At 38.2% G+C, this 72,089-nt stretch overlaps 1 protein-coding gene across 2 annotated transcripts; it reads left to right on the top strand.

The window, feature by feature from the left end:
* The first annotated feature begins 4,436 nt into the window (after nt 1-4,436).
* LEKR1 (leucine, glutamate and lysine rich 1) lies at nt 4,437-55,962 on the top strand. 2 transcript variants are annotated; one of them, XM_032225956.1, is made up of 13 exons: nt 4,437-4,551; nt 7,523-7,615; nt 15,286-15,500; nt 22,098-22,217; nt 22,920-23,095; nt 25,158-25,343; nt 35,881-35,962; nt 41,180-41,257; nt 41,694-41,897; nt 44,806-44,899; nt 49,855-50,010; nt 50,967-51,266; nt 54,327-55,962. In XM_032225956.1, exons 2-13 carry the CDS (start codon nt 7,568-7,570, stop codon nt 54,708-54,710), a joined length of 2,043 nt encoding a protein of 680 aa, XP_032081847.1. In that variant the 5' UTR covers nt 4,437-4,551; nt 7,523-7,567; the 3' UTR covers nt 54,711-55,962. The 2 variants fall into 2 exon arrangements, with proteins under 2 accessions (XP_032081847.1, XP_032081848.1); XM_032225957.1 differs by having other exon boundaries at nt 50,967-51,284; nt 54,327-54,410.
* The last annotated feature ends 16,127 nt before the right edge of the window (nt 55,963-72,089 follow it).

The raw sequence follows: 72,089 nt of genomic DNA on the forward strand, positions 1-72,089 counted from the left end.
GTCAAAAATCGGCAAAAAATCGAGCATAACTCGCGTTGTGTGTCACTTCGACAAAAACATAATTTTGCGCAATTTATAGTTTAAACTACAAAAATGGCGCTCACAGTTCCCGTTGGCACTCCGCTGTTCCCTGCTGTGGTGCGGTCGTAACCGACAGTCCCAGGAGTAGACTCTCTGTGCTGGCCTGACTGGAGAGAGGCGCGCACTGTTCCCGCGCTCCTCTCCTGCGGGTCCTCCCTCGCCGCGCTGATGACGTGTGTGCGCACGGCACGCACGCCTTACCAGCAGCCCCTGTGCTCAGAAAGGGGTGGCGGCGATACAGTAAGTGAGTGTGGGTGGGGGAGATCACACGTCCCCCCCCCCCGTTCCTCCAGCACAGATTCTTTCATCCTCGGCGGCCGTGCAGGAGCCGAGGATGAATCGCATGAAATCCTGTGCGTGTCACCCCAAATGGCTACGCGTGTCAGCACTGACACGCGTGTCATAGGTTCGCCATCACTGGCTTATCCGAAGCTCTTAAATAGAAAAAAAAAAAAAGTAAGTGCATGCAGTTCCTGATTTTGTTTTTCTTTCCAATCAGTTATTATCTCCAAATACATTGTGGACAAAGCAAATGTGATCTGCAGCAATCGTGAGCAGCTTTATGGGATCCATTTTGTTTTTTTACTAGACAATTGACTTGTACCAGTTAAAGTAGTTCCGGGCAGAATCAGTGTTATTAATCATGCACTACACACTAAGGGTGAACAATATTTGTCCTTCTAAATGTTTATCTACAACTCTCATAAACCCAGTCAAAAGGCCCAGGATGACAATGTTGGGCGTTCTTCAACAACATGTGGAAGGCAACAAGTTGCTTACCCTACACCTGAAAGTACAGTGGGGCAAAAAAGTATTTAGTCAGCCACAATTTTGCAAGTTCTCCCACTTAAAATGATGAGAGAGCCCTGTAATTGACATCATAGGTAGACCTCAACTATGAGAGATAAAATGAGAAAACAAATCCAGACATTGTCTGATTTGGAAAGAATTTTTTTGCAAATTATGGTGGAAAATAAGTATTTGGTCTGTATCAAAAGTTCATCTCAATACTTTGTTATATATCCTTTGTTGGCAATGACAGAGGTCAAATGTTTTCTGTAAGTCTTCACAAGGTTGGCACTGTTGCTGGTATGTTGGTCCATTCCTCCATGCAGATCTCTAGAGCAGTGATGTTTTGGGGCTGTTGCTGGGCAACACAGACTTTCAACTCCCTCCAAAGGTTTTTTATGGGGTTGAGATCTGGAGACTGGCTAGGCCACTCCAGGACCTTGACATGCTTCTTACGAAGCCACTTCTTCGTTGCCCAAGCGGTGTGTTTGGGATCATTGTCATGCTGAAAGATCCAGCCACGTTTCATCTTCAATGCCCTTGCTGATGGAAGGAGATTTGCACTCAAAATCTATTTATTTATTTATTTTATTAAATATATTTATATGCCACCCAATCCCGAAGGACTCCGGGCGGCTTACAAAAAATATAAGAAATAAAAAACACATAATGATAAAAGAAAACAATTTAAAAACAACAAACACCCTCATACATTCATTCTAGTCGGGGCTGAACCTCAACAGTGAGGTCAACAGCCCCAGGCCTGGCGGAACAGCCAAGTTTTTACAGCTTTCCTGAAGGCCATGAGAGTAGGTATGGTCCGGATTTCCGGGGGGAGCTGGTTCCAGAGAGTCGGAGCAGCCACAGAGAAGGCTCTCCTCCGAGGGCCCGCCAGCTGACACTGTTTGGCTGACGGCATCTGAAGGAGGCCCAATCTGTGGGATCTTACTGGCCGCTGGGAGGTATGTGGCAGCAGGCAGTCTCGAAGGTAAAATTTCACGATACATGGCCCCATTCATTCTTTCCTGTACACGGATCAGTCGTCCTGGTCCCTTTTCAGAGAAACAGCAGCCCCAAAGCATGATGTTGCCACCCCCGTGCTTCACAGTAGGTATGGTGTTCTTTGGATGCAACTCAGCATTCTCTCTCCTTCAAACACGATGAGTTGTGTTTCTACCAAACAGTTCTACTTTGGTTTCATCTGACCATATGACATTCTCCCACTCCTCTTCTGGATCATCCAAATGCTCTCTAGCAAACTTCAGACGGGCCCGGACATGTACTGGCTTAAGCAGGGGGACACGTCTGGCACTGCAGGATCTGAGTCCCTGGCGGCGTAGTGTGTTACTGATGGTAGCCTTTGTTACGTTGATCCCAGCTCTCTGAAGGTCATTCACTAAGTCCCCCCATGTAGTTCTGGGATTTTTGTGCACCGTTCTTGTGATCATTTTGACCTCATGGGGTGAGATCTTGCATGGAGCCCCAGATCGAGGGAGATTTTCAGTGGTCTTGTATGTCTCCCATTTTCTAATTATTGCTCCCACAGTTGATTTCTTCACACCAAGCTGCTTGCCTATTGCAGATTCAGTCTTCCCAGCCTGGTGCAGGTCTACAATTTTGCTTCTGATGTCCTTCGACAGCTCTTTGGTCTTCACCATAGTGGAGTTTGGAGTGTGACTGTTTGAGGTTGTGGACAGGTGTCTTTTATACTGCTAAAAAGTTCAAACAGGTGCCATTAATACAGGTAATGAGTGGAGGACGGAGGAGTCTCTTAAAGAAGAAGTTACAGGTCTGTGAGAGCCAGAAATCTTGCTTGTTTGTAGGTGACCAAATACTTATTTTCCACCATAATTTGCAAAAAAATTCTTTCCAAATCAGACAATGTGATTGTCTGGATTTGTTTTCTCATTTTGTCTCTCATAGTTGAGGTCTACCTATGATGTCAATTACAGGCCTATCTCATCTTTTTAAGTGGGAGAACTTGCACAATTGATGGCTGACTAAATACTTTTTTGCCCCACTGTATATGCAAGTACAGAGATAAGAGATTTAGCAATAGTGACCGTTCAAAGTTACGGCATTGAAAAAAGTGACTTATGACTGTATTTTCTAGTAAGGCTTGATCAATCCCAACAGTCCCTTGTAGGAATATATAATATGGGAGTTACTTTTGTAGTTTTGGAGACCATCTTTTAAAGGATCATGAAACTCTTCATTCTAATTTTTTTCCACATGCTACTAAAATTGAAATGGCACATGGAACAACATATATGTATTTTTATCATGGCATGATGCAATGATTGAGGTATACTAATGACAGTATTAGTAATTTGCCTAATTAATACCGAACTCAGTGAACTCTACTACAGGTTGAGTATTACGACCACAATCGAGCCCCAAATCTTTGTTGCTAAGCAAAATATTTGTTAACTGCTTCATTTTATGATCTTTGTGCCACAGTTAAATGAGTTGTTGCAGTTGTTAAGCTAGTTAACACAGTGGTTAACTGAGTCTGGCTTCCCCATTGACTTTGTCAGGAAGTCGCAAAAGGGAATTACAAGACCCCAGGAACATTGCAACTGTTACAAATATGAGTGTGTTGCCAATTGTCTAAATTTTGAACAGTGACCATGGAGATGCTGCAACAAGTTCATGTGAAAAGTCATAAATCACATTTTTCAGTGCCATTGCAACTTCGGTTACTAAACCGTTGTTTAACTTTTAAACATTTTATTAGGTTATAAGGTACAAAATACAAGAGTAAATAGGAAAGCAGTAAGGGGAGGGAAGGGGGGGAAGAGAAGTGTGGAAAAGTTGGCAAAAAGGAAAAAAAAAAGCTAAATAAGGCATTAATATCAAACCACAACAGAGAAGGAACGATCTGATTATTATAACATATGGGAATTATTTTATTAGTGGTTAGAGAATATGAAAAGTGGAAAAAAACAGAGAAGTGAAATAGAGAAAATGCTTGTTATAGCATTAGGTATGGTATATATAAGTATTAAGTTAAAAATAGATAAAATAATATGGCTGTAAATTGTAATTGTATAAAATATTTTCACAAAATACACATACCCGGATGACAGAGTTTAATGGAAAATGATTTTGAATCAAAATAAAATATATTTTTTAAAAAAGTCAGCAAACCACAACTTTTTGCTTTTTCATAGCAATATAAACTAGTCATAAACGAACTGTTATTAAGGGGAGGGCTACCTGTACTAATTGAATTGATATAGGCAACTGAAAAAGCGATTTCTCCAAAACTGAGCAACACACTTCATCACACTAACCTATTCAGATGGTGAGCTAAACCTCACTGCAATCAATTACTGTAAATAAAAAAAAATCAGCGATTGCAAACCCTTACTAACGCATAAGTATCGCCAAGCACCCGTGGGGGTGGAGGGAGCCCCTCCACGCATAACTCTCGCGTGCGACTGCCTGAACTGAGCCGCCAAATCAACTCAGTTCAAAAAAAGAACCCGGAAGAGAAACGCCGAGCCCTGAAGAAATAACTTCCGGTCTCCGCGCCTGCCCTACTTCCGGGATTTTGCCGGGCATGCTTCCTTGGTTGCTATGGAAACGAAGAAGCGGAGAGACTCCTGGGTGGGGCGTTGACAACATTGCGCGGCTGTCGTTGCTTCCCGCGGTGTTTTGCTAGCTGTGCTTGGGGGGGTGAGTGAGTTCGTGTGGGTCCCTTTACCGCTGGTGTCCGTTGCCTTTAACCCCGCACCCTAATCCGTCAACCCCCTGGACTGAATATACGAGGTCCCGGTGTGTCTGGCTCCCTTGTGCGTCTTTGAACCCTCCCTTGAGTCAGATCATTATTTCTCCAACCGTGACTGTGGAGATGCTAGTACAGGTCTCCTGCGTGAGCAGGGCGTTGGGCTAGATGACCTTCAAGGTCCCTTCCAACTCTGTTAATGTTTACCCGTGTCATCGTTGTCTCTCAAAGATGCTTCCCCCTTACCCAAAAAGGCAATTGGATTGTCATCTTCCTCAAGGGAAGGGGGTTGGACTAGATGACCTCCAAGGTTCCTTCCAACTCTGTTACTGTTTATTGAAAAAAACAAAAACAGTTCACTTGCCTTTTGAAAAAGCACCTTTGAGCCCACCCATGACTGTTAAAGCTTTTCACAGGGGGAATTCTTCCCCGCTTTTTCTACTCCGAGATCTTTTAAAACAGAATGGCCAAAGACCGAATTTCTGTAAAAGGAAAGGGCACGTTTCAGCTTCATGGGAAATAACTTGATAGCCTCTTTGGCTTGAACTGCAAGGCTTCATCATTAGGACCAAACATAACAGAATGGCCTAATCAGATTTCATGCTAAGGAATGGAGGAGCCGAGTGCTCCCTGCACAAACTGCCTAGGAATTGGTGCTATTAGAAGTGACCTCATTGGTGAATTGGTGCTACTAGAAGTGTAGGAATGTTTCCTACACAAACATTCAATTTCTTCTAATCTTCCTAGTCCTCATGTTCAGCAATTGAACTTAAGAAGGGTGGGGATAGTGTTACTCAAATGTTAAACAAATAGTAACAGTCAGTAACCTCCCCAAATATAGCAAATTATTCCGAGATTTATCTTCATCAAACTCTCAAAGTTACATTGGTAGACTCCTATAACTTATCCCTCCTGCTGTATACAGAATCTGGGACAAAAGAGGAAGAGGAAAATTGCCTGAGAGAACATTGTTTCCCCTTTTATTTGTATTTTTAAAGAGAAATTCTTCACCCATCAGAATTTTATTTGAGTTACATAGATCTTTCCCCTTCTTGCAAGCTTGTTCTTTTTCAATGAATTGTCCTATTTAGATAGATCTGAGTTGAGAAATTCTACACCTAATTTTAATCCTGTGAAATGTGCTTATGGATTGCGTATGCTTTACTAAACAATATGACATTTCATGAATCATAAAATGTAACAGTTTAAAGAGATCTTGGAGATTATTTAGTCCAACCTCCTCCGCAGAAATCCAGTATTGCAGTATTCTTGACAGAGGGCTAACCAGTCTGTTTAAACATTTGCAGCATAAGAGAATTCACCTCTTCCCCCAGGCAATTTGTTCCATTGTTGAATATTTCTGACTATTTGGAAAATTTCCTGATGTCTTAACAAAATCTGTAATTTACATCTGTTGTATCTTGTTCTGTTTTCTGAAGAAATACTGGGGTAAAAGAAAACCTCCACTCAATCTACTTTAACTATTCATCTTTCATTTTTCATTCCAAGCTCCTTATCATTTGATTACTGTTTTCTGTAATAATCTAATTTGCCAGTGTCTTTCCTAAAGTGCAGTGCGTAGACTGCATGCAATATTCTAATTTTTATCTGACCAATGTAGAACTGGGAGAAATTATGACAACTCTTGACCTGATACTCTAGATCTGTTCATGTAGCCAAAGACTGCATCTCTTTTTCTTTTTGTACACTGTTTACTTATCTTATTATCCATGTCATTATTTTTGCATGTATTCATATGCAGCCTTTCCTAAATTCATGCTTTTTTCCCTATTCAAATAAATAGCATTTAAATGTTTTGTTGAAATTTATATGGCTGGTTTCTGACTGTTATTCCAACTGAATCTTAATATTTTCTTCCATTTGATGTTTCTCTGTCTTTATATGTGTGTAACCTAGAATGTTGTGAATCTATGAATAATAGCATACCCAGTTCATAATTTGCAATCTTTTCAAATAAACTCATGAAAGTCTTTGTCAAATGTTTTGCTTAAGCCAGGTATACTGTGTTCAGTACATTCCCATATTAAACTAAACAAGTTATTATATCAGAAAAAGAATTCAAATTGATTTGTCACAGCATGCACTTTATAAACTTTGCAAAGCAATATGTTCTTTTTAAAACACTGACAAACTAACTGTTTAAAAAAATTGTTTTAAAGTTCAAGCAAGGTTACATGGTTCCTTTTCTGCTGCTTGAGGAAAGTTATGTGTAAAGGCAGGGGGAAAAAAACCATTTGCTTTTCTTTACTCTTCTACACATTCTTCATGATTTCCCAAAGAACAAGGAAAGAAGATCCAAGGAAGAAAACGATGGGCATGTTACTTGCAGAAAATCTTAGGATAGTAATATATGAAGCAAGAAAGAGAAGAGCTTCACAATTTCTAGTTTATTCGGTATGTTCCTTGAGTAGGACCTCTGTCCTAATTGACCCAAGCAAAACCATTAACATAAGGAGGGAATAGCAATCCAGGTGAATAAAGATATTAACATAAATGAATGTAAGGTTCCAGAAATAAACCTATTAATCTAAGAGCCATGAGGGAACATTGGATCCCTAACTTGTAAAAAAAAGTGTGCTTTGTCTGCCTCGCTTTCTTGCATCTTTAGGATAGTTCTTGATACCCTTCTCCCTCAGGAAGTACTTTCTGTGTTCAATTTAAGAAATCCCTCCCTTCTCTGATAATCTGGAGATAGACTATTATGCCTCTATTACCTTTATTTTCTTTTACAGTTGTACAGTCAGCCTTTGTAGCATGTGTAATGCAGGAAGGAACAAATGTGCCATTTAATCCTGCAGATAATGAGAAGGTATTTTTTCTGGTTTATCACATGAAAAAAAAACTTTTAGTATTCTTGAATCCCCTAATTAATTTTTATTTTGTGTGTTTATTTGTTAATAGGCTTTGTGACTGTCTTCTGATAATTCTTTAAAAATATAGAAAGAAATGGATCGGCATATTCCTGTGTATCCTTTGCCAGAAGAAATAAGAAAGGTATGATTTTGAAAGAAAAAGTGATGCGGTTTTCTAAACGGTTTGCAGCTATTATCAAGCCACAATTTTACATACATTCTTATTTAATGTTTTTCCTCTTTCTGCTTAACTTTTCCCCATGCGCATGCTGCTATTCCTGAAAAAGTTGGGGTTTTTAGAAAAATGAATTTTCCTATATAAAAGATTTACACACATATACATACATGCATACAAAAATGAAAAAAAATTGGGAGGGGAGGAATTCTGAAACGGACAGATATAACTTCTGCTAAGAAAAATATGAAATTAAACGGCTTGATAACACAGGGAGGTTAGGGTTAGGATTAGGGTAGAATAGGTGTCATGTCCATAAAATTACAGGAATGATATTTTTTTATTGTGTGAGAAGGTTTTTTTCAGAGAACATTCAATGTTTTCAGATTGCAGAATGCAACACAGACTGCAACAGATTTTGTGTAAAATAACTGGCCTATAACTGTATATATAACTTATATATCTATAAGCCTCTTTTATGAAAGCATATAGCACTTAGTAATAGCAGACTTATATACCACAGTGCTTTACAACCCTCTCTAAGCAGTTTACAGAGTTAGCATATCGCCCCCAGCAATCTGAATCCTCATTTTACCGACCTCAGAAGGATGGAAGCTGAGTCAATGAACATAGTGTGCCATGACTTTAATTATATTAATTGCATTAAAACTACTGTTAATTAATACAATTGATGTCAGAGTACATTATGTTCACATGTTATACAGATATAAACAGAGAAATTCTAATCTTTTGGATGCTTAGTATCTCCCACCACTGCTAGTTTAGGGAAGAAGTGTCAGCTTTGGAAGTTCTATTTATACTATTTATACTGGTGAAAAGTTACACCACATTCATGGCTGTGATTTTCCAACAGCATTAGGTCCTGAAAAAGGATAGGCAAATGGGTTTGACAAAATTGGGTCTGGTTCCATTGCTTCCAATTCCTCCTTGTTTACCATGTACAATTTGTAGTAAACTCATTTCCACACCATTAATTGTAATGAGGTGTGTGCTTTTAGATGTTTCCCAAATGAAAATCTCAACTACACTTTTACTACCATGTCATGTACTGTATGAGATTTCTTCAACCTGATCAAGTCTTACTCAGAAAAGTGTTTGTTACTCCAGCACATTAATAATTCAACATACATATTTATTGAATGAATCCTGAAAGTGCTATTCATATAATGAGATTAAATGTTATCATGCAATCAGATGGGAAACTGAAAACAAGAACCATTTGTATATTTGGACAGATTGTTATTGCACTGGGGGGAGTGGGATGTAGCAAAATCTTGAAAGCCTAGATATAAACTGAATTTATATCTGGCATAATTAATCTCAGTCTCTTGCTTTCCCCTTCTGTTGAGCTGAGATGCCACAATCATGTTTCTTCCTCTGCTTTCCCAGGGTTTGTCAGATGTTCCATCAGATTTATCTATATACAGTGCATGACACTCTATTTGGCATGAGTCCATTACTAAGTTTTTGAAAAGTCTTTCACAATAACCTGTTAGATAACTGAGAGCAGACAATTAAATCTCAAATCACATGCATTCTTAACTAGTGAATAACATTCCTTTGAACTCAGATTTATCTTTCATTTCAGTGGGACTTAGTTTAAATATAGTATTGTTGTCCAAATAGATAAGGTGGCTGAGTGTAGAGAATACCCCCCTCCCCCCCCCCCCCAAAAAGGAAAATAACATTCTTAGAGAATAAGTAATGGCAAAAATGACAGCCAAAATATGCAAGCTGTATATTTTAAGAAGAGCAACCTTGACTGTTTTTGACTTTATAATATTTAATTCGGTTCCCTATTCAATTTCTGCATCTCTTTGAAAAAAATAGCTCACAATGGTTAATTAACCCAATAGTGCTTTTATATGAAATCCTAAACTCAGGGAGTTCAATTTTATTTCTAAGTAAACCTGTTTCAGCTTGAAATGCTTAGTCATTAGTGACAGTGTGATAGAATCAACAGCAGCCACAAGGCTAAGTGCCACGAGATCTCTGAAGTTAGCCCTGGTTTACAACGATATGCTTATAGAATTTAGATTGTAACAAAGGTTTGATAATCTTCTTCCTCCATACACAATATAATCTACATAAAAGATTGTTATTAAATGATGTGATGTTTTTAGTATTGTTCTTTATTGCACTGTTGTTTCATGTATTTCTTTGGTTTCTCATGACTCCCCCATTTGACTTTCCATTAATTTTATTTTTTCTTTATTTATTAAACTTCTATGCATCTGATACTCTTAAGAACAAAGGATATAGTCTTCTTTCTCTGTTGCCTGCATTATTTAATTATTTTGTTGTTATACTTGGATGCTCTTATCAATGCACTTCTTTCTTTCTTATTACTACTCGTGATTTGGGAGAGTGATTGACACAAAGTCACCTAGTTTATAAGAGAGGATTAGAATCTGGATCGCTGTGCTCCTTGCAACTTAAACACTATATCACAGTGGTTCTCTTTTTTTATAATATAATCCATTCTGAATAAACATTTATCTAAAGTACAGAGGAAGCCAACATAGACTTCTGAAAATAGTTTATAGAGTAAAAGTACAATAGTTTATAAAAGTACATAATAGTGGTTTTAAATTATATTGAATATATTACTATTCTAAAGGATTGATCTATTAACATGTATCACTCATGGTAATTTACCATGGTACCGAAATGACATCCCTCTTATACAGCAATCACATACTTCTGACTTATCAGTTGTCAGATGTGCAGCAATTAAAGAAATCACTCCCCCGTTCCTGTTCCATGTTTCCTTAGGTCAGTAATATTTCCACAATTGCATTTTTATTTAACTTGAATAACAGTTTTCATCCCATGTAAGCCTATTTTGGTTGGAGAGGCAGGAAAATGGACAAATAATTTAAACTTATTGGTATGTATTGATGATAGAAAAGAAATTAATTGGGATACATTTTAATACTTGGAAAAGGAAGCATTATTTTAAAAAATCAAGGTGGAAGGTCATCAAAATAATGACATTGTCCTTGATTTTATAGATTTGTATATATTTCCATCCTGTATAATGTGGCAATGAGACAGACCCTTGCATCATACTGATACTTGTCAAGTAACCATGATTCCTACACTGTTCTAGGGACAGTTCACTGACAAAGCTGGACTGCTGCTGTTTAATGTGTGATGTAGCTAAGGGTCTATCTATGCTGGTTACTGAGTTTTATTCAGAAATCATAAGAAGCTAGAGTTAAATGCTATGGCAAAGTGTTCTATTTTTTAAAGCATTTATTAGCATTTCAATATAGCACAGTGATACACTTTTGCTTCAGTATAATATAATATATATGGGAAAATATTATCTTGATAATAATGTATTCCAATTATCCTATATCATTTGCTTTATGTGATTTTGTGAGCATCCAGAGAAGGCAAAATAAGTTCTTGAAAGAAATACAGATGAGCACATGGTTCTATTCCTTAGCTGAAAGTTACTCTGGTTGGTAACACAAAATGTATCTTACTCGGGATTGAATTTAGTATTTTCAGATTATTTATATAGGTTTCAAATAGAATTGCTCGCTACCCCAACCTTCTCCCTATCCAGTCCGGTGTCTTGGTGAAAGTGGATACATACATTGGAATGTCTGAAATTGTTTATTTTGAAATACAAAAGTGGTGGTGCTGCAAGAAATCACCGTGTTCTTTTTAGGATAACAGTCTCTCCTTTTCCTTCATGTTACAGTTCAGTTTGTCCTCTTTCAATAAGTAATTTTAGTACTTTGGAACCTTATGGTATTTATTCTGAATGATGGTTTCATATTTCTGGGCACAGGTTGTTACTGCCAGGAAAAATAGAATTAATTTTTCATTTCCTTCAGAGCCACTGTAACTATGATCAGGCTTCATGAGGCAAAGAAGAGTTAGGAAAAATAAAGGCAAGCGTAGCAAACAAGTACCCAATATCACAGGTACACACTTTTATTAGAAAATAATTAGAATATCATGTGAGACATGCCAATTAGTTAGATTATGGCTTGTCTCATAAATACATATGATTAGTGTTTATTGCTTATCTTTTTCAAACCAACTTGATTTCCCCCCCCCTTTAATCTTTTTGTAATATTTGAATATTTTTCTTCTCCTTTTCTCAAGAAGGGTTGTTATTTAATATCCATCATACCCATTCCCATTTTTTTGTTATTTTGTCCCACTCTTCTCATAATTTAAAGTCTTCAGTATAATATAACATTAACACAATTGTAGTACAATAAACATGTTTATTTGTGCAAGAAAATTTAACATGATATCTACTATATTTTCTTTTATATACATTTTGATGTATATCCACACAATAACAGCTGCAGTAGGGGTTCCTGGCGCCTCACCGAGCGTCGTCAAACAATTTTGTTGCATTTATTTTGTATAATGACAATAAAGACTATACTAATACTGATAGGTTGATGAGAAGCACTTTTAATATGTTTTGAAGGAAAGCAAATACCATTATTTCATTTTAGTAAATCACCAGTGTCTTAAAATGTTGTGCAGTGACTTATTTAGACAGATTGGATTATCTTGTGATGCCTACTGGTTATTTTAAAAGAATATGGCATAGAACTGCCAGCATAGATTACAGTATTGAACTAGGAGTGGGGAAATTTAACTGCAGATATTCAAATAGCCATTAAGCTGACTGTGTGACAGGATTTAATATTATGTTTTAGTCTATAGATCCTTCCTTTAGGAGACGAGAGTTGTTGGGAAGATAAAATTCAGAGCAAAAAAGACAAATACATTTATTTAAAATACAATACAATAGCAGAGTTGGAAGGGACCTTGGAGGTCTTCTAGTCCAACCCCCTGCCTAGGCAGGAAACCCTATACCGTTTCAGAGAAATGGCTATCCAACATCTTTTTAAAGACTTCCAGTGTTGGGGCATTCACAACTTCTGGAGGCAAGCTGTTCCACTGATTAATTGTTCTAACTGTCAGGAAATTTCTCCTCAGTTCCAAGTTGCTTCTCTCCTTGATTAGTTTCCACCCATTGCTTCTTGTTCTACCCTCAGGTGCCTTGGAAAATAGTTTGACTCCCTCTTCTTTGTGGGAACTCCTGAGATATTGGAACACTGCTATCTTCCCCCCTAGTCCTTCTTTCTATTAAACTAGACATACCCAGTTCCTGCAACTGTTCTTCATATGTTTTAGTCTCTAGTCCCCTACAAATACTTGCATTGCTATGCTGCTCTTCATGTTAGAAAAAAGACAGCTATGCAAATAATGCATAAAGTCAAGAATAACTCAAATTGGATTGTTTTGTAGAAGAATCTTGCTTTTTTCTGTTGCTATCCTATGTCTCATGCCTAACATCTAATAACTGGGCTTTTTTATCAATTTAAGGCAGCTTTTTCTATCATCTCTATACTATATATTTCATAGTGCCCTTCACTTAACTGATTGCAATTTGAATTAAACTTTAGTCATATTTGGCAGCAGAAGCTCACTACGATGATTTTATTATATCCCACTTATTGTACCCACTTTAGCTCAGAAGAATCTACCTGTTCAGAGGTAAGTTACCTACCTTTGCCAGATGTGGGACAAAAAAGCAGTTATCATTACCAACTTTATTCACTTCTTAAAGTGAAAAACGTACACGTGGGCCCCAAGTTCTTCTATGTCCAATGGGAGAATGTGCCATCCCTCATCAGGGGTCTTTGTCATATTGAGAGGTAGGATTCAAGAAAGTCTTCACCCTCAAATTGGCATATCATAACCAAGCCACTATTTATATCTACCTTTCCATGTGGAAAAATATATGAAGAGGACCACAGTTATGATATGTTTATAAACTTCCAGAAAAATCTCACTAACAATAAAGATTTAATCTAATAGTACGGTTGAGTTTCTTTTAAGAATACAGTATTTAAATTTACTTTTTTTATGTAGGTTATTTTATAGGTGTCGCCTTCATTCTATTGAGTGATTCAAGTTGCCATACATGGGATATTCTAATGGTCACAGCTATATCCTGCTTAACTTTAGCATTTTGCAAGGCGGTTGTAACACTCATCTTTAGACCATTTTCAGCATTCTATAGTTTACAAATACGTTGTTAAAAGTTTGAAAAATGTTGATTTAATTTTTTTGTGTTGTATGGGGCAATAGTTTTTCATTGTAATTGGGTTTTGTTTTGTTTTTTTAGAATTTGATTTTCATTCACTGTAATTCTTCTTATGACTTCCCTGAGCTGCTTCTGGCACTCTGCATTTGTTTGTTTGTTTAGAGTAAGTTGCAAGAAAATGACAACCCAAGTGGAACTTTTTGGCAATTATAACAAATTATGCTTGTTTTTCTGCTTGGTTTCTGTCCTTGGTTCACAAGAACTATGACACAGATATTCTTACCTTTAGTCCTGTGTGCTTCATTAATGTTTCAGCATATTTTTATTGTACATGCTCCAAAGTAGGAATAATCAAAGCATTTTGATTTATTGGAGGGAATTAACAAAATGGGCACTGTGTATGAAATTGACAGAGCTTGTGAATGAAGTCTGCCTCTTTTTCTGCAATGCAATTCACATTCACTCAAACATGTATTTGTTTCCTCAAATATATCTTGTTTTCAGTAGATTAATAATCTCACATCGACCAAATTTCATAGTTTCTTTGTGAATCATGACTCTGTGTGGCTTTTCATCATGTGATGTTTTTTCCAAACAGTATAATCTGTTTATTTTAAGGATAACACATTTTCAAACTGGTGGTTATAGCAGTTTTTTATATTAGAAATTATTTTTAAGTTTTGAGTTACAGTTACTGAGAGGAGTCATGCTATAAAATGTTTAATAAATAATTCTGAGTCATCAAATGAAACTACTTCATTATTTAATGAAAAAATTATGGAAAAAATTCTATAATTTCTGATTACTTTTAGCCAGGATTATAGATTTGTTTCCGTCCTCTTACTCTAGGAATGTCTCTGTAGTTCTATTTTTTATGACAAGTCACAGGTGTAGAGAGAAGACTAGATTATGTATTCAGTGAATTTGCTTTTTCTATTCCAGCTCATCAGTATTCTTGTTAATACGCCACTAAACTGTAGATTATCATAGTTTGTAATAAAAATAATAGAATAGACCTATAAACCTATTTAATTTTATAAAAAACATTTCTGCACAAATATTCTTTGCTATTAATAAGAACAGGTAACTATTTATATACAGGTCTTAACCTAGCTATTTTTTTGAAAATGATAAATATTCCATTATGTCAAGGTAAATACTGTGATTTTCATTTTGCCCCCTAAGAACCTTATATCCATTTGGCCTATTTGGAGAATGTAGATTTTGTCTAAATTTCCAAGGAGAATGGTAAAAATGATTGTATGAATAATTCAGGGGTAGGTTATTTTGTACTTTCAGATACATTGAACTATACATGTTAGAAATTCCATCCAGCATTGGTAATGATAAGGAATGATAGAATTCTAACTCCAGACTCTGTGCTGGAACATTTGTTGTCCACCACTGGAATAATGTGCTATGGAGACACTATTCTGATGCCATATAAAAAGTTGCTTTTATTAATTTTTTTAAAAAGGATCAGGTTTTTTTTTTCACTGTACATGTTGCTTATTTTTTTTAGATGTCCCGAGATGAAACAATGTGTAAATATTGTGGAGTCAGTTATTTGATCCTTCATGAATTTAAGCTACTGGATGAGAAAGTAAAAGCAATGGAAAAGAAGATGAAGTTTTTTGAGGGCAGTGTGGAACGGGAGAAAATACTGCAAGAAAAACTACAATGTCTAAGTCAAGATTTTGAACAATGCACAACAGCTAATGAATCAAAAACAGAAAGGTTGGAACTTACTAGCCATTCTTGTATTTCAAATTAATGTCTGTTAATATAATTCAGAAGCAAGTGTGCTTTAGCTGTCTTGCCAGATTTAGCTTACATCAGGTATAATTTCCAGATGAAATCATGTTAATCAGTCATAGTTTTAGGTACAATTTAGAAGCCACTATTCACTACTTAACGAAACAAGTGTAATATAAGCGGTGTTATTTTTAGTACTGAAATGATAGCTTAATATGATGCATGAACCAAGCAATTATAATTTATAAAACACGCTTTATAATTTGCATCAAGGGTGGGTTTCAAAATTTTTTATTACCTATTCTGTGAGCGTGGCTTTGCAGTCATGTGACTAGGTAGGTGTGGCAACTTGATGTCACTCACCAGGAGATGTCATGGATTGGGTAAAATCCGGTGAAGCTCACTTAACAAGGATCTTGCTTAGCAACCAAAATTTTGGGCTCAATTGTCATAAGTCCAAGACTATCTCTGCCTTCCTCTGCATGGCAGTCTTGTCCTAGTAAACTCCTTCTCCTTTCCGGCAATTTTCCTTGCTGTTAGAGGTACCAAAATAATCCAGACAATGTAAGGTTTCCTGCTGCAGCAGGGGAGGTTGGTCTAGATGACCTCTGAATAGCCTTCTAGCCCTAAATTGCTATGCTGATTTTCTTCCTTTCTTTCTTTCTTTCTTTCTTTCTTTCTTTCTTTCTTTCTTTCTTTCTTTCTTTCTTTCTTTCTTTCTTTCTTTCTCTCTCTCCTCTGTGGGAAGCAACCCCTCCAATAAAATATTACTCCTAGAAAGGCTCATTCCATATGCCTGCCAGATAGAAAATGAGATAATGAGCCTATAGAAAGTTTGGTTCCATTCGCAAGCAGGGTATGATCCAAACCCTTTTAGAAACACAAAGCCCATATTGCACAAACCCCAACACTTCAAAAACATAGAACCATATAAGAATCCTACCTTTTATCCAGTTTGTTGTTCAGTTGACCCATAAACAAACTGCTGAATGTCACTTTGCAAACTTCCTTTTGAACTTTTCAGTTTAAATTGGGCTTTTCGATTTAAAGCAGGTTTCAATTTAAAGTTTGCAGCATTAAGACTTGTGGACTTCAACTCCCAGAATTCCACAGCCAGGCAGTTCCGATTTAAAGCAACATAATTTTTTTCTACTTTGCTGAATCCCGGTTAAAAAGTGAGATTCCTTCTTTCTTTTTCTTTCTTTTTCTTTCTCCTTTCCCTTCCTTCCTCTCTCTCTCTCCCCCCTCTCTCTTTTAGTTTTTAAAACCTCTTTTCCCTTGCCTAAACCAGCAAGGTAAAAGGGCTTTAAAAAAAGCTTCTGATCAAAGTTTGGGGGCATGGCCAAGCCACCATTACTACCAGTGCAGTCCGGTATGCCAGATTTTCACTACCTCTTCTGGCGTACCAGACAGGACCAGGAGAAACCTACCTCTGATTTGCATCATATATAATGAAGCCATCATAGTTTATTCTGTAAATCATGGCTTAATATAGTGCATGAACAGCCATTTTGTTTATCATAATAAGATCTGGATGTAACTCAGTTACAAATCAGATTTTAAAACAACCTTTTGATGATAGAGAAGATGTGCTATTCCATAAGCAAAGTTCACAACATGCAGAGCATTTTATTCCTTTAGCAGTCCTTAAACATGTTTGTAAAGTAAGATTATATTATGAATATTTCCTCAGATTGCTTTTCTAACCTTGATTGGCAGTAAAAGAACTATTTCTAATTATTTTTTTTCCTGGAGTATGTTAGGTAGCTATCTGAGTTTTAAACTTTTAGTTCCTTTGATATCATAATCTATAGAAATAATACCATCAAAAATCTTTGAGGAAGCAAGAGAGAAATAGCATAAATTTGCATGTCATTGACTATTGTGTGCATGCAAAATAGAAATTGTAGGGCATCAATATGTAAACAGGAAAAATTAAAAAGAATAGGTTTTGTATACATAAGATAGGTTATTGGTCAATTTTGTTGAATACTCAATATTTCGATTCCAAGTGCTTCCTGACAAATGAGCTATGGACTTTTTTTCCAATTCTTTGATGCAAATAGCACCTGAAACATGGAGAGAAGTTGGTGTCAAAAATATTTTGGTGAAATGGTGATGGGTATAAAAAGAATTTGGGAAAGAAAAGGCAGATGGTAAGAGATAAAATAACGGTAGTTGAAGCTGGCTAGCAATGGAGGGTTTGTTTGTACTTCCAAGCATTATTAAAAGAAACCTCTGATTAAACTCACAATAGTTGGATTAGTTGGATTAGATGGCAAGGCAAATTGAGTTTGCATATCTTGAAGCTGTAATGAGATAGGTTCAGCTTTTGGTTGAAATAATTATTTAAAACTAATACACCTAAAGTCAATTTAAGACTGATTTAGTTGTGGGCTGGATCAACTTGAAACAATCTTATAGGGCAGTGTTGGTGAACCTTTTTGGCACCATGCCGAAACGGGAGTGCACATGGGGGGAGAGAAGCGCTAGAAACTAGAAGAGCAGGTCCCTGGTGCACACGAGTGGGAATACTGGAAACAGGAAGAGCAGTTCCCAGGCGCACATATGGCAGGAAGCTTAGCTTCCAGTTTCCGGTGAGCACATGCGTTCTGAACTTCTGGTTTCTGGCACACATGCACATGCTAAAACCAGCTGGTTGGCATGCATGTGCCCACCGAAAACCAGAAGCTCCGGAAACTGCTCTTCCTTTTTCTGGTGCTCCCACACGCACAAAGACCGAACCCAGAAGAGCAACGGGTAACGGATGGCGTGCCCGGAGAGATGGCTCTGCATGCCACTTCTGGAATGTGTGTCATAGGTTTGCCATCACCGTTATAGGGCCTGGGCTACAAAGTGATGTTTTAAGAGTGTTAAAGTGGGGACAGGAGTTTAGAATGCATATTGGCTTTTTTGATGTTCCAATTCATTATTCTTGTCTCCCCTCACACACACACCCTCTTTGATTTTTCCTCTGTTAAGCAAATAACTATATTCTGTCTGTGATAACAAGACATTCAGCTTCACAGTTTATGTGAAATGTACAAGTGCAGAAAAGATCACCATGTTCTTTCTTTTTTTTCCTTTTAGTTTCTGCAATTAATTAGCTGTGGAGCTTAGGATGTTTTCAAGATTTCACGTTTTAAATATTATCAGTGCAGCCAAGATTGTAGTTCAGATTTTGATGAAAAAATTGCAAGCGAAAGAAACTAGCTGTGTTGGAAATTTTAAGGATAATTCATTGTAATTAATGCTGCTTCATTAAAGCATTGTAATCCTCTGCATATATGTAGGTTATCTACACATTTTCTCTCTAGCCATTTTGTGACTTAGGAACAAAAGAGTCTCGCTTAAATAATAAAGACAATCTAGTCTGCTTGTCCAGGGGCCAAACAGATGCTTATGAAATCAGGAAATGAATACAGTATAAATACTCTGATTGCGTTTCCCACCAACCTGTGCTCATGATGTATCTGATCCTGGAAAAGTGCTTGGCTCTCATGGTAAGAGGTCATGGATATGATCACAAATTTATCTAGGACAGAGGCCAGTGGATGTAGTTGACATATTGTGAACAAGTTGTGGTCAGTTTCCCTGGAACCGGCAGCGACCCAGGCCTGCCACACCCCTGAACCAGTTTTCTTGGCGCCGCCATCTTGTTTTTGCCTTCTGTGCATGCGCAGAGCATTTTTTGTACTGTGCATGCATGCACAGCGTGCATCAAGCGTACCCATGTGCACACAAAGTGTGCACACACACACAGCACATCCCTGAGCGAACTGGCAGTAGTAGCAGCCAGAATCCACCCCTGAAGAGGAGATCTAATAATTTCAGATGCTTAGCGGAAGTGACATTGGATTGGAGAAGGGAAGTGGGGGCTCTGAGCATCGTAATGTTCTTTGAAGGAGTCTGTGTATCTGGATCTTGATAAAGGAGCTGAATAGGAGTCTTATATTGAGAAAGAAAAGTGTTAAATGAGGTTGTAGACTTAGGTTTTTTAAATTTTATCAATCAGTTATACATCGTTTCTGGTAATATCTATTGTGATACATGAGATTATTAAGGATTAAAAAGATGACAAAAGGCACTATAATATATACACACCCTATGAAATAGTAGAATGTTTACTGCTGAGGATAGGTAGTATTAAGATATCATTCTCCTAATCCCAGCATTAATTAGAAATGCTTGGTTTGCTAAATCTTTAATTATCAGGCTATTTGCACTAATGCTGGATGAAGTTGGACCATCCTGACTTAACTTATCTCAGAGCAGGCAGATATTAAATAAAAAAAAAGATTCTAATAAAGATAAGGAAGCATAGTATGAATTAAAATTTAATAAGTAAGTATTTAAACATGCCTCATTGTAGCAGGAGGCTGTTCCTGAAGGGAGGACTGAAGTACACCAGAAATATATTTTTAGTAGGAACACCCAAGGTATGAAAATCAGCAGAAATATACCCTGTGCTTCCCCGAAAATAAGACAGGGTCTTATTTTCTTTTAACCCCTGAAATAAGAGCTTGGCCTTATTTTCAGGGAGATCTTATTATTTTTGAGGTGCAGGAGGCCCCTTAACTTCTGCCTGCGGCCCGCAGATCAGCTGATCCAGAGAGGACTGGAAGTTCTGTCTGTTTCTGGCACACTCTTGCCAGCACTAATGTCGCTGGCCCTGCCGCTTTTTTTTGCAGCTGGCACTAAGGGAAGGGGTGCGGCAGCTTCCATGAGGCCATTCCGCATGGATGGTAGGTGAATGTGGGGCTCATGGTGCACGTTCCCTTCCTTTCCCCCCAGGAAATGACGGAGACTGTCTCTGCATGTGTTTAAATATTTTAGGGGAGAGCTTATTTTTCAAGGAAGCCATGTGGATAGACAAGATGAAGTGATTGTCAATATATTGCTAGATAAAGGGCCCCTTGAGTCAGATGGCACTCAATGTACTACTAAGAAAGAGTGAGACTCTTTGAGAGTGCTAATTGTGTTTTTGATATGGTTATATTTGTTTCCAGGCTATTAGTTGCTGATGTTATCTGAAGCTGTAAAGGCTACAGTTGAAACATAGAATGTAAGAAGCAAGTACATAGGAAAACCTAACAGAGTGAAAGATGAAATAAGTTAAATGCATATTGGTGTCCTATGCATCATCAAATTGAAAAGGATTTAAATTGGATACCGTTAGTCAGAAGATCACAAAAAAGTCAAAGAAAAATCTTTCATGGGAAAGATATAGCAAAGACAGTATGTAGGTACAAAATGGTCAGTGACTGAGTAATAAATTTTGCAAACAAAATTATGGTTATTCAAATTTATATTATTGATGCATAAAAAGAAACAATTGAGAACTTTTATGTCAAGTTCAAGGAAGAATTGACAGAACATAAATGCAAAATGTGCTACTTTTGGTTGGTGACTGGAAAGTTGGTGTAGGAAATAGTGAGAGGAGATCTAAATTGGACTGCATGCCATAGAAAAGGCAACAGTGTTATTGCCAGAAAATCCTTTCAACCTGAAGCATCTTTCAGTTAGCTTTGTAGGTACTGCTGAACCAATCATGATCTCAGGGGGCAAGATGTTCCAAAGGGCTGGGATCATGGCTGAGAAGGATCTTCTCCTGGATCCCACTGGTTAGAATTCCTTGATTGATGAGATCTACAGCATGCCTTTCTTGGCGGCATAGGTGGAGTGGACCTGTCCCATAGCAGTGAAGAATTTTTGGGTAATTTTGGATTTGGCTTGATCCAGGATACTCACACTTTGCCAGGTGAAACTATAGTTAAATCTGTTCCTGTGTTGTGAAAGATTAAAAGCTGTCTAGCTTTTGTTTTATGCATTCATATGTTTATCTAAAGGAATAAAAAGCTATCATATCATTTGATTATTTAAAAATGCTGATAATTGATTAAATGTGTTAAGAATAAAATATGTTAATAGGATAAGACACCAAGTTAAATTGGTGATATTTTTTTAAAAAAATGGTAAAGCATATATTAAGAAATTCTGAAATCTTGGGGTACAAAACTTATTAAATATAATGGAGCCAACTATATATCCAAGGAACATACTGTATTCATTTATTAGCACTGGTGTCAACTGTTTTTTACGTATGAGCATCAGGCTTCATCCCGTGAAATACTTTTAACAATCTCAGAAATTGGAAATGGATGAATAACTATGTACCAATATTACATAGCAATGTCTAATGTCTGCAGTACCTACAAATTGGAGTTGAGCCAGTTGGTTGTGCTCTGCAAATGATTCTGTCATTTTGATTTACCCTGCAATAAGGAACTAGTTATGCTCCAGTTTTTATAACATGCTTGCACATATGTAAAATATTTAATTTACAAGCACGTTAACAATTCTGTGCAAATAAATGCTCAAAATGAAACCCCCCTCAATTTTCTTCATTTAGCAAGATGAAGGAATTCCCTGACCCTCTTGTTAAGGATAGGTAGTCCTAACTATGAAAAAGAGGCTTTTCTTGAACAGAAGGGTATATGGGATCTAAGGCAGGAATTAATGAGACTAATTATTATATTTTTAGGCAAAGGATAATACTATATATTTTATTTCTTTCAGAATAAAAGAATTAGTTACAGAACTTGAAAATAAGGAAACTGCAATAGAGAATTTAAACAAACAGTTGAGAAGCTTTCACAAAGAAAAGGAAGATATATGGAGACAATCACAATTGGTCCAGTAAGAATTCCCACATGAGGTGGTTTGGGGAGGGGGGGATTTATTTTCTAGTAAAATTGTATTTCTGTCTGTCTGTCATTTACTTGAAAAATCTGTTTTCTTGGTAGGTTTTAAAGCTGTATTAAAAAAATATAGTAGTATGTTCAAGGAAATAATGTGTAAATGCAGGTTTATTGACCAAATCAATGGCTTGCTGTTTAAAGAATGTGTAGGCAAGACCTTGACTTAGCAATAGTTCTAATGGTTCATACCATAAGCATTTACCGCACTGAATCTCATAGATCAGGGGTGAACTGGCTCTGGTCCGTGGCATGCCAGAAACTGGTCTGTGGAAACAAGTGAAGCCTTATCTGCAGGATGCAGGCAGCATGCAAAACCACGCCCTCTTTGGTCCGCGGAAAAACTTCTCCATGGAATTGGTCCCTGGTGCCCAAAAGGTTGGGGGTCGCTGCCATAGATGATTGTATTTTCTTCTCTTTTATGCCAACTTGAAAAGGAGATAAGTCTTCATTGAAACTCTAACAACAGGCATTTCTTTTGCTACTTAAGTATTTATCTGAACTTGTGTTTTTGACTGTATTAGAAAATTATTTTCCTTACATTAAAATTAATTTAAATATTGATTTAACCTTTCAAATGGATCTCTTCTAAATATTATTTTGATTTTAAAATCATAATCATTTTTTCTTTCTTTTTTGGCAGGAAAACATTGCAACGACATAAATTTATCCTAAAAATAGCCTTTAATATTATTCCCTTTATCAGGGAAGAGCTAAAGAAGTTTAAAGAAGAAACATCTGTTTTTTTCAAAGAATGGATTTCACTAAAAGGAGAAATAATTTTACAACTAAATACCATTAATAAAATAGGACTGGCAGGTAGATTATCAAAGCAAAACTTTTCCTAGCATGTTTAGACTGTTTATAGATACCTTGTTCTCACTGAGATTTTTGGTTATGGTACTGAATAGTGTAGGTATTAGAAAAATATTTTCAGATCACATTTTGATGCAATTTATCCACATCAGTATATGATTCAGGATATAATTTCATTTTGGTCTACAGTTTTTCATTTAAAATGCACAGAAAATGTTTCTTATGTAAAGTGCCACAAAACACAAATAACAATGAAATATCACATATATAATATATTCCTAATAGGAAAATTGTTTTAAGAATAACCTGAAAAAAATAAATGTGCCAAATATTTTTCTGTGGATTTTTAAGATGCAAATTGATGTAGAGTTAGTGGAAAAAAATATAAGTTCTGAAAAATGGGAAACTAGTATACAATATTTCTGTACATAAAAATATATATCAAAATAATGTTTACAAAATTATTCATAGAAAATTAGAATATGCACTTCTGGGTATTGATTTTCCTATATGAGTGAAGTATTTTGCTTGAATAAGCCTGAATTTAAAATCCCTCTTACATGTTGAAGGTCATAGCATTCAGAGAATAGTTTAGCAAATCAGTTTAGCAAATCAGTGAAGCCTCAAAGAATATGTCACTTCCTGAGCTTCATAAAGTTTCCAGAATCCAAGTCCAGGAGTCAACTGCTCCATACTACTTGCTAAAAGTCATTGAATGTTTGTCCACTGATTTGTTTCTGCGTATTATAATGTCACATGACTTAAATAATATCCAACATAGAATATTTTCTGTTACAGAAGCACTCTTGCCAGCCTTCCCCTAAAGTCAGAGAGAGGAAGGGTCATGGAATTAGGAAAGTATAGGAATGTGTTTGGATTTTTCTGACATTTGAAAAGCTAGTATAGAAATACTGAATAGCATTTGGGCTAACAGGGTATAAATTTAGACTTGTTTTCTCCTTACTTCCTCCACATTTCAGTTTTAAAGGAGATTTGTTCTGAATATTGAGTCACATTAAAGAATCCAAAATTGTGTGCCTCTCTATATAGAGGATTGTTTTGAAACAAAGTTCAGATAAATTATTACCCACTCTTGTCTCAATTAATATAAATAAAAGCAAAATTGGGACTAGAACTTATGGGTCCCTGGTTTCTAGTCTGATACTACAACTACTACACAAAACTGTCTTTCAAATATATCATTTATATAATTTCCTAAAAAGTACTAGTGAAAATAAATGATGAAATATTGAAAACAAACAATCTGAATAGAAAGCAGTGACAAATCACGTTACGGTCAAGAAAATAGTATGGAGTCATTTTACTCAATAAAAGTCAAGTTTGACTTGAGGAAAAGTTAATTTTATAGTATTTCTGGAAAAAAAATGGATATACATATGTGAATGTTAACTTACATTTTTCCCAAGACAGTAACATACACTTTAGCATAAAGTGAATACTATTAGGAGATACATTTGATCATTACCTAGGTATTAGAGTGCAGGGTGAATTAATCAAGTTGGCAAAGTATTTACAGGAATTTTATCAACAGTATATTGCTTGTAATATTTAGCTTTTCACTATGAATTAAAGATTTGAATAATAACAGAATAACAACAGTTAGAAGAGACCTTGGAGATAGAATAGAATAGAATAGCAGAGTTGGAAGGGACTTTGGAGGTCTTCTAGTCCATCCTGCTGCTCAAACAGGAGACACTCTACCATTACAGACAAATGGCTGTCCATCTCCTTCTTAAAGCCTGTAGTTATGAAGCTCCCACAACTTCTGAAGGGAAGCCATTCCACTAATTGTTCTCACTGTCAAAAAATGTCTCTTTTTTTTCTAGGAGTAAATCCATTCTTTTACTTTGTATCAATTAACTAGATAACAAGTTGAAATAATACTAGTATCTTAATAACTACAGATACCCACCCTGTTTTCTTATAGACTAGTATAGCAACAAATAAATATATTTTTGGATGATATAATCAAAGTACATAAATGTTATAAAAGTTGTAGTATGGATACAACTATATTTTTATCCTGGCCTTTATCACATTTCAGAAGTGTACAGTTTGAACCAAACCTTAGGTGAGTGTCAAAGGAAAAATCTAATCCTTCAAAAAGAGGTAGAACACCTAAGACTAAAGTCCGATGCAGCTGCACTGGAAGCTAAGCAACTTCAGGCTTCTCTTTCACGGGAGAATGAATTACAAAATAAATGTAATGAATTACAAAAGAAAATGCAAGGTAAGATGTTAATTTTTTAAAAGTGAAGAACAGTATGCTTTGAATACATGTATTATTGTGGTAGACGTTGTATAATGGAAGTAATGGGTAACATTTCCTACTATGTGCATAAATGTACATGACCTACTGATTCACACAATCCCTCCATCAACATATTTTTGCATAGCTTTAATGAAAGCAGTTACTTTCACTTTTAAAGTACCCAAAGTTCACATTTATACCCCCACATGAACGATAGTTTCTTCTAGTTTGAACAATCCATGGTTGAATTATATTTTCAGATTCTGCCTTATTTTAAAATCACAATTCCCAACTTGTCACCAGAGTGCAATCTCCAAAGCAGAAACTTATGCTTCTTTTCTCACAGCAATATAAGAGGAAAGAAGAAAAGTCCAGCCAATAGTTCCCGCATAAAGTGGGAAAACGTGGTCATTCATTACATCTGAAGGCACTCAAACAACCATTAAAGCTGAGTTCATATTTGTCTTTTACTAATTTCTCTGTGTTGTACACATATATGCTTCTTTCCTTTGAAAGTTTATGGGCAGTTTTTTCCTTAATAAATGCCAGAGTTGCAAAATGATATTTATGTACTCACCCACTTCATCTTATTTCTCAAAAAAGGGATGTAGGGCCTTGAAAGGGATTATAAAGCGATCTAAAGCCTCTTTTAGGAGATATGTAAATAATATGTGTATTGTATTTTTGTGGATCTCAGGTGATTTATTTGCAAAGAGTAAGCAGTAGATGAAAAAAGTGTACAGTAGTGTAAAGACTGCAACAGCTCCTACTGACAAACACATCCATGAACATTGACTAGCAGTCAGAAGACTCTTTAATTTTAATACAGATGGACAGAGTTAACCATAATTTCAACTGGGAACCTGTGACTGTACTAGACCAAGCCAAGTCTAAAAACTTTAGAGAATTCCTGGAAGCCTGGCACTCTGAAAAATTGGCCAGCAATAGACATAAACAACATCTACATACTGTGCAAAAAAGACAATCAACAAGTTAAAAAAGAAACAAAGACCAAAACACCTCCCCACTAGCATGGACTCTAGGGTTCAAGTCATTTTTTTTGCCCTAGCCTCGTGTCTAGATTATTATCACCTTTCCCATTATTTTGGTTTTTAGTGTACTGAATGGGTCCTTGACATTATAGAAGATAAAATGAATCCAAACGAAAGATCTATGCAATATCATTCTACCATCTCCTTCAGCAACCTTAACTTTACTTTGACCATTTTCTATTTTATGGGGGGGCTGCTGCAGTACAGGAATTGGCAGAACCTATTGACCTTGGCTAATTGCCCCAACCCTAATCATGTTAGACCTGTTCAGTACTTTGGTAGGAGACAATCAAGTGTGTAGGTTAGACTGGGGAACTAATGAAATATTATGGGGAAATACTATGGTTTTATTTATGTATGTTTTTAATTTGTGAAGCTACTTGCTCACCATCAACTCATGTGACTTACTCAGAATTAAAAATGGTTTAAAAATTGAAGAAGAACAATCCTACCGAGGAAAACAAACTCAGTCAATTACATCTATATAGCAAATTCTTATATCACTTAATAGACTATATATTAAGGAGAGAGAGATTTTGTTCACAAGGTCAGGCACAGAGAAGGCACACCTCCTCGGTCTTTCAGATGACATTGTTTTATTGACAGGATCTGGAGAATGCCAACTCCTTCAGATTTTATTAACAATTGGAGAAAGACTCTTCTGTAAATAGCTTAGTGACCACAAATGTCCATGTGAGAATTTGAGCTTAATTCAAGATAATCTTTATCTTCCTGCTGCTTAGTTTAAGCTGCCACTTGTTTGCAAATATGGCAATAATGCCTTTGAGACAGTACTTCCATACAGAAAATGTGTGCGACTAGATTCAGATCCATGTTCCTGAATATCTACTTTTTGAAAAAAAAAATCCTAAGTAGAAAGCTATGTAATCCCATAACATTTGGACATTGTGACCAGATTTTAAAAAGAATGAAAGCTGAGGTTTCGAACAAAGTCAAACTATACTTGGGTGATCACTTTTTTTAAAAACCTAAGTCATCTTGTAATAAAATAAATACACTTCATCTTAAAGTGTTGTGACTTCTTTTCATTCTAGAATGGTGATTTTTCTTCTCCAGTTTTCTTATGTGGTTAATGTTCCCATAAAAATATGGAGAATTCCATCCCACATAAAAGAAACACGAAAAGATGGATAAGTTATTCTGTTTCCTCCACTTGCCACCCAACCTATTTTATTATTGCACCATAAAAAAGTATTCCATAACCCATGTCCAGTTCCAAATGTGTTCTGCTCTCATTAATGCCTTATGACATTATGGAACAAGTAATTCAAAGATTTTGGATTTAACTGAAGGTTGTCACATTTTTTTATTCCTATGATATCCCACTATTCTTTGAAGTTTTAGCAGTTAACTAGGAAGTAAATCCCAAAATCTAGCTTGTATTTTAATGAATGAAAGCTATGAGTAATTCTGTAGGCAGATTCTAATAATTACATTCCATTAAACTTATCAATGTACTAAGTAATAGGCCATTGCATTATGAGTTTTGGCTGACAAGCTGAAAATCAAGATGTACTACTTGTTCCCACTGAAATAATTTTAAAATTTCAAGCATGAAAAAACTTGTTTTTTTTTCCTAATCTGCCTCTTCCTTCTTTGAGGTCAGTATGACCGGAAAATTAGTAAAATGAATTTCTGTTTTCCCTCAGAAAGAGCTCAATGTTCTCCTATTTTCAGTAAATAGAAAGATACTATGACCAGCAGTGGAGCAATTAATAATAATAATAAAATAAACAGAATACCTTTTGAAAAGAAAAAAAGGGCCAACAATCCCAAATGTATTTTATCCACTCATGGGCAAAATATATTTTAATTTGTCTGTAAAGTAAAGTTTAACTTCAAAATGATTTGCTTCTACTGGAGATACTAGAAGAATTAAAAGATGTGAACAAGAAGTATTATTCCTTGTTAAAAAAAAGTGCTCCCACTATTTCAGCCAATTTAGTTATAATTGGATAATTCTTTTGTATGGACAATGGATAATTCTTTTGTATAATTTTGTATCATTCTGAAATGATGAAAATTAGATCTTGACTGTCAGTCTGAATACTTTTTCGGATATTTGAAACATGTTATCATGCCCAAACTCAGTGCACTGTTTTCAAAATTAAGCATTCCCAATTCATTTTAATCTTTTTGGATCATTCTTACTGCCTTTATTTGACCTAATTGATCCATGCAGCTGAAAATACATTTTTATCATGGTTCCGAAGGAAGCTTCAAATTGGATAAAGCCAAAAATTGCATTTTCCTTCACACTGCTGACTTATGTTTATGTTATGAACAACTTCAGTTCTAAGTTCCTTTTTGCATTTTCTATTACAAAGCCAAGAATTCCTCGTCCCAGAGCTGTACATTATAGTTGTATTTATATTCTGCCTTTATTATTTTTACAAATAACTTAAGGCAGTAAACATATTCACCTCTTCCTCCTCTTTTTCCCACAACAACAACAACCCTGTGAAGTGAGTTGAACTAAAAGATAGTGACTGTCCCAAGATCACCCAGCTGGGCCTCCATGACTATGGCAGGACTAGAACTCAGTCTTCTGTTTCCTAGCCTGGTGCCTTAACCACCACACCAAACTGACTTTACTGGCTTTTGAGTTGAGATTTTTGAATTTATTTCTAATAAACTTTATTATACCATGTTTTCCCGAAAATAAGACAGGGTCTTATTTTCTTTTGATCCCAAAATAAGCGCTTGGCCTTATTTTCGGGGAGGTCTTATTATTTTTGAGTTGCAGAAGGCGGGAACATAGTCATATCATGGCTGCTGCTGTGTTGCAGTATTTTTGGGGAGGGCTTATTTTAGGAGAGGGCTTATTTTAGCACAAATGCTCAAAACCCTGATAGGATTTATTATACAGGGAGGTTTTATTTTCAGGAAATGGTATTTTTCCACTTTCTAGATTACTGAAAACATGTTGAAATTTGTTACCATCTGCTAATGTTTAAATTGTCTCACCTACGTTTATGTGACTTAAACATTGAGATTATCCTTCTACCTCTTTATTTGGAAGTTGAAGTATATATATAGTAAGTTTAGTCTAAGACATGTCCTTGGCAAATACTTCTAGTATTCACTGTTTTTGAAGTATTTGCACATTGTAAGCATGCTTCAGTGGTGGGTTTCAAAAAAATTTGGAACCTCTTCTGTAGGTGTGGCCTGCTTTCCGGGTCCACTGGTGGAACCTCTTCTAACCGGTTCAGTAGATTTGACGAACCGGTTCTACCGAATAGGTGCGAACTGGTAGGAACCCACCTCTGGCATGCTTGTTTGACTAATTGTTATCTGGCTTCTTGGGCCCTCGTTTTTCTGATTTGATGATATATATCTTCCTCCATTTGTCTGCAGCATCTCTATAATAGTTAAGAGAATAGCATTAATGTAATACATTGACCTGCCTAGTCTAGCCCAGGGGTATCAAACTTGATTTCATTGAGGGCTGCATCAGGGTTGTATCTGACCTCAGGGGGCCAGGGTGTGCAGGGCCATTTCAACGTCACTCATGTCGGGGGTGCCTGTGGTGGCCCGAGCACTCTGCTAGCAAAAACAGGCTCCTGAGCTCCATTTTCAGCTGCCAGTGAAAATGGAGCTCAGGAGAGCCACATGTGGCCCTTGCAAGCTCCATTTTTTGCTGCGACAGCCTCCTGCAACGCTCTAACAGCAAAAATGGAGCTCGAGAAAGCCGTGTGCGGCCCTTCCGAGTTCTGTTTCTGCTGGCAGAGACACCATGGGTCAGTTCTTCGCTATTTCTATGGCAGCCCCGGGGGCTAGGTCTAAGCACCCTGTGGGCCAGAACTGGTCCCCAGACCTTGAGTTTGACACCCCTGGTCTAGCCTATCCTACTTGGGCCAGTAAAGGGGGTCTACTGCAGATGCCATTGGTCAAAGAACTCCAACTATCGGAATCCAAAAGAAGAACCTTTTCTGCCATAGCATCCACCCATCCTGCCCTCCAGGGTAAGATCTGCTCCACAGGTGGGTTCCTACCAGTTCGCACCAGTTCGGTAGAACCAGTTCATCAAATCTACCGAACCGGTTAGAAGAGGTTCCACCAGTGGACCCGGAAAGCAGGCCACACTTACAGAAGAGTTTCCAAATTTTTTTGAAACCCACCACTGACACACACACACACATACACACACACAGACAGACAGGCTCACACAGAGAGAGAAAGAGAAAGAAAGGAAGAAATAAATAAATAAAAAAAGAAAAAAGAAAGAAAAAGTGAGAGATGAAAGAAAAAAAGGAAAAAGGGAGAGAGACAAGAGGAAGGAAAGAGAGCGAGAGAGAGAGAGAGAGAGAGAAAGAAAGAAAGAAAGAAAGAAAGAAAACACATGGCCGGCAAGCCACTCCTACCATGTCACATGGCCAGCAAGCCACTCCCACAAAGGTGGCCACACCCACAGAGTAGGTTCGAAAATTTTTTGAAACCCACCACTGATCTGCTCCCAACCTCCTATCCTAAGAGGTTGCGGATCCAAAGGGAGAGTTCAACTCTGGAGATGGCTGTTAAATCGATAGCAGACTCCACCTCCCCACCCCCTGCTCTCTGCTCCCCACTCATCCGTCTTTTTAAAAAAATTACCAGTAATCGTATTCATGTATTTTCTTTGTTTTCTTTTCCTTGATTATTTTCTTGTTCTATTTTATTTTCTCTTTGTTTAAACTTCCTTTTAATATCTTCATTTTTTAATGGTTGTGACCTACCTAGAGTGTCCCCATGGCAAGATAGGCGGCAAAGAAATTTATTAAAAAGAAAGCAAAGGTAGTCCCAATAATAATAGGTGCCTTGAGTGCAATCCCAAAACAACTGGAACACCACTTGAACTCCATCAGCATTGACAAATTCACCATCAGTCAGTTGCAAAAAGTGGCTTTACTCAGAACAGCTTCCATCCTGCAACAATATCTGTAACACCATCAAACATCTAAATCTGTCTATGCCAGGTCCTTGGAAAGGACTCGATAGAAGGATTAAACTGCCAAATCCAGACTGAATATTTGGCTGACTGTACGATGAGCCATAATAATATAGATGCATAATTATAGCCTTTCTCAACCTGCCTCTTTCTAGTTATGTAGATACAGCTCTAAGACACTGAGAATTATGGACATTGGAATTCCAATACATGTGGAGAGTGTCACTTTAGGCAAAGTTAGAATTTGTGGAAACTGTCAGTATAAGCAAACTTAGAAGCGCTTGTGGGATTTGCAATACTAGAGGCTTTAGATTATTTAAATTTTATTACTGTGCAATTTTAAGAAAGGTCATCAATGTATTTTTATTGCCCAACTTAAAACACTTAATTTTCTTATGTTTGACAAAATCTGATGACACATTAATTCTTCCACTTGGATTATCTGTTATGTCACATTGAAACAATTATTGAAATGAGCACGGAAATCTTTTTTATATAACTGCTCTTTACATGTTGAATTCAATTTCTTCATAAATGTGGTTTACCGAAGAGGTCAGCATTTTGATGTAAAAAGAGTTCTTTTAAAATTATTTTTACATTTGATGTGATTGTGTGGCATCCGTAATAACTCCCATGCCTGTAGCAAAAGGGTCACTGTGACCAGCTATGGTATAGATGTTGACAGTACATTTTTGACATAATCTAAAGTTGTGCTTTTTGTCATTGTCAGATCTTTTAGGTAGGTACTCTATAAAGAATGCCGGGAGGGATTAAATTAATGTAACTTAATACATGTATAGACATAAAAATCATTTTAACATATGTAAAAAGTAATTGAAGACATGATTCTTCCCTTGGGTATGGGTCAATATGGGAGGTGAACATAACAGTTTTTTATTTTATTTTATAGAGATGGTACTGTTATTGCACTGATGGTTTGGTAGAGTTTTAGTCTTGTGGTTTTATTATTGTATGTTGTTGACCACCTAGGTTTATTTTATATAATAAAAATGTGCTTAAATAAGCCAGGCTTCAATATTTTTTGGATAGGAACTACTACCGGTAGAGAATGTCAGGACTGTTGACTAGACTGAGAAGTTAAAAAAACCACATTGTTGAAGAATGTATAAATAAATCCATTTCTGACTGTTGCTCAGAATTAAACGGATATGTGTGCATGAAGAGGGATGTGGTAGCTCAGTGGCTAGGACGCTGAGCTTGTCAATCAGAAAGGTTGGCAGTTTGGCAGTTCGAATCCCTACCGCTGTGTAATGGAATGAGCTCCTGTTACTTGTCCCAGCTTCTGCCAACCTAGCAATTCAAAAGCACGTAAAAATGCAAATAGAAAAATAAGGTACACCTTTGGTGGGAAGGTATCAGCGTTCTGTTTACCTTCGGCATTTAGTCATGCCGGCCATATGACCATGGAGATGTCTTCAGACAGTGCTGGCTCTTCAACTTTGAAATGGAGATGAGCACCTCCCCCTAGAATCGGGAACGACTAGCACGTATGTGCGAGGGGAACTTTTACCATTATGTCCATGAAGAACCAGGAATCATCCTTGATTTGAAGACGACAGATGAATGTAGATTAGAGCCTGAATAGGAAGGAGTAGGAAGAGGAGAAGGAGGAGAAGGAGGGAACAAAGGGGAAAAAAGAATAATATGGGTGGTGGTGGAGAAATGTAGAGCAAAAAATATTATAATGACAGAGGTAGAACCCTTTATTCTCTTATAACTTAGTTCCAAATTTCCCTATTCTGTAAAAAGGATTTCACAGTTGCTTATTGTCACAGTTTGTAAATATCCACAAGAGTAATGTAATTGGTTTAGAATAACAACAGCAAGCACTGCTTGAAAAAGCATTTTTGTTTTGATTTCAGGCAATGTGTGAGAATATAATTCTAGAATATCTCTATTAAAGTAGATATTAGACATCTAGTTCAGTATTTTGGATTATTCAGTGACCAATCAAGCAGATTTGGGGGATTTCCACATTTACTTCATTGAAACGGAATTGTGATAGTGATATTTCACCAACTGACAAATAATATTGAAGATTGATTTTTCTATTCGCCACTATTGAAGAAGACCCAATTTCTTTCAGTTCTGAATCAGATTATCTTAAAATATACACCACTGCATTTTGATTTTAAACCCGCAATTTGGCGAGAGCTGGAAGTTTCTTCTTATTGCTTTTGGCTCTCGGGCAGTGATATTTCTACAGAACTGGTTCATGACATAATCATGAATAGAAGGATGGTAAGCTTTTTCTGTTGCTTCTCAGTATTTATTTATTATATTTATATGGCCACCCATTTCATGCAATGTGACTCTGAGTGGCACACAAAACAATCATAAAGTTGTTCAAAACATTCAAAAGTAGAAAGAATTAATATTGTTGTAAAAGGCTAAGAGAAGGCATCAGGTTTTAAACAACAGAGCCATCTTATCAAATTACTTGTGTTTCCCACTACTTGTGTTGGCACAAGTGAGCTTTAAGGGATTTTCTTCAGAGGGTCAGCTGACTCGATACCAGGGTTGAGATCAAAGAGTTGGAACATGAAACCTGTAAGACACTGGGCCCATAAACCGCCATTTAAGGTGTGTGACCTCTGATTAAAGTTAATGAACTTATCAATACTAACCTTTATTGATAGGCTACTCAATTTATCTAGTGACTTTATAAAGTCTTCTAAATTGGTGCCCATTACCAAATCTGCTGGCAGTGAATTCCAAAGTTCAGCTATGATTTCTGAAAATAAATGCTTCGTTTATCAGTTCTGAATCTCCCTGCATTTGGAGAGGCATCCTTTATCCTTCCCAGTTATTTTGGTTGCCATTTTCTGCACAGTAATTTTCTTTGTCTTTCTACTACTATTGTTGATGTAGTTATTATAATATTTTTTTCTATAAAATCTATTCTATATATTAAAATTCATCCAAAAGTAAAATATTTTCCCATTCAAGAACAAAGTATTTAAGCCTATATAAAATGTTTGCTAAGAAAGCTGCTTAATTTCTGAACTATTCAGCTCTCAAGTGTTTTTACTCTCTCTGTAAATGTCCCAGAACTGTGTCTTGACATTTTGGATGGTTTTGCATTTTTTATTTTACCTTGCAACATATTTTTATATTTTCTTGCAATAAAGATTGTCTTCATTTAAGCTCAATTCCTGGTGATTTCGTGGACATATATCCATGCAGAACTTTTGGCATCATTGCAGCAGTAATTTGCCATCCAGACTTTTTGTTTTTTTTAAAACTCCTACATTTGGTTTACACCCAAGGATTTCTTGGCAGTCTTCCATTCCAATGCTTTTTAGGTCTAATATTGCTTAGCCTTTCTGAGATCCACTAAGAACAACTAGGGACTGCCACTTGCTGAGTCACAATTAGTTGGAAAGATCTCAAACATGGGAAACAGCAAGTTTTAGAGATGTGCAGTCTAAGGCTTACAGAAGAATCTATTGATTACAGAATAAAAGAATTGGAAGGACTTTGGAGGTCTTCTAGCCCAACTTCCTGCAGGAAGGAAACGTATACCATTTCAGACTGATGGTTGTCTAATTTCATCTTAAAAACATCCAGTGTTGGAGCACCCACAACTTCTAGAAGCAAGTCATTCTACTAATGAATTGTTCTAAGTGTCCGGAAATTTTTCCTTAGTTCTAGGTTACTTCTCTCCTTAATTAGTTTCCATCCATTGCTTCTTGTCCTGCCTTCAGGTGCTTTGGAGAATAGGTTGATCCCTCTTCTTTGTAGCAGCCCCTTAGATATTGGAACACTGCTATCAGGTCACCCATTATATGCACAGCAGGGAGCTAGAAGTAAGACCACTATGTAGCCATGTGTGCTGATATTTTATTTTCTCAATTTACTGTCTGTATACAGTAATTTTCAGTAAATACTTGCAGAAGCCCACTATAATTGTCAAATGTTTGTGTAAAACCATTTGTAAAACCAGTGATAATCAGTTTACAGAGTTTATCTTTTATGTAACTCATTTTCTTCTGATATCACTACCTAATGGTATCAAAAATACTTTTAATGCCTTGGAAATTCTAGAAAATTGCATCAATATAAAAAATTGGTCTGGGACATACCTGTTCCACAAATTACAATAAACTGTTCCTTATATTTTAAAACTCTTGATAAAATTAATCCAGAATGTTCCCAAAATCTGGAAGACCATCTGGTGCATTATTTTGAGAAGACATGGAGAAGGAAAGTAAAAGCCATGCCATACAACTGAATATCTGCTTCTATCTCCTACAAGAACTTTAGGAAGTATTTTGGATTATTTTTATTATATTGTACATTCACAATAAATTTTATGTTGTTTCTTATAATATTTTATAACTACAACATTAGCACAAATATGGGAAATAATTTTTATAAATAACTCATATTATAAAATATTAACTGCTATAATATATTGTAACTGACTTGAACTCTTGAGGCAGAAGGCATGGTTAAATTAATGAAAATGATAGACAATAATTTGTTGTTACAGATTTAACAGATGAAATACAGGCAACTGAACTCAAATTCCAGAAAGCTGCCGATGAAATTACATATTTTAAAGAATTAGTCATGTAAGACACTTCATTTTATTCATACACAATACCATTCTTTTTTGCTTAACAGCTTGTAATTACTTACCGTATATACTCGAGTATAGGCCGAGTTTTTCAGCCCACTTTTTGGGCTGAAAAAAGCTGCCTCGGCTTATACTCGAGTCAGTGAAAAATTTGCCCAAATGGAGGAGAAAAAGGGGCGCCCCTTTTTCTCCTCCATTTCGGGACCCAGTGGAAGTTCTCTGCGCGAGGTGAAATGGCCGGCAGCAGCCTCACTCTCCTGCCGTGGCTTCCGTTTCAGTCGTGCAGAGAACTTCCACTCGCTTCCCGGGCTTGTGTTCTGATGAGGGGGAAAGAGAGGACTTTCCTTACGCCCGCATGAGAGCTGGACGTAAGACTTTACCCCATTGATGAGGCGGGCGGCGCGGATTGTAGCAAGGACGGCCGCCGATCGCAGCCTGGCTGCGCTGGCGGGGACGGGCGGGGCGGGGTGGGATGAGACTCCCCACTCGCCAAGATGGTAGGACTCCAAGTCCCATCCCCTCCACCTGTCCCCACCAGCGCAGCCCCTGCCGCATCAGCCGGAATCTAATTTCCCCCTCATCAGAGCTCGGCGCGGATTGTAGCAAGGACGGCCGCCAATCGCAGCCCGATTGCGCCAGGGGGTTCCGCTGGTTGAAAGAAAGTCCTTCTTTGCACCAAGCGCTTTTCCCTCCCAACTAATTATAACTAATTATATTAATTAGATAGATCAGTGTTTCTCCACCTTGAAGACTTGAAAATATGTGGACTTCAACTCCCAGAATTCTGGGAGTTGAAGTCCACACACTTTCAAGTCTCCAAGGTGGAGAAACACTGAGATAGATGATCCACTGTGTTTATTTTTGGAAAAAAGCGCCTCCTGCTCTGGACTGCCGGGAACGCGATCGCGTCTCTCTCTCTCTCTCTTCCCCCCACCCCCGGCTGTTCCCACCCGGGAATGTTCTGGCGGGCTAGGCGGAGGGTGCGTGTGCGTGCATGTGTGTCAAGGGTGGGGAGGCTAAGAGGGCGAGGTGAGATCCTGGCGGGGACCGCATTTCACCCTCCGAGCTTCCTTTTCCCCCGTCTTTTCCTCCGCTCGCCGACTTCCTTTCTCCCGTGGCTGACAGGTGGGTGGGTTTCCCTCCTCCTCCTCCCTGCTGGACGTGGATCTGCGGCGTGGGTGGCCGTCCTTGTTGCCCGCCGGCGGCAGGTCGCGGCAAAGAGAGGGAGAGGGAGAGAGAGAGAAATGCCGCCGCTCCCCGGCTCGCCTCTTTTTCCCGGGATCGCCGTGATGCTTTGAGTTTTCCTTCTGCGGAGGTGGGGTGGAAAGAAGAAGAAGTGGGGCCCTTCCCCGCTTCTTCTCGGACTACCTAAGCGTTGGGTGCGCTGTCCCCATCTGGGCAAGTAGTGCTGACTCATCAGGTGTCTGGGAACGGGTGGGGCTGAGGAGCGGCTGGGGGTGGGGGGTGTTTCACAGAGCGGCTGGGGGTGGGGGGTGTTTTACAAAGGGATGAGGTGGACTGAATTACCCCCTTGTATCTGCTGGCTGCAGCCTTCTGTGTGCAGAGTCCAGACACTGCTGACTCATCAACATGAGGTCACCCATAAGTATGCTCTGCACACACACAGACACACACACAAAAAAAGGAATGGGGGCTAACTAGGGTTAAGGGGAGGAAAGGAAAAAGGGGGACCCAAACAGATAATCTGCTGATTCATCATTTTGGGGGTAGTCAGACTTGACCTCGGATCCCCTTTCTTTCAGCTGTTTTGTCTATAAGCCCTTGTGACAGTTGATGACCCTTAGCATTACTGTAGCACTGTGTGTATTTATAGGTAGGGAAGAGTGTGAACATGGTAAAAATGGTTTATGGGGTCATTGGGAATCCTTTGGGGAATGAATGGGAGAGCTGCTGGGATGTCCTTATACTCTGTGCACACCGATGCTGACACTCTTGTTTTGGATGGTAAAATTGTAGGTCCTGAAAACCTTAGCTTTATGGGAACACTCCTTCTGTTGCAGTGCATGTTGTCTCTTAGACCAGTGTTTTTCAACCACTGTGCCGTGGCACACTAGTGTGCCGTGACATAGTGAATAGAGAGAGAGAGGATGTGTATAATTAAGGTGACCAGACGTCCCTAGCAAGGCCGTGGGCTGGCAGTAACCGCCGCGGCCAGCTCCCTCCCCCCCCCCCCCGGTCAAAGGTGTCCCTCTTTACCAATCTGAAAATCTGGTCACCTTAATCATGAGGTGAGTGAAGTATTTCATTGAATACACCGGTATTGTGTGATAATAATTTGTTATCCAGAGCAAATTTTTACAATGGCTACTGTATATTTAATGGGCACAGGCAGGCTGTATATGTTATTCAATGGGCAATGGCAGGCTGTAATTAATGGACACAGGGCAGGTTGTATATTCAATGGGCACAGGCAGGACACTGGTAGAATGTATATTATGAGCCTATGAGTTTTGAAGGATTTTAACTCTTGTGTTTTAGCTTGGTTGCTGAATGAGCTAAGGTTTTTGTACTTTTAAAGTTATTGTTGATACCATATTGTTTTTATTGACCCTCTTTTCCACTTACAGAGCTAGTTTACTGTTTTTCTTTGAAATAAATATTCAAAAACATTATTGGTATCTATTTTTATTTTTGAAATTTACCGGTAGCTGCTGCATTTCCCACCCTAGGCTTATACTCGAGTCAATAACTTTTCCAGTTTTTTGTGGTAAAATTAGGTGCCTCGGCTTATATTCGGATCGACCTATACTCGAGTATATACGGTATTTAAGTGAATGATACAGTAATTAAAAAGTCAGAGTGTATCTTATGATTTATTATATTCTGCTTTTTTGTTTGAAAAGTATCACATGTATAAGTATTCACACATATACATACCAATACCAAATCAAGCCAAGACCCAGCCTGTTTCCTTTAGTGGCCAACTGGATAGTTCCAGATAGTCCATTCACAGGACTTAAAGGCTTAAGATCTGTTTATCACTGTTTCCCAATAAGTGGGAAACCCCATAGTTTTCAGATAAGCAATAAAGACAAGATCCCTGTAATGCATTGGTGGAGAGAACAGTGTGACAATATTATTGACTAGTCCAATCAATTTTTTCTGTGAAAGTGGGAAAAGTGTAGAGGATTTTGAAAATTATAGTACTCATGATCAGGTAAGGTAAAAAGAAGCTTTTACAGGTAATCCTCACTTAACAATGGTAATTGGGGCTGGCAACTCCATTGGTAAGCAACACTGTTGTAAAAGTGTGATGTAATATGACAGTGCCAACTTATGATGGCAGTGGCAATTCCATCTGCCTTTGTTGTATAATCCCACACAAGGTCAGACTGTCCCATGCTCGCATCATCGCCATTTGTGACCTCCAGCTGTCTTCTTCTTTGATTTTGCTTGTTAGAAGTGAAGGTTGCAAATGATGATCATGTGACAGCGAGATTCTGTGACTATCCTAACTGCAAGCCAGTTGCTAGCACCTGAATCAGGAACACTGCGAGGGTTGCAATTACAAGGAATGGGTTCAGTAGTGGGTTGCAGGTGGTACGCCCTGGTACGGACGTACCGAAGCCTGCCTGGAGCACCGGGTACCATTCCGGTACGGTGCTCCAGAGAGCCCGCCCGAGCTCCTTACCTGTGCTTTAAGCCTTTTGCACTTTTGCGCTTTCACGCATGCGCATGGTGCGTACGGCACCTGCGTGATACTCCACTGAGTAGCTGGAGCGTTGCAGAGGCTTGCAGAAGCGTTGCAGGCAAGTACGATGCGCATGCACCGCATGCATCCATGTGGATGACACCAGGGCCGTTCCAACCATACCGGTTGGAACGGAATCGGGAACCCACCACTGGGTGGTCCCTTTCTTCAGTGCTGTCATAACTTTGAATGATCACTGGATGAATGGTCGTGTAACAAGAACTATTTGTAGAATATCCTTTGGACGGTTCATTAACATTTTTGTTTAGATAGTATATATCTATGTTGATTCACCTGGGCCAGAATCTACTACTAAATTGCATACAGGTACTCCTTCACTTACACTTCACTTCACTTAGCCATTGTTCAAAAAAGTGACTTATGATCTCGTACTTACAATGGCTACAGCATCCCATAGTCACAGTGGGCAATTGGCAACTTGCATGTATTTATGATGGTTGCAGCATCTTGGGGTCACATCACCATATGTGACCTTTCCAGTTCCTGATAAGCAAAGTCAATCCGGGGTGGGTTGGGGGGGGGGGGATGGAGATCCAGATTTGCTTTACAACTGCTTGAATTGCAGCATGGCAAAAATGTTCATGAAATCAGGCATTCCCCACTTAACTGCTTTGTTTAACAATGGAAACTCTGGTTCCAATTGTGGTTGTAAGTCAAGGACCTGTCCTAAGCATCGGCTTCTCTGGCTTATTGGAGAATATCAGCTGATTCCTATTGAATGAGAACATGAGTCCAACTGGCAACTGGAGCAGTTCTCCAAAGGTTGTTTGGAAATAAAGAGTCAAGAAACTACAAATAGAATCAGATAACAAAAAGAACCAATAGGGCTCTCTCTATCCCAGTCTTTACACACACACACACACACACACACACACACACACACCTTAGATAATTTTCTGATTATACTGGTATCTTCTTTATCTGATTTCTTGATGGGCTGTTTTATTGTAGCATGAATAAGCTATTACAGGGTACTATATATGTTAACTTTCTTGTTCGAAGTGTTATAACATCTACTGAGGTATTCTCTATCACATGTTATGTTTTTCCCCACTAAAAAGGAGAGGAATTTATTAGAGAACTTCTTTTCAAAAACCACTATGCCTATACTTTTCAAGCTTTTATAGTTTAATACTTATCCCTATTTTAGCTTTTATATACTTTTGCACAGTTCAAACAAAAGTGAAAACAAGCAGTTGGCATTTTTGTTTTGTTTGGATGTTAATATTGTCTAAACTCAGTTATTTACATAGTAGGATTTTGGTTTGAGAACCACCTAGTTAGTATATAGGATATACTGCTTGCTTGCACACATGGTGAGTTTTCTCATGCCGAAAGTATATATTAAAATAATATTTAGCTTTGTGTTGTTTTACTGAGGTTTAGAACGAGCAATAAAAAGTTCACCCATTTTATTACTAAAGTTCTCTTTATTTATTTTTTAAAATAAAGTTAATAATTTAAAGTTCTGTATTGTAGAAAGAAATCAAAAGAATGTGAAGACCATCAGATGGAATTTCAAAAGTTGTCATCTGAAATTGGAATAGCTAAATCTCGGTATGAGTCATAATGGTTAAAATATATGAAATGCAGGTGGTGTTTATAACTTCTTCTACTTAAATAATTGTGTTCAGTTTCCTAGCACTTTTCATAATTGTTTTATATTGTATGAATTTTATTTATTTGTTACATTTTACTCTGCTTTTACATAGTTAAAAAATGCTAAACATACTGTAGAAGTTTATCTAATTTTCTTAAACTAGGTTCCTAGTCTCTGATTCCTAACCTGTTTGTTATACTTCCTTTACTAATTTTCAATTTATTCAGATTATAAATCTGTTATAGAAAGCTCTATCTTCTCTTTGTACATTTAATCAACTTTTAAAAGTTTATTTTAATTACAAGGATTTGAATTATAAAGAGAGAGAGAGAGAGAATGAATGTGTGTCTGAATATTTCAGTTATTATATATATATATTTGTTTTACATTTAGGTTTACACATATGGTGACAGAAAAAGAACAATCTTTAGTTGCCTGCCAACAAATGTATCAACGTTTACAGGAAGAAACAATTGAGAAAGAAAAGAGGGAAGATAATTTTAAAAAACGAATAAAGATTGTGGAAAGTGAACTGGAAACAATCAACAAGCTTCTGAAACAACGAGAGGAAGAAATAGCCATGCTTAAGCAAGACAGGTAATTAGAACTGTCTTGTCATACCCAGAGATACAGGTGTAGATGTTTCCCCTAAGCTTTCTTTCCACATGCAGTACTCCTCACTCAAAATAAATAGTTCCATAGGTTGTTAGTGTGCAATAAAAGAATATACAATCTCAAGCATACTTATACTTATCAGTGATTCCATTGAATTCCAAGCTCTGCATTGTATATACATAACCCATAACCAGCCAAGAGTTATAACAAATAGTGGCTTTAATTGAAATTAAAGGTCAATGGAAGAGGTTAACAATTTTTTTAAAATTCCATTTATTTTTATTGTGATGACTGAATGATTAATGTTCTCTGGTATGGCATACTTAGCTATTGTTATGGACATTGGAGTAATGAAAATGTCCAAACCATTTAATATATGTTATCTCCATTGACATTTCAACTTCTACCCAAATATTTGACAGAGGGCTGTATAGTAGATGTTGTCACTGCCTTTTACTCAGCAATGTTCAAGAGGTAGAGTTCAAATTGTCCCAGGCAGATGACTGAGCAATCATTGAAGAACCAAAACTGGGTTTCCCACAATTTCACTTGCTATTTAGCTGTGGCTATTTACTTACTTCCTTACCTACCTTACTAATTTGGATTCCCATACTATTGAAAGGAGTTCACATGGAATTTCATATGAATTCAAGAGTAATATGAGATTTAAGCTTGGGGCGTGATGGCTCAGTGCTTAAAGATGTTGACATTGTCAGGTGGAAAGCTGTCAGCCTGGGTTCAAAACCCAAGCACTGGGTGAGCTCTCATTACTTGCCCCAGCTCCTGCCCACTCAGCAGTTTGAAAGCATGGAAATGTGAGTAGATAAATAGGTATCACTTTGGTGGGAAGGTAACAGTGTTCTATGAACCTCAGTGCATACTACATGTTGGCTACATGACCACAAAAATGTCTTCGGATAAGGCTGGCTCTCTAGGCTAAGAAATTGAGGTGAGCATCACCTCTTAGAGAGAGATTTTGTGAGATTTAAATGGTAGTTCTTATTTCATACTATAGACAATCACCACATTATATGAATTCTCTGCTACATTATGCCTCTGAAAGTAATGCATGCCTATCTATTTTTTTTGGGGGGGGGGACATAATAAATCATTATTTTATGATAAAAATAATTTTCTGTGTATTTTTCTAAATATGCTGTCCTATGGGAGATCTTTGCTGCTTTTTTCTGGTAAGTGGTATCATCAAACAGGCTTGCAAACAAATATCAAACATAATCCGCTAAGTTTAGTTGTATTACCTATGCAACAGGTTCAGCTTCCTAAGATTGCAACCTAATGCAATAATATTAGTGCATCGGGGTTCTGCTTAATTCAGTTATGTTATGTAGCATGCCATCCTAATATGCATATGTTTGTATTTCAGTATATTACTTATCAAATGTCATTATCCACAATTTTAATAGGTCTTAGTGTGGTTTGCCTTGGTCTCCAATATTCTTTAATCCAAGAACATAAATAGGTTCTTAAGATTTATAATTATTGCTATTTTTCAATAGATGGGATTCAATAATATAATTATCTTCTTTCATAAGTGTTCCCAAATAAAATTACAATGTGTACTAATTGGAGATTGGGCAGGGTATGATATGTACAATCAGATAACTCTCCCATATCTACTATTTTCTAAAAGCAGATGCATAGGCAAAAGTCAAATGGCTGCGCTTATCTTATCACCTGTGTTCTTTTCTCATTCTAAACTGAACCTGCATATATGTTGTTTTCCTTTGGGGTAAATGTGTTCTGTTTTGTGAAGCAGGAAATGTAGATTAGGGATGCATGGAAATAGTTTATTTCTTCTCTTTTAGTTGGATCTCCAATTTAGATCCCTGTTTGTAGCTGCCTTTATTTAAAAAATAAAGCTTTAACAAGTATTTAATAGCTTTAATTTTAAAAAATTCATGGTTTTTGTAATATTTTCTTATTTGTTTGAACTGCATATTTCTGTTTTAATTATATTTTTGTAAGCTGCCTTAAGGTGCTATGGAAGAAAACAACATGCAATGCATACACATTAACACAATATTTTTATGGACAATTAGATCAGCTATGCACTACTTCTGATTGTGTATTAAATGCAGCAGAAAGTTACTGTAATTACTATATATACCGTAGGTAGTTGTCGACTTATGACTACAAGTGAGCCCAAATTTCTGTTGTTAAGAGAGACATTTGTTAAGTGAGTTTTGCCCCATTTTACAACATTTCCTGCCACAGTTGTTAAGTGAATCACTGCAGTTGATAAGCTAGTAACATGGTTGTTAAGTGAATCTGGCTTTTCCATTGATTTTGCTTATCAGAAGGTTTCAAAAGTTGATCATCTGACCTTGGGACACAGCAACAGTCATAAATATGTACCAATTGCCAAGCATCTGAATTTTGATCCCATGATAATGGGGATGTTGCAAAGGTCATAACTGTGAAAAACAGTCATATGTCACATTTTTCAGTGCTGTTGAAACTGAACAGTCACTTAAATGAACTGCTGTAAGTTGAGGACTATGTTCCAAAATTACTGCATTTATATTTTTTGTGGAATAGCATAATGCTATAAATTCTTCCAGATGTTGTATAATTAGGGTACCTTTTGATGTGTATTTTTTTTTATTTTGGGAGGATTTCTAGATATAAATGTGTTGTACTGTTTCAGAAATCTGTTGGGAGAATGCCTGATCTGAAGAGAATCAGTGTCAACTGTATCAGTATTTTCTGTACCTATAGCATCTCCTTGGGAAATATTGACCCACCAGCAGCAAAATCAAATTTAAAACAAGCAGAATCAGAAGTTAGAGAAGAAATCCCATTTAGAACTGTTTTTATAATCTCTTTGGCTAGAATACATCTTATGTATTAATTTTTTTTGTATAATTAGGGAGTCAGTGCAGATTTCCCATCAGAAGATAACAGAACGGCTGCAGGAAACATTAAGGCAGAAAGTGCTGAATGAAAAAAATTGGCAAGAAAAGGTAATACTAGGTATTCTAATTATCACCATGTTTATCTGTTTTCTGTAACTTACTTAGTTGTCAGACAATGCATCCAAGCTTTTGCTCTCTTATACTTTTATTTTTGTATTCTTTACTCAAAGCTAGGATTAATACATATTGTAACAGAGTTTCCTTCCTTCCATTTTGTTTCACAGAATCCTCTGGATATTTACATTTTTAAAAGCTTTTAAAATTTCTAAAACAAAAAAATATTTAAAATATTTAAAAACAGAACAATAATTTATATAAAACATATAAAGTATATTTCATTTTTCTTCCTTGTATAATGTAAAAATAACGGCATTCCTAGATTTCATATATTTTATTCTAAAATATAGATTAATCAGTTAATCTATTTCCCACCTTTCTCAGAACTCAAAGTGCTTTAAGTGGGGATCTTTCTTCATTTTATCCCTACAACAACCACCCTGTAAGGTGCATTAAGCTGAGATGGAATTAATAGTTCAATTATCCAGTGAATTTCAGCAGGTGAGAATGAACTCGAACCTGCATCCTAGTCCAGTGCCATAATCACTGCCCTTCCTTTTCTTCAGTTAAACCATTTAGCTGGGATGTTGTCAGCAGCAAAATTGTGCCATTTTATTGAAGGTTTCTTCACATGCATATCTAGACTCAGAAGCTTGCCTACATTGAGAAGATGAGCCAGGAAGGATTTAGCACTTAAGGCAATCTGCACTAGAAAGTTTCCTGCCAAATTCCTACTTAATCCTAACTGGCCATATTGCAATTATGCGTGACCCGTCAAAACCGTGGAGGACAAAATCGCGCTCGACGAAAGCGCGCATGTGACGTCATCACAGCGCGACGAAAAAAATTAAAAATTTAAATAAAATTAAAATTAAAGCAAGCCGATTCACATAAAGGTAAGGGTTAGGGTTAGGGTTAGGGTTAGGGTTAGGTTAAGGGTTAGGGTTAGGTTTAGAGCGTTAGGGTTACATTTAGCGTTAGGTTAAGGGTTAGCGTTAGGTTTAGCGTTACGTTAACGGTTAGGTTTAGGGTTAGATTTAGGGTTAGGTTAAGGGTTAGGTTTAGGGTTAGGTTTAGGGTTAGGTTTGGGGGGGTTAGGGTAAGGTTTTCGCTTTATTTTTACATTTTTCGATCACAGCACGATGTTTTCGTCGCGCTGTGATGACGTCAAATGCGCGCTTTCGTCGAGCGCGATTTTGTCCTCCGCGATTTTGTGGTGGAACCACAATTATGTCCCCCTCAATTGCAAGGCAAGGAGAATTGGGGGAGGGGGAAGAAGGAGTTGCACCGAAGAGGCAGGCAGGACGACAGTGCAGTTCATATAGCCAGTGGTACTTCTTGTACTTGCCTACTTCTTGTCTTCTTGTCCTGGTTTAGCTTCTTTAAAAATGTATTTCTACTTGTGCTTGGTCACTAAACCTCAGGTGTGAATACTTGGTTCTCAAATGTCCCAGTTTTTCCTTTCAGCATAGTTTCTCAGAGACAGGATATAATTTTATCATGAATTGGTCTGTTTGCACAGGTGGTATCTGTTATGCAGCTTGGCATTCAACATAGGTAACCAACTAATAGGAATAAGAGACAGCACTTACATATTTGCTGACAACTATTAACATGTGCTGAATGTCAAGTGCTCCAGAAATGCTCTTCTCAGAGTAGTCTTGTTCTTGGGTCATTGTGCCACTACATGGGAATAAAATGTTCTTTTAAAAAAGGGGGAGGGGAATCAAATAATATATACCCTAAATGGAAGGGAAAAATATCCACTTTCCTTAAATAGGAGTTTAGGCATTTAATTCCCTGGATTATAAACACACTACGTAAAAAAGAAGAAAGAAATTGTTGCTAGGCAACGTTGTCAAGATAATTGAGAAACATTTTTCAGAATGCTCATTATGGCATGGATTTTGCATGGATTTTGTGTGTTGGTTAAATGGGAAATATTTTCATTCTGAGATACACTTATGTCAGCACTGCTGACAGTGTTTTGAGAGTACTTTAGGACCCTTTATGATCTATGTGCTCAAGGCTTAATAAACACTTTTGCCACATGTCATGATTGATGATTAAGGTACTTAAAAATGAGGTCAGGGTAGAAAAACATGCAGCAGAAAGAAATGTGTCATTAAATAGATGCCAATTTCCCAATGTCATAAGGTCAGATCTAGTCACAGAGATTATGTTCTAGCTGATCCCTCTCCCCTCATCCTGAGGAGATGACTAGCACTATTGAACATGCTCTGACTGTATCTACAAAAGAACGAAACATCTATGATGGATTGTGTTACCTAAAGTAGCATTTTCTTACCATGGTTCTGAATGCTTATGGGATAAAGACTTAACAACTACCCATCAGCAATTATTAAGAAATACTGTATGTATTGAATAGCAATAGCATTTAGACTTATAAACTGCTTCACGGCCCACTTTAACTGGTTTACAGAGTCAGCCTATTGCCTTCAACAATCTGGGTCCTCATTTTACCCACCTTGGAAGGATGGAAGGCTGAGTCAACCTTCAGCCTGGTGAGATTCGAACTGCCAAATTGCAGGCAGCTGGCAGGCAGCAAATTTAGCCTGCAGTACTGCATTCTAACCACTGCGCCACCACGGTTCTATTAGCTGTATAGCCATCATGACTAGAAGCTATTGAGAGTTGTAATAATTAATTTCCACAATATGTTAAAGCTCTTTCTGAATATTTTAGAGCTATTCAGGTTTGCAGTTATTTTCTCTTATGAAAGAAAAATATTCTAATTTTCTAAAATAATGAAAGATAAACAACTGGAGGAGGCATTTAACCCAACTGGAGCATCACTTGACTTTTTTCTATTGGATAGGAACTCATACTTCAACTATCATTAAAAATCCTTATCCTTATTAATTAGTAAATATTGCAGTGCTGTCAAGCAGTTGTGTTTTAGGGGTGTTTAGATAGACAGCATTTATCTCTTTCGGTTTGTGTGTGTGTGTCTGACAGAATTGTACATTGAACCATGTCATTTTGCAATGCAGATTATATATTTATTGAGAGTGATTATTTAAATATAATTGATATATGGTTTAACTGAACTTACAGTTTCTTTTATCATTTTATGAAAGCTTTTTCACAAAATTGTAACTACTATAGTGAGGACTATACATTTAGAAAAAAGATAAGCAAATAATTAATAACCCTATACATCAACCAAACCGTGATGTCACCCGGTTTGGTTGATGCCACACTCTCCTCTATGCTATACTGCAACAGAACTTTATTCCCTTCGGGAACTCCCTCTTTCCCGGGGATGGCCTTCTTGCCTATCAAGACGCTTCCTTAATGACGGATCTTGGGATCCTGAGAGGTGGCATGCGAAGAAGAGACTGCTAAGGTTTTTCTTAATCTTAATTGGGTTTGTTTTTTGGATACTCTATCTAATTTTTTTTAAACTTTTGTAATATGTATCTTTTTAAATGTTGTACGCCGCCCCGAGTCCTTGGGAGAAGGGCGGCATATAAATCCAATAAACAACAACGAAACAAATAAACAACAACAACAACATTAGACAACATTATTTGTTATAATGTCTTTACTGTCTTTAAACTCTTCAGAGATTCATACATAGATTTTAAAATCCCAAAGTGTGACACTTTGTTTGAAAGCTCAATTAATGAAATCATTATTTCAAGTCGACTGAAGAAATTCATCTTTAAAATAAGTTGGAAAAGTGCAGTAAAGTACTCTGAAAGTTGATTGTTTCATCTAGGCTTCCATTTCAGGAATCACATCGCATTTTAGAATCTCTCACAGTAGGGAACAAGATAGAAGAACAGGCAGAATGAAAACCAGTAGGCTTGTTAAATAATTTTAGATTCTGGATATAATGCATTTACTTCGAATTATCTGGCTTTATTTGGACCTCACCTTATTGGAGGGGTCCTTCATGTTCGCTGAGCTTGGTTATTTTGTTGCAAACAGTTCATTACCCAAACGAGGCAACACCATCAGTGCCACTGACTATGACAATGCTGCTGACTAGCATTGATGATGATGTTACCTAGTTTGGGTCACGAAACATCTGCAAAAAAACAACCAAGCCCAGAGAGCACCAAGGATCTCTTACTTCAACCCTGAGCTACAAATATTCTCCTTTATTGAACATAACATATATTGATGAGAGTTTCATGCATTAAAAATGAAACACTTTTGCTGGTAATCCTCTTTTTCTAAAGCTTTTATGAATTGTATAGTGTTCTGTACTATTATGGTTTGTATTCCAAAGTAATTAGTATCAAATAGTGCCGTGATGGCGAACTACGCGTGCAACAGGTGGCACAGAGAGCTCTCTCTGCGGGCACACCAGCCGTTGCCCCAGCCCAGCTCCACCATGCGCCTCCTGCCGTCCAGCTGTTCTATGGGCCTCTGCTGTGCATGCATGGGGTGGACCACGTATGGGGGATGCTTACATTGTATTTTGGAGGTTCACATGGGTTCGCGCACCCCTGTGCCCTCTTTTGGGCCTGGAAGTCCTCCTGCACCAATCTGCAAGCCAAAACAGGATGCGGGGATGCCGCACGAGTCCCCCTCCCACATGCCCTGTTTTGGGCCTGGAAAGCCTCCAGCACCAATCTAAAAGGCAAAAATGGGCAAGGAGCAGGGGGGGGGGAACATATGGACAGGGGACATGCGCACATACATGGCAGGGGTGCTCGCATTGCATTTTGGGGTTTGGCATGGGCACTTTGGGCACTCAGCACCAAAAAGGTTAGCCATCATTGAAATCGTGTATACCTTTGCGTAATTTGTACATTTTCACCAAAATTGTAGATATAAGGATCAGGCTGCATGTCTTGACCAACTTAAGTCCCATTATTTCTACAAGTTACATTGTACACTATGTCCACTGAACATTGTGCGTATGTAAATTGAACAGAGTCTTAACTGATTTCCTAATGTTTGCTTCCTAGGTTGAAACTGATAAAGTGAAAGAGCACACCAGTCACAAAGACGAGATTGTTAGACTCAAAGAAGAAGCCAGAATGGAACTAGATATTGAGAAACAAAAGCATCAGGAATTAATTGCAAAATATCAGAAAGATCAGGACGAGTTGCTACATACAAAGGTTTAAGCAACTGAAAACAAGCTTTTTTTAATGCATAGCCTCAAGAATGATTTAATTTTACTCTGTATGTCATATGTGGGGACACAGTGGCTCAGTGTCTAAGATGCTGAGCTTGTCGATCAGAAAGGTTGGCAGTTCAGCAGTTTGAATCCCTAGCACCATGTTATGGAGTGAGCTCCTGTAACTTGTCCCAGCCAACTTAGCAGTTCGAAAGCAGGTAAAAATGCAATTAGAAAAATAGGGACTGCCTTGGTGGGAAGGTAACAGCACTCCGTGCACCTTCAGCGTTTAGTCATGCCAGCCACATGACCACGGAGATGTCTTTGGACAGCGCTGGCTCTTCGGCTTTGAAATGGAGATGAGCACTGCTCCCTAGAGTCGGGAATGACTAGCACGTATGTGCAAGGGGAACCTTTACTTTTACCTTATATGTCATATGACAAAAGGTCACAGAGTTGTCCCATTTCTTTTTAGATGCTTATTATTTAGTACATTACAGAGATCTTTCCTTACTGGTATTTCATGAGTCCTTCAGAGATCTTTTATAGGACTAAGAACCCCATCAAACAGAAGTAGCAGTTATATTTATTCCATACTAAAAAATCCCAACATGGGTCAAGTTTCGTTTTGGTTTTTTAAGAGTTGTCCAGAATACTTATTTATAAAAGCAAGTTCTCTCTTTGTTGAGATTTACTATAATATTTATTTCATTTATGTATTCATAGCTAACATTTTTAATCACTTCCAAATCTTATGTCCTCTAAGGATTCCATTACTATAGAGTACTTTTTAATATTCATTTCATGTTAAGTACAAGCTCTTTATAAGTCTTACATGGAATGGAGTAATGTTTCTTTGTCTTTTTCCAAAACCACTTAAACCTATTTAAATCTTCTTGATCAATGTATGTTTGCCAAGATTCTTTGACAAGAATTGAATGTCCAATTTGTTTTCAGATACCTCTACTGATATGTAATGCTACTAATAAACTGAAGGTTGAAATGGAGACACTTGAAAAGAAACTCCGTGAAGCGGAGAGGAAGGTTAATGAGAAAGATCACAAGAGGGAAAAAGAATGGCAAATCCTCAGAAGACAAATAACTGAGCTTGAGTTCCAGCTGAAGGAAGAACACAGCATTCATAATTCAGTGACAGAAGACATGAAAGAAGAAATTAAAAAGAAGACCCATGAACTGGAAAAACTAAGCGAGGAACAAAAACAATTGATTCAGACAATGAATCAAGTTCAAGAGGAGGTATGAACTCAGCCAAAGGTCAGACCTGGTTCATTATGTGATACCCATTTTTATATTTTGGTTTGTTTGAGATACAAAAATCCAACCTAATGAATGGTGGATATTTGGACAAGGAAGGAAAATATAAGTCCAAATACCATTTCAGTTGTTCTCTCTTTCCCATTACGAACAAGGATATCAAACCATGGTCTAGTGCCTGCTGAATAAACCATATTCTATGTCTAAGATTATTAAGTCTAAAGCAAGCTATTCTCGTCGAGGCATGGAAGAGAGAATTGTGATAAACAAATTAATTTTTCTGCATCGAAACCATTTTCTGTAAATATATGCTGTACTGCATATGTAGGATTTTCTCCTTATTCTCTTCTCCATAAATGGGAATTTTGCTGGGAAAGAGAATCTTATGGGCCACATATTTCATACAGACAGGCAACTGATTTGAATATAAAGTTAGGAATAGTCAGAGTGTACACAATGCCACTCCTGTCAAGTTGTTTATGTAATATAATAAAATATCTATTACTTTTTCAGTGGTTGGATCCCCATGCCCAGTGCAATACGAGTATTTAAAATTTCCAAAGCAACATACAGAATTTGTTCCATAAATTACCCTGTAAGTGAGCATGAAGGCAAAAGGAAAAAAAAACCAGAAAAATAGAGAGCTGCAACTGAATAGGAACACATTTAATCAAAAGGCATTTGAGAAATTAAACCAAAAAAGCTTAAAGAAAAACAATCAAGAAAAATAAAAAACGTAACCTTTTTAAAGATGTAAAAGAGGAAGTGAAACCTTTTTTTTTAATGGAAAAAAAGTGCAAGGAGGATTTGCATCTGAGTGGTTAAAATTATTAAAAATTAACACATGTAGTTGTTCCTTTGTTTGTTTGCATTATTTTTATCCTATCCATTAAAAAAAAATCTTAGCAGTTGCTTCTTCATTGAAAATTCTGTAGTGGAAAAAGCAATCCTGTTCCTCAGTAGCAAAACTCCAACCTCGGAACCATATGTAACATATTTCTAGAACGCCACTATCTGAATACTGTCAGGACAGAATGAGAACAGTCTCCTGGCTTTGTTGATTTGTTTTTTAACTTTCGTTGATTTCCTTTCAGTAGAAGGAAATACGTTCAGAATATCTGGAAATCTGGTCTAAAATTTTGGCACATTGGGAGTTAGACCTTAGTCACCCATCCCTGGCTAGGCCCTCAGGCACTTTTTGACATTGGAAGGAAAGAGGGACAGCAAATCTAACTCTAGACTTCTCATCATATATCCCTCTGATTCAAAAGATTTTTGGGAAAGAAAAATCTAATTAGTTATCTGCCTCTGGAATATTATTTTCTAAGATTGAATTGCATCTTAAAATAGATGCATTTGTCATAGCAATCATGCCTTATATCTTTTTGACAGTAAGCTGTGCATATAGATGAATAGAAACAATTGAAGAATGGACATTGTTTTGTTTTGTAGCACTGGATGTAGTTCAGTTTTTATCTGTCAATGATACATTCGTTATTGTAATCTTTATATTGACTACATACAGTCAATTTATATACCCTCTATGCTACATACCCTTTATATTGGATATGACTTCCTTTACTTTCATTAAAAAAGAAATGATGTTATGTCTTACTTAATAAGGTTTCTTTTGAATTAATCATTAGTCAAATTGGGTTCACATTGTTTTTGAGCCTTTACAATTGCCCTTGATAAGTTTTTTAAAATCATTCTAAAATGCAAAAGCATTTAAATCCTTTAAAGTGGTTCACTAATAGTGTGCATAGATAAATTTAGACTTTTAATTAAAACGATTAATATTTCAGTGGCAGATTTAATAGTTTTAGTGGGTATATTCAAATTTGGTCTAGGCTTCTGCCCTGAAGGCCTACTACCATGAGGATACCTTGATTTATTTTTCCAATTTTCTATTCTAAGGCTTGAAGGAAGCACAGTGCTAAAGACATGTCAGGTCACTGTGGTTTTCCAAAGCAAAGTGACTATTCCTAAATGAATTCAACCTCTGAAGTACTTTCATAGTTAGCTAATCATTGAAGCCATTGTCCGTCATGGAAAAGCAAGGTGTCATTTTATTGAGATAAAACAAAGTATGTTTTCTATTGAGTTTTGCACCGTGAGTGCAAGAGAAATATTTTATGAATGAAATTATGAATAGTTTCCTATAACATTTTCGCTTTTTTCACTTAATCCAATTTCCCAAACTGGTGCCTTCTACATACATTATTAGACTTTCACTGCAACAATTTCCAGCTGACATGGAATTGGCAAGGGAAGTCCAGCAATCTGGCAAGAATCAGATTGGAAAAGCTATCTTTGAGATACTTTGTTGAGGAAAACTGTTGAAAATAAAACAGGCAATTTGAGAGACAAAATGTAGGTATGTTTATGAAATTAAAAAAGCAGTGTAGTTTTCAAAGAGATTGGAATAGAAACATCGAATAAGAGATCCAAATTAGATCACCCAATGAAATGAACCTTTTTTCAAGAAAAAAGAATTATTCCTTCATGCTGCACATTGTTCATTTAAAGAAGAATGCCAAGTGGCTTATTCAACCAGTTTGTTTTAATGGGTGTTTCTCTCTGTATAATGTTTCTATGTGCTTTGATGCGATGGTGATCTTCCATTCTTATGTCATTGTAATTGTGAATAGAGCATTTTACCTTCATATCTAAAGAACTGGGTATATGAGCACTGCCAAATAGCAAATTGATTTCTGATATGACATAAAGCAATGGTATTCTAATTATACTTTTAAAGCTGCTTAGTATATCTAAAATAAAGTAACACTTTAGATGTCAGGCACAATATATTTTTTACCACATCCATGATGAAAAACACAGTCACTAATAAGAATAATTGTCACATGGATATGCTGGTTATCTGTGGTATGGCTGTAAGCGTTTCAGAACACAATGTGTTGTCTGCACACGCTGTTCTGAGTACACTATGTTTTGAGATGCTAAGAAACACCCAATATTTATATATCTTTTGTTGTCATCTCAATAATGTTTTATGAAATATGTCTTTCTTTATTCTCATAGAATGCCCTTCTCCAGGACACTGTACGCAGGGAGTGTGAGGAACGCTATGAGCTTACTGAGGCTTTGGTTCAAGCTAAAGAACAAGTCATGGAACGAAAAAAACTTGGTGGAAACTTTCCGTTGACACAGTGTTCCCTTGGTCAGGGCAGTTCAGCTTCCTCCTCCACTTTGATCAACAGTCAAAGGCGCCCAAAGGCTTCAAAAGGGATAACATCTGAGATTTCAAGGACCACTAAAGCAGTAGTCTGTGGTAGGAACCAAAACAGCTTCAGTGTTAGCTTGCCTGCTATACGTACATTGCAGTCACCTCAAAGGAGAACATCTCTAGATGAATCCAGGAGAAGGATCTCAGCAGTTATAAAAAGACAAATGAGTCAGCTATGATGAGAAAAGAATTGCTACCCAGGTTCAACAACCTTGGCACATTATCTAAGTTTCTTAAAGTGAGTCTTCAGGCGGTAATGTTACAAGAAAATATATTTCTGGGAATAAACATGTTTTTAGGGATGAACGTTTTTTTTATGCTGACAGCATGCTATTAAGCTGTAAGGCCATGCTTTTGCTTACCAAACTATTTGAATTTTATTATATAATCATGATTCCTCACTTCAATCAGAAAATGGTGGTGACTTCAGAATAGTGAACGTCTGCCTTGCCACTGCAGGCTGCAAGATCCAGCTCATATATCTTCCTTCCTGTTAGACATTCACTTAATCTAGCAAAGTAAAAGTCATAGAGAAACATCCCAGTCTAACTTTGTAATACCTAATTAAAATAGGTTGTCATCAAGACTAAGCTAGAAATTTTCTTGTGATTGCCTCCCTAGCTACATATGATTATGAGAGCCTCTACGTGCAATGGGACGGAATGGGACTTTTCGTCTCCTACTCTTGGCCGCGCCTCCTTCTCTGCCAGCATTGGGCTATTCTCCTCTGATTTTTCTCCTCAGCTGACGCCCCCACCCATTCACCCTGGACGATGGGCCACGGCCACTCCATCCCACGCACTTTGGCACTTTTCCCTCTTTCTTTCTTTCTTTCTTTCTTTCTTTCTTTTTCTTTCTTTTCTTTCTTATCTCCCTTCTCTCTTTCTCTCCCGCCCTTTCCTTTGGATGAAGCTGACGTACTTACTGCCCCGCCCCCATTTTTCCTGTTCTTTATCAGGGAGGCACAATCAGGTACAGGGGAGTTTCCACCCCCTCCTGTTTCTTCTCCTAATAAGCATTTGGCTTTCCTAAAGCCATTTGGCTGCAGCCCTTCTGCTGGCATTGGCAGCTAGTTGATGGCTAATTGTCCTGGGTGGTGAAAAACCCAGGACAAACCCTCCTTCGGGTAATGGGCTGCGTCGAAACATGTGGAGGGTTGTCCAGGGTGAATGGTTGGGGGCCTGTCAGCTGAGGAGAAACGTCAGAGGAGAATCGCCAATGTAAATTAATATATAGTATGCATCATGTGTATATGGAATACAACAAATTAAGTGATTTTGTTTCTTTTTTCCCTTTCCCCTTTCCCCACCCCTTGGACAAAGACTCACCTGAACACACACAACAAACACAATGGTATTTTAATTTTGGAATGGTATTTTTATTCACTTGTCTCCATTATTAAGATGTTAATAAAAACCTTGCTGAATTGTTTGTACAATTGCCAGTTTTCTTCTAAAACCGCAGAGAGAAGCCAGCTATGGCAGATGAAGAGCAAACGTGTCTCAGCTAGAGTGGGATGTTTGCCCAGCAGCCAATGATATTCCTGCATGAAGCTGTATGGGAATATATCTTCCCCAGGGATTACTTTTAGCCACAGTATTTGGGTTGAGAAGAGGGCCTAGATGAATTAACGCATATTTGCATCAGAAATGGGGTGTAACCTCCAGGTTACTTGGATCAGGTTCACAAACTATGGCAATGGTTTAATGATGGGACTGGGGAGTTCCCCTCCCTCAAAAGCCATCCACTTCCACTCACCTAGGCTGCAATAGGTACACAGTTGTTACTTTGGACATAATGGGTTGTTAACTGCATAACAACCATACCCCCAATAAGCCAGATTGATATTGAGGATTGTTTTGTTAACTGCTAACTTCCAATGTATAAAATCATAACTGCTAACTTCCAATGTATTTTTGGTTGTTGTTTTAGGCAAAAACCCAGCTGATATATAAATTGCAAAATAATACAGCATGAAGAAAAGCACTGATTTTTTTCCCCTTAAAAAGCAGCAAATGTATAGGAAACAAAGCAAATTACATATGTCATAAGCAGGCTATATGGAATTAAATCACCTACTATTGATAGCAATTCACTATCAAGCTCATAAATTGTCTAAAGGTCTATTTTGTTCTTCATATTTTAACTATTCTTCAGCATAGAACCCACAGCTCTTTCTAAGTCACATAACTGATCAAACTAGATACAATCTAGGGTAATGACTTTTATCTCCAGGCAGCTATTATAAAAATGATGAAAAGAAAATATCAAAAACTCTGAGAATTTTAAAAAGTGGTTGGGCTACAATTGTATAATTAGACAAATGTTAAATGGTTGGTGTAAGAAGTGGCTTTGTATGGTTTGTTTAATGAGTGTAAAGGCTGCAACTGTGCCTGATGATTGGGAAAATGCTATTATTTCTCCCTGTACAAAGAGAAAGCTAGCAAGAATGAATGCAAACAGTCCAGGGGAATTACTTTGTTATATTTTCCTGACAGAAACAATTTGAGGAGAAGGTGATACGTACACTCCTCTTGGAGGAAAAATCAGAGTATTAATCAAAAGAAATGGCCAACCAACCAACAACTAGGGCCTTCTAAACCACTCAGTCAGTGGTGGGTTTCAAAAATTGGTCGAACCTACTCTGTGGGTGTGGCCTCCTTTGTGGGAGTGGCTTGCCGCCCATGTGACCAGATGGGAGTGGCTTGCTGCCCATGTGACTGGATATGAAGATGCCGACGACACTTGTCAGAACCACCTTAAATTACCTCACACACAGCACTGGCATGCATAAAGAATATGATGTAAACTTGTTTTTTAAAAGGCATCTTTGGTCTGCGTTAAAACAACTTCAACACACGCAATGTTCTGATTGCACCACAAACGCAGTAGTCATTCTTACCTTTCACAGAGGCACTGAATTTTATAAATATGAGCATGATAGTATAGAATAATCATATCCAAGGACCAGTGGTGGGTTTCAAAAAATTTTGGAACCTCTTCTGTAGGTGTGGCCTGCTTTCCGGGTCCACTGGTGGAACCTCTTCTAACCGGTTCGGTAGATTTGACGAATCGGTTCTACCGAATAGGTGCAAACTGGTAGGAACCCACCTCTGCACTCAGTGAAAACTTTGGAAAACTGTCAACTCTTTAAATGGATATCTTGAAAAAAGGATTATAATGGCATTTTCAAGGATCAACAAGGTGATAAAGGTAAAGGTTCCCCTTGCACATATGTGCTAGTCCAGTGATGGCGAACCTATGACACGTGTGTCAGTGCTGACACGCGTAGCCATTTGGGGTGACACGCACAGGATTTCATGCGATTCATCCTTGGCTCCTGCACGGCCGCCGAGGATGAAAGAATCTGTGCTGGAGGAACGGGGGGGCGGGACGTGTGATCTCCCCTGCCCACACTCACTTACTGTATCGCCGCCGCCCCTTTCTGAGTGCAGGGGCTGCTGGTAAGGCGTGAGTGCCGTGTGCACACACGTCATCAGCGCGGCGAGGGAGGACCCGCAGGAGAGGAGCGCGGGAACAGTGCGCGCCTCTCTCCAGTCAGGCCGGCACAGAGAGTCTACTCCTGGGACTGTCGGTTACGACTGCACCACACTTATCTCAGTTCACGGCAGGGCTGTGGAGTCTGCTGCTTCCAGCTCCACGTCCTCATCAACATGCCGCTCCGGCCCGCCCCCGCTATGAATATTCATATTCTTCGCCCTCGCGCCACTAGGAATATTCATAGCAGGGGCGGGCTGGAGCGGCATGTTGATGAGGACGTGGAGCTGGAAGCAGCCGACTCCACAGCCCTGGTTCACGGCACCCCAAACAAGTTCAATAATATCAAGGGCAACATACGAAATTGACTGATGAACAAAGAAGTTACTAAGCAGGTATGTTAAATAATTTGTTTTTGGTTTATTAAATACAATTATATATTGCAATTATACATTTTTGTAGTTTAAACTATAAATTGCGCAAAATTATGTTTTTGTCGAAGTGACACAACGCGAGTTATGCTCGATTTTTTGCCGATTTTTGACACACCACGCCAAAAAGGTTGCCCATCACTGTGCTAGTCGTTCCTGACTCTAGGAGGCGGTGCTCATCTCTGCTTCAAAGCCAAAGAGCTAGTGCTGTCCCAAGACATCTCCTTGGTCATGTGACCAGCATGACTAAACGCCGAAGGTGCAAAGAACGCTGTTACCTTCCCACCAAAGGCAGTCCCTATTTTTCTACTTGTATTTTTACATGCTTTCGAACTGCTAGGTTGGCAGAAGCTGGGACAAGTAATGGGAGCTCACTCACTTTCAACCACCAAACTGCCGACCCTTCTGATTGACAAGCTTAGTATCTTAGCCACTGAGCCATCGCCTCCCATCAACAAGGTTGTACTCTAATGCAAAAGAAGGCTAGGACCTGTCCACTGTTATTTTAAAGTGCAGTGATCATCACAGTGTACATTCAACATATTTGTGTATGTATATATTTATTTAAAGCATTTATATAGCCACCCATCTTATATTGATCTCTAGGTGGCTCCCAATCAGGAAAATAAAGAGAATGACCTCAAACTATTAGGCAAATACTATTTCACAGGTATGACAGACAAAGTGGGATGATTTTCCTAATTGCAACAGAACAACTGAAGGATGGAGTTTGCCCCCAGACAGAAGCAATAGGGAAAAGAGCTCTCCACTATAATATACTTAAAAATGTCCATATGGTGCTGTTTGGAAAAGCATAGCTGACTTTCTAAACCATGGGAGATAATCGTTCTGTTGTACTCTGCACTGATCATAGTCTACATAGACAGATTACCTATCTAGAATCTCTAATCTGTGCTCTCCAAGCAGAAATTAGGTGCCCAATTCTGCCATTCCACACTATGGAGATGCCACGCTATCAGCCCCCTCTACCGCAAAATCCTGCAGGAAAAGAGCAGTCTGGACAACCGTGGGATCTGGAAGGGTGAGAGCTGTGAACCATAAACACAAAGCTTTTGCTGTGACCCAGCATAACAAATATAGCACCCTTACTGACTTTAATGGGGACACTAAAGAGACAGGTCAAGGTAGTTGTGATAATGATGACTCAAATAAGCAGGGGATCATGGTCCGAAATGAAGAACTTTCTTTGAAAAGGAGAAATGGGGACCTAGGTATCACACATCAATCGCACAAGAAGATCAAGGTATGCAAAACGAGATGTCACCTGGTTGGTGATTCAATCGTAAGGGATGTAAATTTAGGACAGGATATGGAAGTTTTAAAAGAGGTCAGGTGTCTGCCAGGTGTTACTGCCAGCAGAGACAAGAGGCGTATTCTTAAGATAGTCAAGAATGCAAGCAAGGACTTGACTTTGATGCTATTATATATCTTGGCACAAATGATCTGTCCCAAAAAGATGTACTTTCTGTGAAGAATGATTTCCAGAGCTTAGGGTATGAACTTAGTAGTATAGGTTGCAGGCTTATCTTTTCAGAGGTTTTACCAGTATATAAGGAACAAAAAGGGAAGGGCCAGCATGTAGCAGAGTTTAATGTGTGGCTAAAGGAGTGGTGTAAAAGGGAAGGCTTTGGTTTTATTAGTCATGATGCCTGCAGCTGGTCCAATGAAAAACTGAACAAAAGAGAGGGTTTGCACCCATCCAAGAAAGGGACTGAGTTACTTGGCATTAAATTCACAGATTTCCTGGATAAACATTTAAACTGAACAGCGGGGACAGAGAATTAATTGATTCAGAACATTTCTGCCCCCAGCAATCTAAAACTCATAGGGTTATCAGTGCATGTAACATAGATGTTTGTGCGGGTAAGATTATCACTCCTGCTGTCAAGCAAAACCAAGCATTTAATAGTGAGTGCCATACCATGTGCATGAATCATACAAGTGGCAAGAAAATAGGGGCAGTCAGGCATAACACAGATTATGTAGACAGTAAACACAGGGTCAATCAAAATTGACTCAAATGTCTATACACCAATGCACAGAGTATGAGGAATAAACAGGGTGAATTAGAAATTCAAGTAAATGAGGGCAGATACGATATTGTTGCCATTACAGAAAGTTGGTGGGATGAAACCCACAAATGGAACATTCAGCTAGAAGGGTTTAAATTATTTAAAAGAAATAGACCAAATAAAAGAGGAGGTGGAGTTGCACTATAACTACATCTCTACAGAAACAGAGCACAACAATGATGAGAACTATCTTGAATGCATTTGGGTTAATATTAAAGGTTGGGGGGGAAATGACATTGCCACCCGTCTATATTACAGGCCACCCAACCAAGCAGAGAAAGTAGATGAACTTTTTGCTAGTCAGCTAACTAAGGTATGTAGGAAGCACACCACAATAGTAATGGAGGATTTTAACTACCCTGACATCAACTGGGAAACAAAAACTGCACCAAGTGGAAGATCTAACAGGTTCCTAACGAACCTAGCAGACAATTTTGTTTCCCAAAAAGTAGAGAAGGGAACAAGGGGATCAGCCATATTAGACTTAATTCTTACTAACAGAGATGAAATGATAGAAGGTGTTAAAACCATAGGAACCCTGGGGGCAAGTGACCATGCAATATTGGAATTCAACATTATGCAAACAAAAGTAGTAGAACAAAGTCAAACTAGAGTCTTGGACTTTAAGAGAGCTAATTTCAAAAAACTTAGCTCTTGGGAAGAATTCCATGAATGAGAATCCTCAAGGGGAAAACAACTCAAGAAGCTTGAGAAACTTAGAAAAATGAGATTAAAAAAGCTCAGTCTAGCACAATACCAATGAAGAAGAAAAATAACAGCTCCCAAAAGAAACCAGCATGGCTGCCTAAAGAACTCTCTGACAAATTGAAAGACAAAAAAGATAAGTATAAAAAGTGGAAAGGGGGGACATAACTAAGGCAGAATATCAGCGAATAGCCCCAGCCTGTAAAGATGAAGTAAGGAAAGCTAAGGCTGGTGCAGATAGCCAGGATGATCAGGTAACAGGAAATTAAGTCTGAGGAAAATGGATATGTTTTTTCTTGAAGAAGAAATCGTGACCCGTCAAAACCGCGGTCGACAAAACCGCGCTAGACGAAAGCGCGTACCTGACGTCGTCAGCAGCGCGACGAAAAAAATTAAAAAATAAATAAAATTAAAATTAAAATAAAATTAAAGCAAGCCGATTCACATAAAGGTAAGGGTTAGGTTTAGGGTTAGGGTTAGGTTAAGGGTTAGGGTTAGGTTTAGGGTTATGTTAAGCGTTAGGGTTAGCTTTAGCGTTACGTTAAGGGTTACCGTTAGGTTAAGGGTTAGGTTTAGAGTTAGGTTTAGGGTTAGGTTAAGGGTTAGGTTTAGGGTTAGGTTTAGGGTTAGGTTTAGGGTTAGGTTTGGGGGGGTTAGGGTAAGGTTTTCCCTTTATTTTTAAATTTACCGCTCACAGCGCAATGTTTTCGTCGCGCTGTGATGACGTCACGTACGCGCTTTTGTCGAGCGCGCAATTGTCTACCGCAGTTTTGTGGTGGAACCGAAGAAATGACAGTGGACATGCACTTTTCAAGTACCTGAAGGAATGTCATAGAAGGTTGACTTGTTCCAGATTGTTTGAGAGTACAGGGATGGAATAAGTATCTATAATATTCTGAAACTGAAGAATCAACCACTGCAAAGTATTAATTTGATTTTCTATGGTACGATTCTGTTCATGATTGTCTCTGCTCTGGGCATCTTGACCCAATCCTTATATATACCACATTTATTTCTATAGCTTTGGAATAATATTCATAATGAAAACCATATTCAAATAACATTCGTAACCTTGAATTTACTCATTTTCTAGGTTCTTGTAATATATCAAAACATTAACTTGCCAGACACCCAATATGTTAAGCACAAAAAAATTAGTCAAAGTTATCCTTGTCTCGGTTTGCGGTATTGTACACTATATTTGTTAGATCATTAGCTGATTTTATGAGATGTGGTTCAGAGCTAATTTAGATCAATGTTTTTCAAACTTGGCAACTTTAAGCTGCATGGACTTCAACTCTCAGAATTCTTCATCCAGCAAGATGAAAGTTGCTGTGTTCCACAAACATTGATTTAGACTCTTCTTTTTCCAGACCTGTGCCCCTGAAAGGTTCTTCTGTAGGGCAGCATTCATCATGGAGTAAAGTTTCTCCATGACAAGGTTCCTCAGAATACCAATTTTGTTATGTGAGTTGCCTTTAAATGTGGGTTGATTAGCAGCCATTAAACATCATCCTCTCCCCTATTTCATCAACCTATTTCAACCCACATTTAAATCATTCAATGTTTTTATTCTAAAGGCTGAGTTACTGAGTACACAAAGTTCCTAGTGAAGTGCTTTCCACTAATCAGACTTTCTAAGCTCAGTAAAATATCTTGCTCAGCCCGAACTTTGCTGATGTGAAAACTTCCTTTTATTTGAATGCTGTAAGTGGATAACAAGCACTTGTAAACTTTGAGTTTGGAGCGCAGATTAAAAACCAATAGGGTAGAGGGGAATGATGGAGGGAAGATGGAAAGTTGGAGGGGGGCGAAAGAAAGGGTGTATGGAGGGTCGAAGAGGTACATTGGGTTTCTATTTTTGGGGGTACTGCTGATAAGAGGAATGGCTGTGTTTATTGTTTAATGTTATATGGCCCCGGTTATGCACAGTATATATGTGACTGTACGAAAATGAAAATGGAAAATAAAAACACATTTACATTGAAAAACCAATATGAACTAAGTTGGACTAAGTTCTCAACTTAGAACCATTTATGAACAAAGGGACTTATGACTCATGTCTGAAGTTATGGCTGTTGTAATGCCCCCCCCCCCATTGTTATACTGTGCTAATTTGAACACTTGGCAGCCTGCCTGAGTTTACAACCACAGGGGCACTGCAACTCCCTCCCTCCAATTTCTCCCGTGATCCCAGTCAACGACCCAATCAACCAGTGCAAGCAAAACTGCCTTGGTTTTCAGAAAGCCCCACTGCCCACCTCACCCCCCAGCACAAGTAAAGCTGTTAAGGAGGCTTCCAAAAACATTGCAAGCCTTCTTGGAGAATGGCACAAGTATAAGAAGGCCGTGCTTTACATAGATTGCACATGTCAATCAGTAGCTAGAGAAAAAAAGGCAAAGTTAACTTGGACACCTTGCTTGCGCTGGTGGTCTGGATGAGCAGTGAGTCTTCTCAGGCCATGGCAGCTTTCCTTGCACTGATGGGCTGACTGGGTGGTAAATCTACCAGGTCTAAGCAGCTTTGCTTGCCCTACTGGACTGGGGGTGGGCGGGTGATAAAGCGTCCTGGGCCTGGGTAGCTTAGCGCTTACAGTTCAGGTGGATGGTTGAGCTTCCAGAGATGGCTGCAGCTTTGCACTGTACTTTACCACCTCCACACACACCCCACAGACAATTTGTGCACAGCCTACACCTTGTTCACTTCCCTAAGGCATACCACATGCTCCTTGCCTGGGACTCTGTTTGCTTAATGCCCCACGAGAACACTTAATGCCTACAATCAGGACTGCCAAAATTGCAGTCACTGAGTAAAATGATGATGCGACATCTCATTTAATAACTGTTTCACTTAACGACCAAGATTCATCTCGCTTGGTCGTAAGTCCAGAACGATCTGTAGCACTTAAGTATTTTGCATTGTCCTAGTGTGGCTTAATTTGACAATCACAATGCTCTCACCTAGGATTAAATTTAAAGGCAGCAACTATTATAGCTAAAGTGTTTCTTAAGAAAAATACAAAATCTGGTAGATAATGAAAAATACACTTTACTTCCAGTTGCAGGGTAGCCCCATTTGTTTTATACTCTAGGAATATGAAATGTTTAATCTAATCAGCATACTAGGAAGTGGCAGTAACAGTGGTGGGTTTCAAAATTTTTTTGAACCTAGTCTGTGGGTGTGGCCTCCTTTGTGGGAGTGGCTTGCCGGCCATGTTGTTTTCTTTCTTTCTTTCTTTCTCTCTCTCTCTCTCTCTCTCTCTCTCTCTCTCTCTCTCTCTCTCTCCTTCCTTTTGTCTCTCTGTCCCTTTTTCCTTTTTTCTTTCATCTCTCTCTCTTTTTCTTTATTTTTTCTTTCTTCCTTTCTTTCTCTTTCTCTTTCTCTTTCTCTTTCTCTCTCTGTGTAGGCCAGAATATCTGACGAACACCAAGCACTGCGTACCTAGATTCTATCACTAATATCTACTGACTGACATGACGTTTTTTAATCTAGCAAAATATTTATCTCCTCCATTGTATCATTCTCTCACTGGTAGTATATACATTCCAGTGGTGGGCTTCAAAAAATTTTCGAACCTACTCTGTGAGGGTGACCTCCTTTGTGGGAGTGGCTTGCCGGCCATGTAACCTGGTGGGAGTGGCTTGCTGGCCATGTGTTCTCTCTCTCTCTCTCTCTCTCTCTCTCTCTCTCTCTCTCTCTCTCTCTCTCCTTCCTTCCTTTTGTCTTTCTGTCCCTTTTTCCTTTTTTTCTTTCATCTCTCTCTCACTTTTTCTTTCTTTTAATTTATTTATTTCTTCCTTTCTTTCTCTTTCTCTTTCTCTCTGTGTAAGACTGTGTGTGTGTGTGTGTGTGTGTGTGTGTGTGTGTGTGTGTGAGTGGTGGGTTTCAAAAATTTTTGGAACCTCTTCTGTAAGTGTGGCCTGCTTTCCGGGTCCACTGGTGGAACCTCTTCTAACCGGTTTGGTAGATTTGACGAATCGGTTCTACCGAACTGGTGCGAACTGGTAGGAACCCAACTCTGGGCAGTAAGTGGATTTAGTTACAAGAAATCATCTTAACTACATATTTCATGAAAAAAAATCCAACGTGGGATAACTATTTATCATAAAGTTGCTTTCATTCTGTGACTTTTTAACATTGCTGCAGCCTTTCTTCTTCCCCCCCTCTTTTTCCAGTTAGCTGGAAGTAGAGTTCTTGCAATGCCTGTTTCTGTAGCTAAAATCATTCTCCAATAGCTGCTCATAAATAATCTTCGCTTAGCAAAAGTTGCCCCAAAGGTCTCAAAAAGTGCTTTTTTTCAAAAGGCAACTGGGCTTTATTCCCCCCCGCCCCGGAAAACGTTTTGCTTCTCATCCCAGAAGCTTCTTGAGTTCAGAACTGAAATATTTTCAAGGAGAAAAAAACAAAAAAAAAGACCAGTTGCCTTTTGAAAAAGCATCTTTGGGACAACCATTACTTGGACAATTGAGAATCTTCATAGACTTTAGTAGCTGTTTTCTTGCAGTCAATGTATGGCAATACCTATCCATTACATAATTTAGCCAACAGGTGGCACTAGTTTTGGTTGTACTTCATGCAACCAAGAAGATCCTGTTATTGTTCTGTTCCTGTTAAAGAAGAATAGGACAAATAAGTTCTTGTTTAACATCTGATGCAGGGGTGGGTTCCTGCCAGCTCCTAGAGAACCTGTATTATATGTTGGAGAGTGTCCTTTGCTCCATGGGACATATGTCCCCTTACTTGCTTCTGAGATTCACACCTGCAACAGCACAACTCAGGAGCACTCATAAGCCAGTTGGTTTGATAGCAAAAACGGAGGGACAAAATTAGTCACGTTCAGTGTGGAAAACCATAAATGCAAATCAGATAGGCTTTCTGACTAACCTGGTTATTGGCGATTAATGGGGGGAACAGAACAATATGGTTTTAACTTCCGTTTTAAACCTTCTGATGAGCAAATTAAGGAAACACACTCAAGGTAGCCTTCAGCAAGTTTAGTAAGCCTTTAATTTGTGCAAAATGTGGCAAATAAGTTGCTAACTGGAACATGCTTCATCTGCCCTTTCAGTTGACGATTCAGCAGAATTTAAGATTTTAGTTTTCATCCTAATAATGATAAGAATGCCATCCTCAACCCCACCACCCCATGAGCTCTTGATACAACTCTGCAGGGGCAGGAAAGCCTCTTCTGAAGGCACCCTTGCATTGAGATGCCCATTTGTTGGGACAAAACAGATGTCCTTCTCCATTCCTGAGCTATACAATCTATTCTTCCGGGAGTTGCTTTTAGCATGTAAGTCCATAACCTTCCCCCTTTTAGCCAAAGTTTTGACAGCTCCTTTTAGCCAGTCTTTTAAAGGTGGGTTAATGATTAAATAGTTGTTTTTAAAATATTTCTATTGTTTTACTTTTGTTTGACAAATTTTATGCATACTAAGGATTGAATTTGAAAAATACATGAATAAAATCTTGCACAGTTGCACAAACAAGCCTTTTATTATTCCACAAGTCATAGATAATAAGCCTGTCATACTAGGTTGTTTCAATTCTTTCTTTCTAAATAGGTTTTGAGGTTTTGCTAAGAATGTGCTCAGAAGTAACACTTGCTTCAAATTCAGATTTTGTCTAGGTCCTAAAAGCCAATTTTTTATGGCTGTGTATTCATGCTCACTTTTGCTTTCTTCTTCATGTTAGAAGGACAATAAAACTACGACCATCACCATCTTCTTCTTCTGCTGCCAATTACCTCCACTAGACCAATTAGATCCCACAGACTAGGCCTCCTCCGAATTCCATCCGCCGGCCAGTGTCGACTGGCGACTACCCGGAGGAGAGCCTTCTCTGTGGCTGCTCCAACCCTCTGGAACGAACTCCCCGTGGAGATTCGTACCCTCACCACCCTCCAGGCCTTCCGCATAGCCCTTAAAACCTGGCTGTTCCGACAGGCCTGGGGCTAAAGAATCGTTGCCCCTATCTCGAATGGTATGATTGTTGTGCTTTTTAACTATGTATTGTTTTGTGTTGTTGTCAAATTGTCTGTATCCCCCTTCCCTTGTTCGAGTTGTGAGCCGCCCTGAGTCCCCTTAGGGAAAAGGGCGGCATACAAATGAAATAAAACTCAAACTCAAACATCTTCTTAAGAGTTTCCTTGTTGAAAACTCTTTGCTATGGTCATTTGGTCTGAAATATCTGTGTGCTAGAGATATTTGTGCAAGATTAATCTGCATGCTGGACAGTGTGTTACAAACTCCTCCAGGGTTATTAAAGCAAATAAAACTGTCCTGACAAGGCAAAGGACTTTTTCATTCCTCTTGGCCCTCTACAGAACTTCTGCCCACTGAGCATAAATTCAATGACCAACATTCCCGTCATTAAGAGCTTTCCATCCAGAGTTTTGCCTTTATTGTAAATTTAATTTCGGTACCAGGATATAATGACCTTGCCTTCCCAATGAACAGCAGGAGCCTCTCTTTGTACCCAAAGACCAGCAAAAAATTCTCTTATCAAGAAATTACACAGAGTTCTTCATGCTGGAATATCCAACAGATACACAATTGCCTGATTATTCAAACAGAACAAAAAATGCAAAGGGATACAAACGAAAGCCCAGTAATGATGCAATGTTATTTCGCAAAGGTTTAGTTAAGTTGTCCATTAAATATTAATTTGATTAATTTAATAGGGTACAAGAGTGGTAAGGTTACAAATATTTCACAGGGATCTCATAAGAAATTTCTTCATGGAAAATGGACTGAATGTGACAAATGTCTCGGAAAGAAAACCGAGTGTTGCTGATGAACTAAATGTAACAGAAGAGGACAGACTGCTTTTGTTCATTATAGGCTGTCTAAACTCCTGACCCCTCAGGGTTAGTAATACAGCACAACCTATCCAAAGACACCTAGTTCTGGACTCTATCAGCAGGAAGATCACAGCGTACTGCGTTATTAAAGCAAATTGCTTCACACATAAAAATGCCGACAAGAGTTGGCTACAAAATCTTGCAGGGGATTAAGAAGATTGAAGGGTTGAGTTATTCTTACAATTTTCCTCTTTAGGCACTAGTTTTGAACATCCTGTTAGTTTTGGAGTGCTGGTTTTTTTTTTTTTAAAAAAAGACTTTAACGTGGTTTTTTTAAAAATATGTATAATTATGAATTTTCCTTCACAGAGAAATGCATGGAGTGATCCATATTGAACATGCCCAAGAAATTGTCGTCATTATTCTGTTATTTGCTGTATAAATGATTAAGCATCAACCTTTGAGCATTTATTATGTAGCTTCTTCAGTAGTGGGATTCAATATTTTTTTACTACCGGTTCTGTGGGCGTGGCTTGGTGAGCGTGGTGTGGCTTGGTGGGTGTGGCTTTGTGGGTATGGCAGGGGAAGGATACTGAAAAATCCTCATTTTCTCTCGATTAGCTGGGACTTGGGAGGCAGAGAATAGATGAGGATGGGGCCAGTCAGAGGTGGTATTCATCGGTTCTCCAAACTACTCAAAATTTCCGCTACCGGTTCTCCAGAACTGGGCAGAACCTGCTGAATATCACCTCTGAGCTTCTTCTATTTGAAATATTATACTCCAACTTTTGCAATTTTAAATCCTGATCTGAAACTGGTTCAAGGTATATTAACAATGCTGTTAACCTCAGGCAGGGTCTTCTGAACTTAAAAAGTTGCATCAAAAGACCATGTGGAAAGCTGCTATATTACCATTTTTAACCTAGCAGAATCTGTGCTGCACTGCCTACTTCCCAGGGTCACACATACGACTGCTTAGCACAACTTGCTCAGCAAAGTTAATATCTGAAAACTCTCTGCTCAAAGTCCCAAAAGTATGTGCAGTTTTCTATCGAAGAGAAGGAGAACTTCTTAGAAATACCATCCCAGTTATGCAAGGCTTCTCCAAGATTTGTTTGCTTGGCCCCATAAGCCCCATAAAAAAGGGGAAGACGTGCCTGTTTATGGATGTTTTTATTTGCATTTTATTTGTATCCTGCCTTTATTATTTTCACAGACAAAAACCAAGGCAGGGAACATACCAATCCTCCTTCCTCTTCCTATTTTCCCCACAACAGCAATTCTGTGAGGTCAGTTGGGCTGAGATAGTGTGACTGGCCCAAGGTCATCCAGCTGACCTTCATGGCAGGACTTGAATTCAATCTCCCACTTTCTAGCCTGGTGCTAGAAAGAGCTGAGGTGGCGCAGTGGTTAGGGTGCAGTACTGCAGGCCACTTCAGCTGACTGTTATCTGCAGTTCAGCGGTTCTAATCTCACCGGCTCAAGGTTGACTTAGCCTTCCATCCTTCCGAGGTGGGTGAAATGAGGACCCAGACTGTGGGGGTGATATGCTGACTCTGTAAACCGCTTAGAGAGGGCTGAAAGCCCTATGAAGCGGTATATAAGTCTAACTGCTATTGCTCTAACCACTACACCAAACTGTTTGCCGGTTTAATCACTTAATTCATTAATAATTAATAGTTAATCAATGGTTCAATCAATTGTTTATAGAATAAAAGTAATCCTTGAGTGATTACCACAATTGGGCCAGAATCTCCATTGCTAAGCAAGGTGGTTTTTAAGTGAAACATCTAATTTTACTATCTTTTTTGGCCCTAGTTGTTAAATGAATCACACTTTGATTAAGTGTGAATCTGGCCTTTCCGATAGACTTGACTTTTCAGCAGCTGCCTGGGAAGGTGATCACATGACCCATGGTAAATAGACGCCAGTTGCCAAGAGTCCAAATTTTGATCAAATTGTGATCATGGAGACCATACTGCACAAGTTGTAAGTGTGAGGACAAGTCGTAAGGGACTTATTTCAGTGCCATTGTAACTTCACACAGTCGCTAAATGAAGGGTTCTAAATTGAGGATTATCTGTAACGATACTGAATTTTGTTTATTGTTTTAAGTTATCCAAAAAAAACCATTGTTATAGAGTACAGGAATGCTGTAAATAAAATAAATGTGGCATCCATCTATATCAGTGATGGTGAACCTTTTCGGGGCCACAACCCGGAAGAAGAGCTGCCAGGGGGCATGTGTGCTGGCCAACTAGTCTTCCGGTTACTGGTGCGCATGCACGCACAGCAATCAGCTGGCCGGCACACATACTCATGCTGCATTTGATTACATTAAACCCATTCAAAATGGAAGATCAGGTCTTCCAGTTTCCGGCACTGCCATACACACAAAGGCCAGCTGATCACCACGCACACACGTGGACCATAAACCTGGAAGAGGAACAGGTGACGCCATGCGTGTTAGGCAACATGTCTCCGTGTGCCACTTTGGCCACGTGTGCCATCGGTTCTCCATCACGGATCTACATGTACCCCAATCATTCTTAAAAGCAGGCCTTTGGGATTTGAGTCAAAAACACAGAATCTGATAGAAAATCAGAGAAGGAGCATTGTCTTTTTAAATCATGTCAGTCTGCTGTCAGTCTGCTAGGTTCTCTAGTGTGCCTTCAGTCTGATGTTTTAAAAAATTATAACAGAAGGTCATTTGTAAGTAAATTAATTTTAAAAAAAAGCCCAATGTGTTACTTGAGTTGCTGGAAGCGTGTATAAAACCAGGGTGACACGATGGATCCATAAACATGTCAGACATGCAGGCTCTGTAGGTCTTCACTGGCTATAGTCCAAAAAGAAAAGAAAAAACATAACACAGTCTGGCTTTTTTTGGGGTATTACGTGTCAAAAATGTCTTGTTTCGTTCTCGCAGATGCGAGAAACACATATTTATTCCAGACACCAAGGTGTGGGGCAGGATCCATATTTACAGCTGGAGACTTTTCAAAGATGCGAATGTCTCAATTGCAGCAAAAGTTGAAGGACAATTTCGTGTAAATAGGCATTTGATTACATTAAACCCATTCAAAATGAAAAGGCCAGCTGCGGTGCTGAAAAAGGTCTTCCGCATTTATGTCATTTTTTTTCTCTGCTAGGCTTTTCAATTGGAGAACTGAGTAGGAAAGTCAGCGTGAACTAAAAAAGGGACAGATTTTAAAAAGTCACCACCTGTCCCGGTTATGAGGCCTGGCACGTACCACCATTGGAGGACAACAACCTGAAGATGGGTCAGGATTTCTTTCCAGCTATTACTGTGAAAAGCGAACTCTTTCCTACACAGATGCTCAGCTTTTGTCCAAAATCTCCCAATCCTTTTCAAGAGAAGAGAAAAAATGGCAGAGGAAAGATTCACCTTCTGCTGCTTTATAAAGTGGCCTAATGCTAGAAAATCCTCAGGCTAATCCCTGGGTGTGTAGTTTTCGAGCCTGCCTTAGATACATTTCCTGGAAAAATATATGGGGAAATCCGGAACATCTACTTAGGGTTAGGGTTAGGTCTCTATGAATTCATAGAGCGAAATGGACATCACCAATTGATTCGGAGCCCATGGGTAAGGTTGAGAGAGTGCATACTTTTCAATCCTGCCTTATCTACATTTGCTGGCAAAATGCATGGGAAAATCCCATTTGTGGAAAATCCAGTTGGGGTTAGGGTTAGGTCTCCATGATTTTGGAGAGCAAAATGGACATCAGCAATCGATTGGGAGTCCTGCCGTAACACTTGGCCACCAGCAGACAGCAAGAGTTTGTCGCTCTCACTGGTTTTGCCTTCCTCTGCTGGAGACAATGGATTCCCCTCCAGCCCTGCTCTGGGCACTACAGGTACCAAAACGAGTGATGTCGAGCTGGCCATACCCATCCCAGCTAGCCCTACCCATCCCCCGAGGTCAAACACAACCCTGATGCGGCCCTCAATCAAATTGAGTTTGACATACCTGGCCTAGAGGTCCCCAAACTTGGCAACTTTAAGAC

The sequence above is a fragment of the Thamnophis elegans genome, chromosome 10, assembly GCF_009769535.1.
Source record: "Thamnophis elegans isolate rThaEle1 chromosome 10, rThaEle1.pri, whole genome shotgun sequence".
In the NCBI taxonomy this organism is placed as follows: domain Eukaryota; kingdom Metazoa; phylum Chordata; class Lepidosauria; order Squamata; family Colubridae; genus Thamnophis; species Thamnophis elegans.

Bases quoted from the DNA above. Each gene is read 5' to 3' on its own strand.
- LEKR1 (XM_032225956.1), top strand. From the start codon at position 7,568: ATGGATCGGCATATTCCTGTGTATCCTTTGCCAGAAGAAATAAGAAAG. The intron at 22,218-22,919 runs GTAAGAATTCCC...CTTTTTTGGCAG, and splicing joins AGACAATCACAATTGGTCCA to GAAAACATTGCAACGACATA. The intron at 44,900-49,854 runs GTAATACTAGGT...TTTGCTTCCTAG, and splicing joins AAAAAAATTGGCAAGAAAAG to GTTGAAACTGATAAAGTGAA.